Here is a 72,089-nt window from a genome sequence, read left to right as displayed (position 1 = left end):
TAACTGTATTTTATTTAAATTCTTTATAGGTTTCTATTTATTTGTGTTTTAAAAACCATTTGTTGTCTGCAAAGAGGTTTTTATTTACATTTTTCCCAAACATTTGTTGTCCTGTTGTATAACGGCGCCATAAAGTCTTTGTTTTTTTCTATTTGTTCTTCTCATTTTACCATTTGTTATGTATTTATTCATTCAATATTCATTGTTTCCTAATAGGATTGTTGTTGCTGCATGGTTTTGTATAAATTCAAACTAGAAAAGTGGAAAATATTTCCTCTTCTCTTGTTTTTATTGCTCTGGTTAAAATGCTACTACGACTAAAAGTATGCTTTGCATATTTGTATTATATTATTTATGGTAAACTTAACATTTTTCTAGTACAAGTATTGCAGCTGCAAAGTAGGCTTTTGTGGAAAAAGAATTTAGTTTGGTATTAAGTTGTTTTAAAAATTTAAAATTTTATTTATTTCAAATATTTTTGCTTTAGTATGGCTAATACCAAATGGGCTTAAAATATGCAATGAAATGTTATATTTATAGTTTTACACTTGGGCCATTAATTCCATAAGGTTTTCGTTTACCGAATTGATTTATTTACTTAAGATCTATCTGTATTATGTGTTGTTAATTATTAATGGCTTGCTGCTAGAAGTATCTTAATTAAATTCCTTAAACTCCAAAATATATGCTATACAAATCGTGTAATATCAAAATTATTTTTTAAAGAAATAACAAAACTAGAACAGAACTAGAGCAGAACTAGAGCAGAACTAGAACAGAACTAGAGCAGAACTAGAACAGAACTAGAACAGAACTAGAACAGAACTAGAACAGAACTAGAACAGAACTAGAACAGAACTAGAACAGAACTAGAACAGAACTAGAACAGAACTAGAGCAGAACTAGAACAGAACTAGAACAGAACTAGAACAGAACTAGAACAGAACTAGAACAGAACTAGAACAGAACTAGAACAGAACTAGAACAGAACTAGAACAGAACTAGAACAGAACTAGAACTAGAACAGAACTAGAACAGAACTAGAACAGAACTAGAACAGAACTAGAACAGAACTAGAACAGAACTAGAACAGAACTAGAGCAGAACTAGAACAGAACTAGAACAGAACTAGAACAGAACTAGAACAGAACTAGAACAGAACTAGAACAGAACTAGAACAGAACTAGAACAGAACTAGAACAGAACTAGAACAGAACTAGACCTGGAACAGAACTAGAACAGAACTAGAACAAACCTAGAACAGAACTAGATCAGAACCAGAACAGAACTAGACTTGGAACAGAACTAGAACAGAACTAGAACAAACCTAGAACAGAACTAGATCAGAACCAGAACAGAACTAGACCTGGAACAGAACTAGAGCAGAACTAGAGCAGAACTAGAACAGAACTAGAACAGAACTAGAACAGAACTAGAACAGAACTAGAACAGAACTAGAACAGAACTAGAACAGAACTAGAACAGAACTAGAACAGAACTAGAACTAGAATAACTAGAACAGAACAGAACTAGAACAGAACCAGAAGTAAAACGGTGCTGAAACAGGTATTAATAAAGTAAAGTCTACTTTTAGGCTTTATAAAATAATCGTTTGATTCTCAATAAATCTCTTAAAAAACAATTAAATTTTATTAGTTTATATTAAAATTTTGTTTGTCTATAAAATTAAACCCTTTAGAACTTTGCTCTCAGCACAAATAAATGTTAACACTTAAAAACCATAGCCTACATTAAGGCTTTCACATTAAAACTTCAAATAGAACCCTCCCTTACCACTTTAATTTATTGTGTTTAATTTAAAACTTTCTTTTTACAATTTATGTTAATGCTACTAATTAAAACACCAGTAATGGCTGGAAATACAATAACAACCTTAAACCTCATCCAAACCATAGTATACTTTAAGGTTACGCAACAAATAATTTACATTTTTGATTTGTTAGATGGTTGGTTTGTCTGCTGGAAATCAAAGTTGATTTTAACAAACCTTAAAATTAAAAGCCATTAAATATACACAAATACATGTAATAAATTAAAATACAAACTGGTTTTGGGTAAATTTTCTAGTCTTAACAGAAAGTATAGTATATTTTAAGGGGTCACATAAAACAAACATTAAAAGAGGGAGAGCAAGGAGCAAGTTGTTGAGTGGTTTTTTGATGACATATTGTATTATTAACATACTTTGACTTAACACACACAAACACATAAGGAAAAAGATGAAGAGAAAGTAAAGGGAAAGACAGTTAAATAAAGACAATACTCTCTCCCGATGGTTTTAATAGCAAGTTTGAGGCTGTTTTTCAAACTTCAGGCCATACAGTCAATTATGTCATTTAAACGTTGTTGAGTACAAAGTACTCAGACAGACAAATAGACAAATATACTGACTGCCTAAAGGACACTCAAACCGACATAAATATCAGAGTATAATATGTTAAACTAGATAAAAAAATCCTTTAAGGATTTTACAATTTGACTCTAATGGGGGTATGGGAGTTTGTTTGTAAAAAAGTACTTGTGGTTTAAGCCTGCTGTTTTATATTATTTGCTGCGTACTTTTTTGCCTTTATTTTCTTTGTCCCCTTTTTTTTCAATTGCAAGAGCCATATATGAGTGTTATCAGATTGCTGCTTGTTAAAACACCATGATTATTTGCCGAGTGTTATTGTGAAAGTTGTTTTTTTTTTTTTTTTTTGTTTATTCTATTCTTTGTTATACAATGGTGAAAATGTTAATTACATACAATTCATGCTGAAAATGACAGCAGGTTACATAGATACTTTCAGGATAAAAAAAGAGTTAAAAAGTGTAGATGGTTTTTTAAAAATCAGGTGAGAGAGAAGAAGAAGCCAGAAAATCCAGAATTTATTTATTTTTAGTAAATTTTCTGGAAAATTTCCTATGTTTTTGCAATTTTCTAAAAATATGCTATCTTTAAGAAATTTTCTAAAAATTTGCTATTTTTAGGAAACTTTTCTGAAAATTTGCTAATTTAGTAAATTTTCTGAAAAATTGCAATTTTACTAAAGTTTTTGAAAAATTGAAATTTTTAGTCAATTTTTTGAAAAATTTCAATTTTAAATAGCAAATTTTTCAGAAAATTTGGTATTTTAGTAAATAAATCAAAATTTTCTGAAAATTTGCTATTTAGACTATCGACTAGACTATAGACTGACTATAGACTGACTATAGACAGATATAGACTAGACTTAGACTAGACTAACTAGACTATGACTAGATATAGACTAGACTATAGACTAGACTATAGACTAGACTATAGACTCGACTATAGGACTAGACTATAGACTAGACCTATAGACTAGGACTATAGACTAGACTATAGGACTAGACTATAGGACTAGACTATAGACTCAGACTATAGACTAAGCCTATATACAGGACTATAGACTAGACTAGACTAGACTATAGACTAGACCTATAGACTAGACTATAGAACTAGACTATAGACTAGACTATAGACTAGACTATAGACTAGACTATAAGACTAGACTATAGACTAGACTTAATAGACTAGACTAATAGACTAGACTATAGACTAGACTATAGACTAGACTATAGACTAGACTATAGACTAGACTATAGACTAGACTATAGACTAGACTATAGACTAGACTATAGACTAGACTATAGACTAGACTATAGACTAGACTATAGACTAGACTATAGACTAGACTATAGACTAGACTATAGACTAGACTATAGACTAGACTATAGACTAGACTATAGACTAGACTATAGACTAGACTATAGACTAGACTATAGACTAGACTATAGACTAGACTATAGACTAGACTATAGACTAGACTATAGACTAGACTATAGACTAGACTATAGACTAGACTATAGACTAGACTATAGACTAGACTATAGACTAGACTATAGACAGACTATAGACTAGACTATAGACTAGACTATAGACTAGACTATAGACTAGACTATAGACTAGACTATAGACTAGACTATAGACTAGACTATAGACTAGACTATAGACTAGACTATAGACTAGACTATAGACTAGACTATAGACTAGACTATAGACTAGACTATAGACTAGACTATAGACTAGACTATAGACTAGACTATAGACTAGACTATAGACTAGACTATAGACTAGACTATAGACTAGACTATAGACTAGACTATAGACTAGACTATAGACTAGACTATAGACTAGACTATAGACTAGACTATAGACTAGACTATAGACTAGACTATAGACGACTATAGACTAGACTATAGACTAGACTATAGACTAGACTATAGACTAGACTATAGACTAGACTATAGACTAGACTATAGACTAGACTATAGACTAGACTATAGACTAGACTATAGACTAGACTATAGACTAGACTATAGACTAGACTATAGACTAGACTATAGACTAGACTATAGACTAGACTATAGACTAGACTATAGACTAGACTATAGACTAGACTATAGACTAGACTATAGACTAGACTATAGACTAGACTATAGACTAGACTATAGACTAGACTATAGACTAGACTATAGACTAGACTATAGACTAGACTATAGACTAGACTATAGACTAGACTATAGACTAGACTATAGACTAGACTATAGACTAGACTATAGACTAGACTTAGACTAGACTATAGACTAGACTATAGACTAGACTATAGACTAGACTATAGACTAGACTATAGACTAGACTATAGACTATAGACTAGACTATAGACTATAGACTACTAGACTATAGACTACTAGACTATAGACTACTAGACTATATACTACTAGACTATAGACTACTAGACTATAGACTACTAGACTATAGACTACTAGACTATAGACTACTAGACTACTAGACTATAGACTACTAGACTATATACTACTAGACTATATACTACTAGACTATAGACTACTAGACTATAGACTACTAGACTATAGACTACTAGACTATAGACTACTAGACTATAGACTACTAGACTATAGACTACTAGACTATAGACTACTAGACTATAGACTACTAGACTATAGACTACTAGACTATAGACTATAGACTACTAGACTATAGACTACTAGACTATAGACTACTAGACTATAGACTACTAGACTATAGACTACTAGACTATAGACTACTAGACTATAGACTACTAGACTATAGACTACTAGACTATAGACTACTAGACTATAGACTACTAGACTATAGACTACTAGACTATAGACTACTAGACTATAGACTACTAGACTTAGACTACTAGACTATAGACTACTAGACTATAGACTACTAGACTATAGACTACTAGACTATAGACTACTAGACTATAGACTACTAGACTATAGACTACTAGACTATAGACTACTAGACTATAGACTACTAGACTAGACTACTAGACTATAGACTACTAGACTATAGACTACTAGACTATAGACTACTAGACTATAGACTACTAGACTATAGACTACTAGACTATAGACTACTAGACTATAGACTACTAGACTATAGGCTAGTCTATAGACTAGATTTAGTCTAGAAATTTTGTAAATTTTATGAAAATTTCCTCAAATTCGTATATTTTCGTATTCACTTTAAAATTATGTTTTAATCTCAAAATCTTTTTAATTAAGTTCTTTTTTTTTTTGTATTCATTTTGATTGTTTTTCGGTTTAACAACTTCCTTTCTTTCGCCCTTAAAGCAAGCAGCAACATATTTTACAACATATTTCATTTCAAATATTTACTTATCATCCTTAAAATATGCTTCACTTTACATATCCTTCATTTCATCTTGTCTGTATCAGTAAATCGAAAAAGCAAGCTAAAGAAACAAAAGACTGTCAAGTAGTATGTGGCTTTTTTTTCATAATTCGAGTTCTGGCAAAGAAAAGTGAACAACATGTTGTTCTTAAGAAATCATAAATTTATTTAAAAACATTTCGAAAAAAACATAAAATACAGGATACAAACACACATGAGTGAATTCAATTGTGTGGCAAGAAGAGTGGCAACCAACCTACTCATACGAATGAATGAATAAATGAACGAGTTCTTTCGTTCGTATATGAATAATAAAGAAATCAACTAGAGTGAAAAAATATTAAAATGAAATCCCTGTAATGTATGCTATAAAGTGCTTTTCATTATAAACAGGCAACATTTCTCATTGTTATTGTTGTGCAAAACCTAGTATGAAGTGGGAGTTGGGGGTATAGCAGAAAAAAAGGGTTTTAATGTTAAGCACTTATGTATGGATTTTTTAGTTGAAAAATATGTGCGTTTTGTGCTTAAAATGGTAAACAAAACATAACAAAATACTTTTGATTGCCTCCTTAAGATATGCTCCAAATGTTTACATAAGGTGTTGGCAGTTGCTTTCATTTTCTACTTTACAATGAACGCGATTTTATAATAAATATTCATGATAATGTTAAATTAATTGCAGGGAGGGAAAGCACAGTTTATGCTAGTGTTGAAATATTTGCTAAACATATAAAGTAAAGCATGCTTTAAGGGTTAAATAAATGAAATTATAGGAAGAGATGTCTAAACCAACAGAAAAAAGTTCTTAAATGAAAATATTTATTTAAAATGTAATGAAACAGGATATATAAATAAAAATTGTAAACTTAAACCCCTATAAGGACAATAAAGCGGTTTATTGAAAAATACTTGCATATTTTTAGGGGTTTAGTACTTAATAAACCCTAATAAATAAATTTATCAGCAGTGGTCAAGGGTTTAAGTAAAAAAATATGCTAACCAGGCTAAAAACAATGCTAAAATTAAGTTTCATGAAAAACAAAAAGTCCTAAAGTTAAGAAGACGAAAAAGTCAGTATAAATGACATTTTTTCGAAAAAGGGTAAATCACTAACAAGACAATTGTCTGAAAAAAATATTTTAAAAAGGATGTTAAATGAGAGAAAAAAGAAAGAAAGCCGCTTAAGAAAAGCATAAAATTATTATGTCAACTTAGTCTTAAATTCACCAGTAAATTAAATTTGCTTAGATAGTCATTCCTGGTTTGGCAAAAGGGTTCGAAAGGGTCCAAATAAGCTTAAGCTATAACAATAAGCGGTTTATGCAATCAATTTAAATAAAATTTATAAAAAAAAAAACAAAAAAATAATTTTCCTATAAAAATAAAGTGAAGAGTCAGAAATGGACAATTCAGTCTATAGTCTAGTCTATAGTCTTGTCTATAGTCTATCTAAGTAGTCTAGTCTATAGTCTAGTCTATAGTCTAGTCTATAGTCTAGTCTATAGTCTAGTCTATAGTCTAGTCTATAGTCTAGTCTATAGTCTAGTCTATAGTCTAGTCTATAGTCTAGTCTATAGTCTAGTCTATAGTCTAGTCTATAGTCTAGTCTATAGTCTATAGTCTAGTCTATAGTCTAGTCTATAGTCTAGTCTATAGTCTAGTCTATAGTCTAGTCTATAGTCTAGTCTATAGTCTAGTCTATAGTCTAGTCTATAGTCTAGTCTATAGTCTAGTCTATAGTCTAGTCATAGTCTAGTCTATTAGTCTAGTCTATAGTCTAGTCTATAGTCTAGTCTATAGTCTAGCTCTATAGTCTAGTCTATAGTCTAGTCTATAGTCTAGTCTATAGTCTATAGTCTATAGTCTAGTCTATAGTCTAGTCTATAGTCTAGTCTATAGTCTAGTCTATAGTCTAGTCTATAGTCTAGTCTATAGTCTAGTCTATAGTCTAGTCTATAGTCTAGTCTATAGTCTAGTCTATAGTCTAGTCTATAGTCTAGTCTATAGTCTAGTCTATAGTCTAGTCTATAGTCTAGTCTATAGTCTAGTCTATAGTCTAGTCTATAGTCTAGTCTATAGTCTAGTCTATAGTCTAGTCTATAGTCTAGTCTATAGTCTAGTCTATAGTCTAGTCTATAGTCTAGTCTATAGTCTAGTCTATAGTCTAGTCTATAGTCTAGTCTATAGTCTAGTCTATAGTCTAGTCTGTAGTCTAGTCTATAGTCTAGTCTATAGTCTATAGTCTAGTCTGTAGTCTAGTCTATAGTCTAGTCTATAGTCTAGTCTATAGTCTAGTCTATAGTCTAGTCTATAGTCTAGTCTATAGTCTAGTCTATAGTCTAGGTCTATAGTCTAGTCTATAGTCTAGTCTATAGTCTGGTCTATAGTCTAGTCTATAGTCTAGTCTATAGTCTAGTCTATAGTATAGTCTATAGTCTATAGTCTAGTCTAGTCTAGTCTATAGTCCAGTCTATAGTCTAGTCTATAGTCTAGTCTATAGTCTAGTCTATAGTCTAGTCTATAGTCTAGTCTATAGTCTAGTCTATAGTCTAGTCTATAGTCTAGTCTATAGTCTAGTCTATAGTCTAGTCTATAGTCTAGTCTATAGTCTAGTCTATAGTCTAGTCTAGTCTATGGTCTAGTCTATAGTCTAGTCTATAGTCTAGTCTATAGTCTAGTCTATAGTCTAGTCTATAGTCTAGTCTATAGTCTAGTCTATAGTCTAGTCTATGGTCTAGTCTATGGTCTAGTCTATAGTCTAGTCTAAGCTAGTCTAGTCTAGTCTATAGTCTAGTCTATAGTCTAGTCTATAGTCTAGTCTATAGTCTAGTCTATAGTCTAGTCTATAGTCTAGTCTATAGTCTAGTCTATAGTCTAGTCTATAGTCTAGTCTACAGTCTAGTCTATAGTCTAGTCTATAGTCTAGTCTATAGTCTAGTCTATAGTCTAGTCTATAGTCGTGGTCTATAGTCGTGGTCGATAGTCTAGTCTATAGTCCTAGTCTATAATCTAGTCTATAGTTCTGGTCTATAGTCTAGTCTATAGTCTAGTCTATAGTTCTAGTCTATAGTCTAGTCTATAGTCCTAGTCTATAGTCCTAGTCTATAGTCCTAGTCTATAGTCCTTGTCTATAGTCCTTGTCTATAGTCCTTGTCTATAGTCCTAGTCTATAGTCTAGTCTATAGTCCTAGTCTATAGTCTACTATATAGTCCTAGTCTATAGTCTAGTCTATAGTCCTAGTCTATAGTCTAGTCTATAGTCCTAGTCTATAGTCTAGTCTATAGTCCTAGTCTATAGTCCTAGTCTATAGTCTAGTCTATAGTCCTAGTCTATAGTATAGTCTATAGTCCTAGTCTATAGTATAGTCTATAGTCTAGTCTATAGTCTATTCTATAGTCTAGTCTATAGTGTAGTCTATTGTCTAGTATATAGTATAGTCTATAGTCCAGTCTCTAGTCTAGTTTATAGTTCTTTCTATAGTCTAGTTTATATTATAGTCTCTAGTCTAGTTTATAGTTCAGTCTCTAGTCTAGTTTATAGTTCAGTCTCTAGTCTAGGTTATAGTATAGTATCTAGTCTAGTCTATAGTTTAGTCTATTAGCTTATTCTATACTCTAGTCAATAGTCTATCCTGTAGTCTAATCTCTAGTTTTGTTTAAAAACTAAAGAATACCAACTTTTCTTTTCAATAGCAAATTTATGACACTTAATGAAAAAAAGCTAATTTGCTAAAATTAGCTTTTAATTTATATTTATTATTTAATTTATTTCATCTCTTATATTAGTTTCACTTTTTTCTCTCTTTTGCCATTTCTCACATCCGTTTCCTGTTAATATAGTTTAGCTTTATGTTTCCCATAAAAGGAAAATTTTATTTTATTACTCTTTTGGATTTTTTTATTTTCACAAACAAATAAAACGACTCATTTAATTTTTGTTTGTTAAAGCTCAAACGAAATTAAAAGCGAAACTTTATCTCTTTTTTGTAACCTAACTGTAACAAATTTGTTGGTAAATACCTGGTGGTTTTGTTAAACAAACCACCCCCCGTAAAACATAAAGAAAAAAGTTTTTTTTTATGAAAATTATATATATTTTTTGTCACAGTCAGTTTGTAATGTAAAGTATGAAAAGTAGAAAAACTTTATTTATATTTGCTTGTAGCTAAATAACGAGAAAATTACTGTTGAAAAATAACATAAAACTTTTGCTGTCGCCATAAGACAAGCTGAGCGAGAAAAGTAGAAAAAATACAGATTACAACATTTCTGCTTTCATAACTTTCCAGCTTTATTTCGGAGAAAATTCATAATTTGTTTTTTGCAAGTTGTTCCCCTTTTTACTTTTCCATCCCTCTCTTTGAAAGAGTTTTAGCGTTTCAGGTAGTTGTGATTGCGTTTATAATGATGATAAAATAAAGTTATTAAACAAGCAGATAAACATCTACAGAGTATTTGAACAGCTTGGTTAAAGAAAGATAACTTTTGTATCTGAAATTTTGATATAACAGGATTTGATTAAAAGTTTTGCCAAAGAATTTATTAAAAAAAAAACAGTTTTTGACAAAAATTGTTAACTTTTTTCAAGCTCCTTAAAGTATACAACAGTTTTGTAGTTTAAAGTGGCAACTAAAAATAGGCAGCATTTTTTTATACTAAATAAATTAACTATAAACTTGTTCTCTCTCTTTGCTTTTAGTCTAACCATCACTTCCAATTTCCCTACAAAACTCTGCATTTTATAAATTTATATTTAAATCTTTTAACAATTGACTTAATTGCCTTAAACTCCTCCTATCTATTTCCTCATTTAAAGAATATTTACTTTGATCTTGCCTCCTAATACAAAGAGGGCTCAACACACACCCTTTACAATCAAATTTTCCTATGACCATAAAAACACAATTAAATAAATTAAATTTCATTAAAAGATTAAGCACTTAAAATTTATTACATATAACATACAATAATATTGTAGTTATTAGTCGTTGTTGCAGTTACTTATCATTTAATAGAATGATTTAAAATCTTTTGCACAAAAACAATGACAATGACAGCCAAAGACTGTTATACAAAGAGCATTTAGTTGCAGGGACAGATATTGCTATCACCACAACCCACATTTAATTAGGAAAATTGGAAAGTACAATTAAACTAATAGAGAATGCAAAGGCAATATAGAAATTAAACGGAGGAATGGTAGGAGAAGACTATGTAATAGTCCAGAATAAAGATTAGACTACAGTTCACAAATCAGTCCGGACTATATAATAGCGTACAGCTAAGAATATTTATCCAGACTAGAGTGCAACTAGACTAAAGTATAGACTATACACTAGACTATAGTCCAGACTATAGACTAGACTATAGTGCAGGACTATTGACTAGACTATAAACTAGACTATAGACCAGACTATAGACTAGCCTATAGTCCATACTATAGCTACACTATAGTCCAGACTATAGACTAGACTTAGACTAGACTATAGACTAGACTATAGACTAGACTATAGACTAGACTATAGACTAGACTATAGACTAGACTATAGACTAGACTATAGACTAGACTATAGACTAGACTATAGACTAGACTATAGACTAGACTATAGACTAGACTATAGACTAGACTATAGACTAGACTATAGACTAGACTATAAGACTAGACTATAGACTAGACTATAGACTAGACTATAGACTAGACTATAGACTAGACTATAGACTAGACTATAGACTAGACTATAGACTAGACTATAGCTAGACTAGACTAGACTATAGACTAGACTAGACTATAGACTAGACTAGACTATAGACTACTAGACTATACTAGACTAGACTAGACTATAGACTAGACTATAGACCAGACTATTGACTAGACTATAGTCCAGACTATAGACTAGACTATAGTCCAGACTATAGACTAGCCTATAGTCCATACTATAGACTAGACTATAGTCCAGACTATAGACTAGACTGTAGTCCAGACTATAGACTAGACTATAGTCGAGACTACAGACTAGACTATAGACCAGACTATAGACTAGAATATAGACTAGAATATAGACTAGACTATAGACTAGACTATAGACTAGACTATAGGCTAGACTATAGACTAGACTATAGACTAGACTATAGACTAGACTATAGACTAGACTATAGACTAGACTATAGACTAGACTATAGACTATACTATAGAGTAGACTATAGACTAGACCATAGACTAGACTATAGAGTAGACTATAGACTAGAATATAGACTAGAATATAGACTATATAATAGACTAGATAATAGACTAGACTATAGACTAGACTATAGACTAGACTATAGACTAGACTATAGACTAGACTATAGACTAGACTATAGGTACTAGACTATAGACTAGACTAGAAGACTATAGACTAGACTATAGACTAGACTATGACTAGACTATAGACTAGACTATAGACTAGACTATAGACTAGACTATAGACTAGACTATAGACTAGACTATAGACTAGACTATAGACTAGACATAGACTGACTATAGACTAGACTATAGACTAGACTTAGACTAGACTATAGACTAGACTATAGACTAGACTATAGCTAGACTAGACTATAGAGTAGACTATAGACTAGACATAGACTAGGCTATAGAGTAGACTATAGACAGACTATAGACCTAGACATAGACTAGGACTATAGACTAGACTATAGACTAGCCTATAGACTAGACTATAGACTAGACTATAGACTAGACTATAGACTAGACTATAGACTAGACTATAGACTAGACTATAGACTAGACTATAGACTAGACTATAGACTAGACTATAGACTAGACTATAGACTAGACTATAGACTAGACTATAGACTAGACTATAGACTAGACTATAGACTAGACTATAGACTAGACTATAGACTAGACTATAGACTAGACTATAGACTATACTATAGAGTAGACTATAGACTAGACCATAGACTAGACTATAGACTAGAATATAGACTAGAATATAGACTAGAATATAGAGTAGACTATAGACTAGACTATAGACTAGACTATAGACTAGACTATAGACTAGACTATAGACTAGACTATAGACTAGACTATAGACTAGACTATAGACTAGACTATAGACTAAACTATAGACTAGACTATAGACTAGACTATAGACTAGACTATAGACTAGACTATAGACTAGACTATAGACTAGACTATAGACTAGACTATAGACTAGACTATAGACTAGACTATAGACTAGACTATAGACTAGACTATAGACTAGACTATAGACTAGACTATAGACTAGACTATAGACTAGACTATAGACTAGACTATAGACTAGACTATAGACTAGACTATAGACTAGACTATAGACTAGACTATAGACTAGACTATAGACTAGACTATAGACTAGACTATAGACTAGACTATAGACTAGACTAGACTAGACTATAGACTAGACTATAGACTAGACTATAGGCTAGACTATAGACTAGACTATAGACTAGACTATAGACTAGACTATAGACTAGACTATAGACTAGACTATAGACTAGACTATAGACTAGACTATAGACTAGACTATAGACTAGACTATAGACTAGACTATAGACTAGACTATAGGCTAGACTATAGACTAGACTATAGACTAGACTATAGACTAGACTATAGACTAGACTATAGACTAGACTATAGACTAGACTATAGACTAGACTATAGACTAGACTATAGACTAGACTATAGGCTAGACTATAGACTAGACTATAGACTAGACTATAGACTAGACTATAGACTAGACTATAGACTAGACTATAGACTAGACTATAGACTAGACTATAGACTAGACTATAGGCTAGACTATAGACTAGACTATAGACTAGACTACAGACTGGACTATAGACTATACTAAATACTATAGACTATAGTCCAAACTATAGACTAGACTATAGTCTAAACTAGAGACTAGATTACAGGCTAAACTATAAAAAGAATGTAGACTAGACTATAGTCTAAACTGTAGACTAGACTATAGTCTAAACTGTAGACGAGACTATAGTCTAGACTATAGACTACGCTATATTCTAACCCATAGACTACACAATTGCCTAAACTATACACCATAATAGTCTGAAATACTGACTGGACTGTAGTCTAAACTATAAACTAGACTGTAGTCTAGACTATAGTCTAAACTTTGTTAAATTAGCAAATTTTCGAAAAATTTAAAATAAAATCTGACATCTAAAACTACCCTTTACGGTACTTCTATCCCAAATCCTGCCGTATTTTTCTGCCTCTTTGCATATCATTTCTATAATCACGACTAATGAATATTATCAATATGTACAAAATATTCCTATTTCAGTATAAATATTTATTCATGTACTCTTTTAGCTAACAGAAAACAACAAGTTCATACCGTTGACAAATGTATATACATATTTTGAAAAATACATGCAACCTATAAACCAGAATTATTTGTGTTTGTATTTAACAATTTCCATAGCAAATAACATGTCATCATCAGTCCTAGTGTGGATTTTGTTTTTACATACAATTTTCATACCCATGATTTTAAAAATCATTTTCTCACTGTGCATGTTTTTATGTGCAATTTGCACAAAAGTTGGGTGTGCATTTTTCCTTTACCCAAACAATAGAGAAGTTGAAAATAGTATTTAGCTTGAAAATTATATATATTTTATGACAAAAACAGTTGTAAAACTAAGGGGTCTATGGGGAGCATAGAGAAAAGTATAGTGGCAGGTAAAAGTAGGGTTTCGAATGGAAAACTTTGGCATTAATTGCATTGCACTTAAATTGGCAAAATGTTGCTTTTCGTACATTTTATTTTATTTTTTATGTTAGGGACAAAACAGTTAACCCTTTTATTGAATTTATTCAAAATGACACCATTTCTTTCTAGTATAGTCTAGTCTATAGTCTAGTCTATAGTCTAGTTTATAGTCTAGTCTATAGTCTAGTCTATAGTCTAGTCTATAGTCTATAGTCATAGTCTAGTCATAGTCTAGTCATAGTCTAGTCATAGTCTAGTCATAGTCTAGTCATAGTCTAGTCATAGTCTAGTCATAGTCTAGTCATAGTCTAGTCATAGTCTAGTCATAGTCTAGTCATAGTCTAGTCATAGTCTAGTCATAGTCTAGACTATAGTCTAGTCTATAGTCTAGTCTATAGTCTAGTCTATAGTCTAGTCTATAGTCTAGTCTATAGTCTAGTCTATAGTCTAGTTTATAGTCTAGTCTATAGTCTAGTCTATAGTCTAGTCTATAGTCTAGTCTATAGTCTAGTCTATAGTCTAGTCTATAGTCTAGTCTATAGTCTAGTCTATAGTCTAGTCTATAGTCTAGTCTATAGTCTAGTCTATAGTCTAGTCTATAGTCTAGTCTATAGTCTAGTCTATAGTCTAGTCTATAGTCTAGTCTATAGTCTAGTCTATAGTCTAGTCTATAGTCTAGTCTATAGTCTAGTCTATAGTCTAGTCTATAGTCTAGTCTATAGTCTAGTCTATAGTCTAGTCTATAGTCTAGTCTGTAATCTTGTCTATAGTCTAGTCTATAGTCTAGAGTCTAGTCTATAGTCTAGTCTATAGACTACCCTACTTCTATAGTCTAGTCTATAGTCTAGTCTATAGTCTAGTCTATAGTCTAGTCTATAGTCTAGTCTATAGTCTAGTCTATAGTCTAGTCTATAGTCTAGTCTATAGTCTAGTCTATAGTCTAGTCTATAGTCTAGTCTATAGTCTAGTCTATAGTCTAGTCTATAGTCTAGTCTATAGTCTAGTCTATAGTCTAGTCTATAGTCTAGTCTATAGTCTAGTCTATAGTCTAGTCTATAGTCTAGTCTATAGTCTAGTCTATAGTCTAGTCTATAGTCTAGTCTATAGTCTAGTCCATAGTCTAGTCTATAGTCTAGTCCATAGTCTAGTCTATAGTCTAGTCTTTAGTCTAGTCTATAGTCTAGTCTATAGTCTAGTCTATAGTCTAGTCTATAGTCTAGTCTATAGTCTAGTCTATAGTCTAGTCTATAGTCTAGTCTATAGTCTAGTCTATAGTCTAGTCTATAGTCTAATCTATAGTCTAGTCTATAGTCTAGTCTATAGTCTAGTCTATAGTCTAGTCTATAGTCTAGTCTATAGTCTAGTCTATAGTCTAGTCTATAGTCTAGTCTATAGTCTAGTCTATAGTCTAGTCTATAGTCTAGTCTATAGTCTAGTCTATAGTCTAGTCTATAGTCTAGTCTATAGTCTAGTCTATAGTCTAGTCTATAGTCTAGTCTATAGTCTAGTCTATAGTCTAGTCTATAGTCTAGTCTATAGTCTAGTCTATAGTCTAGTCTATAGTCTAGTCTATAGTCTAGTCTATAGTCTAGTCTATAGTCTAGTCTATAGTCTAGTCTATAGTCTAGTCTATAGTCTAGTCTATAGTCTAGTCTATAGTCTAGTCTATAGTCTAGTATATAGTCTAGACTCTAGTCTAGTCTATAGTCTAGTCTATAGTCTAGTCTATAGTCTAGTCTATAGTCTAGTCTGTAGTCTAGTCTATAGTCTAGTCTATAGTCTAGTCTATAGTCTAGTCTATAGTCTAGTCTATAGTCTAGTCTATAGTCTAGTCTATAGTCTAGTCTATAGTCTAGTCTATAGTCTAGTCTATAGTCTAGTCTATAGTCTAGTCTATAGTCTAGTCTATAGTCTAGTCTATAGTCTAGTCTATAGTCTAGTCTATAGTCTAGTCTGTAATCTTGTCTATAGTCTAGTCTATAGTCTAGAGTCTAGTCTATAGTCTAGTCTATAGACTACCCTACTTCTATAGTCTAGTCTATAGTCTAGTCTATAGTCTAGTCTATAGTCTAGTCTATAGTCTAGTCTATAGTCTAGTCTATAGTCTAGTCTATAGTCTAGTCTATAGTCTAGTCTATAGTCTAGTCTATAGTCTAGTCTATAGTCTAGTCTATAGTCTAGTCTATAGTCTAGTCTATAGTCTAGTCCATAGTCTAGTCTATAGTCTAGTCCATAGTCTAGTCTATAGTCTAGTCTTTAGTCTAGTCTATAGTCTAGTCTATAGTCTAGTCTATAGTCTAGTCTATAGTCTAGTCTATAGTCTAGTCTATAGTCTAGTCTATAGTCTAGTCTATAGTCTAGTCTATAGTCTAGTCTATAGTCTAGTCTATAGTCTAATCTATAGTCTAGTCTATAGTCTAGTCTATAGTCTAGTCTATAGTCTAGTCTATAGTCTAGTCTATAGTCTAGTCTATAGTCTAATCTATAGTCTAGTCTATAGTCTAGTCTATAGTCTAGTCTATAGTCTAGTCTATAGTCTAGTCTATAGTCTAGTCTATAGTCTAGTCTATAGTCTAGTCTATAGTCTAGTCTATAGTCTAGTCTATAGTCTAGTCTATAGTCTAGTCTATAGTCTAGTCTATAGTCTAGTCTATAGTCTAGTCTATAGTCTAGTCTATAGTCTAGTCTATAGTCTAGTCTATAGTCTAGTCTATAGTCTAGTCTATAGTCTAGTCTATAGTCTAGTCTATAGTCTAGTCTATAGTCTAGTCTATAGTCTAGTCTATAGTCTAGTCTATAGTCTAGTCTATAGTCTAGTCTATAGTCTAGTCTATAGTCTAGTCTATAGTCTAGTCTATAGTCTAGTCTATAGTCTAGTATATAGTCTAGTCTCTAGTCTAGTCTATAGTCTAGTCTATAGTCTAGTCTATAGTCTAGTCTGTAGTCTAGTCTGTAGTCTAGTCTATAGTCTAGTCTATAGTCTAGTCTATAGTCTAGTCTATAGTCTAGTCTATAGTCTAGTCTATAGTCTAGTCTATAGTCTAGTCTATAGTCTAGTCTATAGTCTAGTCTATAGTCTAGTCTGTAGTCTAGTCTATAGTCTAGGGTATAGTCTAGGGTATAGTCTAGTCTATAGTCTAGTCTATAGTCTAGTCTATAGTCTAGTCTATAGCCTAGTCTATAGTCTAGTCTATAGTCTAGTCTATAGTCTAGTCTATAGTCTAGTCTATAGTCTAGTCTATAGTCTAGTCTATAGTCTAGTCTATAGTCTAGTCTATAGTCTAGTCTATAGTCTAGTCTATAGTCTAGTCTATAGTCTAGTCTATAGTCTAGTCTATAGTCTAGTCTATAGTCTAGTCTTTAGTCTAGTCTATAGTCTAGTCTATAGTCTAGTCTATAGTCTAGTCTATAGTCTAGTCTATAGTCTAGTCTATAGTCTAGTCTATAGTCTAGTCTATAGTCTAGTCTATAGTCTAGTCTATAGTCTAGTCTATAGTCTAGTCTATAGTCTAGTCTATAGTCTAGTCTATAGTCTAGTCTATAGTCTAGTCTATAGTCTAGTCTATAGTCTAGTCTGTAGTCCAGTCTATAGTCTAGTCTATAGTCTAGTCTACAGTCTAGTCTATAGTCTTGTTTATAGTCTAGTCTATAGTCTAGACTATAGTCTAGTCTATAGTCTAGTCTATAGTCTAGTCTATAGTCTAGTCTATAGTCTAGTCTATAGTCTAGTCTATAGTCTAGTCTATAGTCTAGTCTATAGTCTAGTCTATAGTCTAGTCTATAGTCTAGTCTATAGTCTAGTCTATAGTCTAGTCTATAGTCTAGTCTATAGTCTAGTCTATAGTCTAGTCTATAGTCTAGTCTATAGTCTAGTCTATAGTCTAGTCTATAGTCTAGTCTATAGTCTAGTCTATAGTCTAGTCTATAGTCTAGTCTATAGTCTAGTCTATAGTCTAGTCTATAGTCTAGTCTATAGTCTAGTCTATAGTCTAGTCTATAGTCTAGTCTATAGTCTAGTCTATAGTCTAGTCTATAGTCTAGTCTATAGTCTAGTCTATAGTCTAGTCTATAGTCTAGTCTATAGTCTAGTCTATAGTCTAGTCTATAGTCTAGTCTATAGTCTAGTCTATAGTCTAGTCTATAGTCTAGTCTATAGTCTAGTCTATAGTCTAGTCTATAGTCTAGTCTATAGTCTAGTCTATAGTCTAGTCTATAGTCTAGTCTATAGTCTAGTCTATAGTCTAGTCTATAGTCTAGTCTATAGTCTAGTCTATAGTCTAGTCTATAGTCTAGTCTATAGTCTAGTCTATAGTCTAGTCTATAGTCTAGTCTATAGTCTAGTCTATAGTCTAGTCTATAGTCTAGTCTATAGTCTAGTCTATAGTCTAGTCTATAGTCTAGTCTATAGTCTAGTCTATAGTCTAGCCTATAGTCTAGTCTATAGTCTAGTCTATAGTCTAGTCTATAGTCTAGTCTATAGTCTAGTCTATAGTCTAGTCTATAGTCTAGTCTATAGTCTAGTCTATAGTCTAGTCTATAGTCTAGTCTATAGTCTAGTCTATAGTCTAGTCTATAGTCTAGTCTATAGTCTAGTCTATAGTCTAGTCTATAGTCTAGTCTATAGTCTAGTCTATAGTCTAGTCTATAGTCTAGTCTATAGTCTAGTCTATAGTCTAGTCTATAGTCTAGTCTATAGTCTAGTCTATAGTCTAGTCTATAGTCTAGTCTATAGTCTAGTCTATAGTCTAGTCTATATTCTAGTCTATAGTCTAGTCTATAGTCTAGTCTATAGTCTAGTCTATAGTCTAGTCTATAGTCTAGTCTATAGTCTAGTCTATAGTCTAGTCTATAGTCTGGTCTATAGTCTAGTCTATAGTCTAGTCTATAGTCTAGTCTATAGTCTAGTCTATAGTCTAGTCTATAGTCTAGTCTATAGTCTAGTCTATAGTCTAGTCTATAGTCTAGTCTATAGTCTAGTCTATAGTCTAGTCTATAGTCTAGTCTATAGTCTAGTCTATAGTCTAGTCTATAGTCTAGTCTATAGTCTAGTCTATAGTCTAGACTATAGTCTAGTCTATAGTCTAGTCTATAGTCTAATCTATAGTCTAGTCTATAGTCTAGTCTATAGTCTAGTCTATAGTCGAGTCTATAGTCTAGTCTATAGTCTAGTCTATAGTCTAGTCTATAGTCTAGTCTATAGTCTAGTCTATAGTCTAGTCTAGTCTATAGTCTAGTCTATAGTCTAGTCTATAGTCTAGTCTATAGTCTAGTCTATAGTCTAGTCTATAGTCTAGTCTATAGTCTAGTCTATAGTCTAGTCTATAGTCTAGTCTATAGTCCAGTCTATAGTCTTGTCTATAGTCTAGTCTATAGTCTTGTCTATAGTCTAGTCTATAGTCTAGTCTATAGTCTAGTCTATAGTCTAGTCTATAGTCTAGTCTATAGTCTAATGTATAGTCTATCTATAGTCTAATCTATAGTCTAGTCTATGGTTAGCTTAACCCTGTTTAAACGTACCTTTATTCCCCCTCCATCACTTATTTTAGGAGCCCTGGTGTAATTTAAAGTTTTTTTTTGCTTTTTTTAGTAATTATGAAAGTGACATTCACTTTTGCAAATGTTTTTTAAACAAAAGAAGGGATTGTCTGTTGTAAAAAACAGACAGACAAATAGACCGCTTTTCTGTCTCTTTACTTGTATAAATATGTATATATTTTTTCTATTTAGTTTGTCTGCCATTTAATAAAACAAATTAAATGTCATATTAAATGATAAAAATGAAGAGATAGCAAAGTTTTGCAAAACTTATATTTGTGAAGAGGAAAAGGGTTAAATGTTATTAAATAAATTAGCATAAATTTAGGCAGACAGTTTAAAATGGGGGACACTTAGAGAATGAAAAAAAATGAATATAAAATAACTTAAAGTCAAGAGAGGAAGAATGAAAAGGTTTTAACTGAAACAATAAGATTTTGTCGGTAAAGTGTTGGTTTTAAGCCCAAAAATAGGCTTTGCTTTTTTAAATATTTCTGCCTAAAAGTAGGCTTTGTTTATAAGATATTTTAATGCTACAAGTAGGACATGTCTATACATTATATTTTGCTTTGTTTTGTTGATATAAAACTTTGTTAACAGATTTAGTTGAGTATTATTAACATCCCTTAAAATATACTATACCTAGTAACCCCCTTATGTAGGCTTTCTTTTATTTTTTAAAGCGTAATTTCTTAATATTTTCCATTTCCTATAACATTTCCTTGTTTACATGAAACTGTTATTATGAAATTTAACACTTTTTTCATTTCCTTAAATATCTTTTGCCAAAAAACAAACTTCCATTACTGTTAGTTTTAAGCAAAATTTCTAAAACTATATCGATTACTTTGTTTATTATCTATCTACTCATGTTCTCTTTTACGTCTTTTCTTCATTCTGGTATCAATTTACCCAACATTCTCATCATACACACAAAAAATCCTTGGCCTGCTTTAAACTACTGCTAGTTTTCTATATAAGGGCACAATAGCGTTCATTCACTCTCTTTTTGTTCTGCATTGTTTGGTAATTTTATGTTCCAAATTTGTTAAATTTGCCTTGTAAGCAAGTGATATCCCCCTTAAGTTTTGGTCTTTTTTTTCGCATACTTTAACTTTTTTACATAAAAAACAAACCAAGTACGAAAATAGCAAAACAATTTTTGTGAGAACTAACTACCACATTCATACAATAGCAACAGCTTGTCTTTGCGTTTCATTATCCTTTTTTTTTAGCATTTTGTCATTATTTTGTACAGTACAGGCATATTGAATTTCTGGTATACAACAAGTTGTATACAAAAAATTTCTAACATAAAAAGTGTTCTTTTTGGTATAGGGACAAAACAGGAACCAAAATAACCAACAAACTAGTTTATTGTTTAAAATAAGATGTACTTAAGAGTTCCAAAAATACACATAAATCATAAAGACCTACTCTTTGAGAACCCCCCCTACATAGTTATATATTCCTTAAAATGACTAGAACAGAACTAGAACAGAACTAGACCAGAACAGAAAACAGAACTAGAACAGAACTAAACAGAACTAGAACAGAACAGAAACAGAACGAGAACAGAACTAGAACAGAACTAGAACAGAACTAGAACAGAACTAGAACAGAACTAGAACAGAACTAGAACAGAACTAGAACAGAACTAGAACAGAACTAGAACAGAACTAGAACAGAACTAGAACAGAACTAGAACAGAACTAGAACAGAACTAGAACAGAACTAGAACAGAACTAGAACAGAACTAGAACAGAACTAGAACAGAACTAGAACAGAACTAGAACAGAACTAGAACAGAACTAGAACAGAACTAGAACAGAACTAGAACAGAACTAGAACAGAACTAGAACAGAACTAGAACAGAACTAGAACAGAACTAGAACAGAACTAGAACAGAACTAGAACAGAACTAGAACAGAACTAGAACAGAACTAGAACAGAATTAGAACAGAACTAGAACAGAACTAGAACAGAACTAGAACAGAACTAGAACAGAACTAGAACAGAACTAGAACAGAACTAGAACAGAACTAGAACAGAACTAGAACAGAATTAGAACAGAACTAGAACAGAACTAGAACAGAACTGGAACAGAACTGGAACAGAACTAGCACACAGAACTAGAACAGAACTAGAACAGAACTAGAACAGAACTAGAACAGAACTAGAACAGAACTAGAACAGAACTAGAACAGAACTAGAACAGAACTAGAACAGAACTAGAACAGAACTAGAACAGAACTAGAACAGAACTAGAACAGAACTAGAACAGAACTAGAAAGAACTAGAACAGAACTAGAACAGAACTAGAACAGAACTAGAACAGAACTAGAACAGAACTAGAACAGAACTAGAACAGAACTAGAACAGAACTAGAACAGAACTAGAACAGAACTAGAACAGAACTAGAACAGAACTAGAACAGAACTAGAACAGAACTAGAACAGAACTAGAACAGAACTAGAACAGAACTAGAACAGAACTAGAACAGAACTAGAACAGAACTAGAACAGAACTAGAACAGAACTAGAACAGAACTAGAACAGAACTAGAACAGAACTAGAACAGAACTTGAACAGAAATAGACAGACCTTGAACTTGAACTAGAACAGAACTAGAACAGAATAGAACAGAACTAGAACAGAACTAGAACAGAAATAGAACAGAACTATAACAGAACTAGAACAGAACTAGAACAGAACTAGAACAGAACTAGAACAGAACTAGAACAGAACTAGAACAGAACTAGAAACTAGAACAGAACTAGAACAGAACTAGCAGAACTAGAACAGAACTAGAACAGAACCAGAACAGAACTAGAACAGAACTAGAACAGAACTAGAACAGAACTAGAACAGAACTAGAACATAACTAGAACAGAACTAGAACAAAACTAGAACAAAACTAGAACAAAACTAGAACAAAACTAGAAAAGAACTAGAACAGAACCAGAACAGAACTAGAACAAAACTAGAACAGAACTAGAACAGAACAGGAACAGAACTAGAACTAGAACTGAACTAGAACTGAACTAGAACAGAACTAGAACATAACCAGAACATAACTAGAACAGAACTAGAACAGAACTAGAATAGAACTAGAACAGAACTAAACCAGAACTAGAACAGAACAGGAACAGAACTAGAACAGAACTAGAACAGAATTGGAACAGAACTAGAACAGAACTAGAACAGAACTAGAACAGAACTATAACAGAACTAGAACAGAACTAGAACAGAACTAGAACAGAACTAGAACAGAACAAGAACAGAACCAGAACAGAACTAGAACAGAACTAGAACAGAACTAGAACAGAACTAGAACAGAACTAGAACAGAACTAGAACAGAACTAGAACAGAACTAGAACAGAACTAGAACAGAACTAGAACAGAACTAGAACAGAACTAGAATTGAACTAGAACTGAACTAGAACTGTACTAAAGCTGAATACTTTAAAAATCGATATTGCTTAATATAGCGCTCCTTTTACAAAACACTATGTTACCACAATTTAAGCTTTATATGCGATGACATGAAAAGTACCAGCATGATGTTCTTTTCACTTGTTTAGGTTTTTTTTCGTAAACTATAATTTCCTCATTTTTTTGGCAAGACAAGTCTTTTATATTGTAGTTCGAAGGACACATATTGTTTCAGCTTCTTCTTCTTCTTCTCATTCTACTTAATTCCTCAAGCAGGATGTCCTTATATCAACTGAAGCATCATCATCAAAAAAATCGTTATGTAGATTTTTATTGTTATAGTCATATAATAAACAGTTATTAAATGTAATGATGTACTTTAACAGAACTAAAATATATCAGATGTCCTACATAAATAAAGTCTTTGTAAAGGTGTTTGATATACATATAAAAGAACTTAAAGTCCTTGATAGTAAACAGCCAAAAATTTTACACTTAGTACATTTTTATGCTTTAATTTTTTTCATATGACCTAAATAGTCTTTCGTTTTTAAATTTTTATCATTATTTCCTAACATTTATTACTACATTTTAAATCATTGGCAAAATATTATGAAACTTTATACTTTAGGTTTCAAATTACATCACGTGATTTTCTGCGGCTTGTAATGGCCTTGCTTTACATTTTTACTATTTGCTTTTGAACACTTTAAAATACGGTCATGCAAAATTTGCATTATTTAAATTTACACTCTACTACAAATTAAAAGGCATTTTAAGTTTATTAATACATTAATTTAGAAAATGTGTTCTTCATTAACCACTTCCATTCTCTGACAATATACTTATAGGGCTCTTACTGGTTTGATAAAGTTGTCAATATGTTTAAGTGTTTGAAATCAATTATTTATAGTTAAATAGCTATAATAAGCGCTTAATGACCATACATGACAATTATGTATAGAACACTTCACTTGATAAGAAGTACTAAGGTTCTCAATATATAGTAACTGCTTCAAAAACTACTTTGTTTAATGGAAAATTATTGTAAATTTTAAACAAATAAATAATTGACTCTCAACAAGATTTTGCAATAAAAAATTAAAGTAAATTAAAATTAATTTACGAAACTGAAAAAGAACATAACTAAAACAGAACTAAAACAGAACTAGAATAGAACTAGAACAGAATTAGAACAGAATTAGAACAGAACTAGAACAGAACTAGAACAGAACTAGAACAGAACTATAACAGAACTAGAACAGAACTAGAACAGAACTAGAACAGAACTAGAACAGAACTAGAACAGAACAGAACTAGAACAGAACTAGAACAGAACTAGAACAGAACTAGAACAGAACTAGAACAGAACTAGAACAGAACTAGAACAGAACTAGAACAGAACTAGAACAGAACTAGAACAGAACTAGAACTGAACTAGAACAGAACTAGAACAGAACTAGAACAGAACTAGAACAGAACTAGAACAGAACTAGACTAGACAATAGACTAGACTATAGACTAGACAATAGACTAGACTATAGACTAAACAATAGACTAGTCTATTGACTAGTCTATAGTCTATAGTCTAGTCTATAGTCTAGTCTATAGACTAGACTATAGACTATAGACTAGACTATAGACTAGACTATAGACTAGACTATAGACTAGACTATAGACTAGACTATAGACTAGACTATAGACTAGACTATAGACTAGACTATAGACTAGACTATAGACTAGACTATAGACTAGACTATAGACTAGACTATAGACTAGACTATAGACTAGACTATAGACTAGACTATAGACTAGACTATAGACTAGACTATAGACTAGACTATAGACTAGACTATAGACTAGACTATAGACTAGACTATAGACTAGACTATAGACTAGACTATAGACTAGACTATAGACTAGACTATAGACTAGACTAGACTAGACTATAGACTAGACTATAGACTAGACTATAGACTAGACTATAGACTAGACTATAGACTAGACTATAGACTAGACTATAGACTAGACTATAGACTAGACTATAGACTAGACTATAGACTAGACTATAGACTAGACTATAGACTAGACTATAGACTAGACTATAGACTTGACTATAGACTAGACTATAGACTAGACTATAGACTAGACTATGGACTAGACTATAGACTAGACTATAGACTAGACTATAGACTAGACTATAGACTAGACTATAGACTAGACTATAGACTAGACTATAGACTAGACTATAGACTAGACTATAGACTAGACTATAGACTAGACTATAGACTAGACTATAGACTAGACTATAGACTAGACTATAGACTAGACTATAGACTAGACTATAGACTAGACTATAGACTAGACTATAGACTAGACTATAGACTAGACTATAGACTAGACTATAGACTAGACTATAGACTAGACTATAGACTAGATTATAGACTACACCATAGACTATAGACTAGACTATAGACTAGACTATAGACTAGACTATGGACTAGACTATAGACTAGACTAGACTATAGACTAGACTATAGACTAGACTATAGACTAGACTATAGACTAGACTATAGACTAGACTATAGACTAGACTAGACTAGACTATAGACTAGACTAGACTATAGACTAGACTAGACTAGACTATAGACTAGACTAGACTATAGACTAGACTAGACTATAGACTAGACTAGACTATAGACTAGACTATAAACTAGACTATAGACTAGACTATGGACTAGACTATAGACTAGACTATGGACTAGACTATGGACTAGACTATAGACTAGACTATAGACTATACTATAGACTAGACTATAGACTAGACTATAGACTAGACTATAGACTAGACTATAGACTAGACTATAGACTAGACTATAGACTAGACTATAGACTAGACTATAGACTAGACTATAGACTAGACTATAGACTATAGTCTAGACTATAGACTAGACTATAGACTAGACTATAGACTAGACTATAGACTAGACTATAGACTAGACTATAGACTAGACTATAGACTAGACTATAGACTAGACTATAGACTAGACTATAGACTAGACTATAGACTAGACTATAGACTAGACTATAGACTAGACTATAGACTAGACTATAGACTAGACTATAGACTAGACTATAGACTAGACTATAGACTAGACTATAGACTAGACTATAGACTAGACTATAGACTAGACTATAGACTAGACTATAGACTAGACTATAGACTAGACTATAGACTAGACTATAGACTAGACTATAGACTAGACTATAGACTAGACTATAGACTAGACTATAGACTAGACTATAGACTAGACTATAGACTAGACTATAGACTAGACTATAGACTAGACTATAGACTAGACTATAGACTAGACTATAGACTAGACTATAGACTAGACTATAGACTAGACTATAGACTAGACTATAGACTAGACTATAGACTAGACTATAGACTAGACTATAGACTAGACTATAGACTAGACTATAGACTAGACTATAGACTAGACTATAGACTAGACTATAGACTAGACTATAGACTAGACTATAGACTAGACTATAGACTAGACTATAGACTAGACTATAGACTAGACTATAGACTAGACTATAGACTAGACTATAGACTAGACTATAGACTAGACTATGACTAGACTATAGACTAGACTATAGACTAGACTATAGACTAGACTATAGACTAGACTATAGACTAGACTATAGACTAGACTATAGACTAGACTAGACTATAGACTAGACTAGACTATAGACTAGACTACTATAGACTAGACTAGACTATAGACTAGACTAGACTATAGACTAGACTAGACTATAGACTAGACTAGACTATAGACTAGACTAGACTAGACTATAGACTAGACTAGACTATAGACTAGACTATAGACTAGACTAGACTATAGACTAGACTAGACTATAGACTAGACTATAGACTAGACTAGACTGTAGACTAGACTATAGACTAGACTATAGACTAGACTATAGACTAGACTATAGACTATAGGACTAGACTATAGCACTAGACTATAGACTAGACTTAGACTAGACTATAGACTGACTATAGACTAGACTATAGACTCAGACTATAGACTAGACTATAGACTAGACTATAGACTAGACTATAGACTAGACTATAGACGAGACTATAGACTAGACTATAGACTAGACTATAGACTAGACTATAGACTAGACTATAGACTAGACTATAGACTAGACTATAGACTAGACTATAGACTAGACTATAGACTAGACTATAGATAGACTATAGACTAGACTATAGACTAGACTATAGACTAGACTATAGACTAGACTATAGACTAGACTATAGACTAGACTATAGACTAGACTATAGACTAGACTATAGACTAGACTATAGACTAGACTATAGACTAGACTATAGACTAGACTATAGACTAGACTATAGACTAGACTATAGACTAGACTATAGACTAGACTATAGACTAGACTATAGTCTAGACTATAGCCTAGAATGGTCCATAGTTTTGTACAACAGCATACATTTTATACTTATACTTTTTTCAGCTGTATTTCTAATTGCTTATGATTAATTTATTTTTGGTTTACAAAACTTAAAAGCCACTTAACTGATTTGCATATGAGCAAAAAAAATCTATAAAAAATTGTATATAATAAATTAATAATTATAATGTAAAAAAATATGTTGTATTACAAATTACAACAAAGCAACAGTAAGACCACTTTAAAAAGGTAATTTTTAATCATTAATTTTTAATCCATTGCAACTTGTTACCACTATAGATTGCATATTAAATAAATGCAAACATTTTTCTATAATAATGTTATTATTGTATTAAATTTTTTCTACATTAGAAATTCTCTGGCATGTATTTATTATAATTGAAATATTTTTTATATTATTTGCTAGACGTGTTATTTTATAAATACCAACATGGTGTATATAAAAACCGCAAATGTTTATAAATTTTTTTTAAAGCAACAGCAGAGCAAAAACTAAACTGAACTAAAATATTTATGAATATGAAACATTAAAGTATAAAAAAGTCATAATTAATCTAAAAAAATGTATGTTGAAGAGAAAAAAAAAACTGAATAACATGACATGTAAAACAAACAATTGCATATTAAAATATCAAAAGAGTTCTTCTTTGGTTTTTTACTGGTGGAAACTATAAAGTAAAGGGTGTTATAAAAAGAGATGGGGGTTTTTTGATCAGGGAATTTAAGACATCAGAGCTAATCGAGAACTAAACTAGAACTGAACTAGAACTGAACTAGAACTGAACTAGAACTGAACTAGAACTGAACTAGAACTGAACTAGAACTGAACTAGAACTGAACTAGAACTGAACTAGAACTGAACTAGAACTGAACTAGAACTGAACTAGAACTGAACTAGAACTGAACTAGAACTGAACTAGAACTGAACTAGAACTGAACTAGAACTGAACTAGAACTGAACTAGAGCTGAACTAGAACTGAACTAGAACTGAACTAGAACTGAACTAGAACTGAACTAGAACTGAACTAGAACTGAACTAGAACTGAACTAGAACTGAACTAGAACTGAACTAGAACTGAACTAGAACTGAACTAGAACTGAACTAGAACTGAACTAGAACTGAACTAGAACTGAACTAGAACTGAACTAGAACTGAACTAGAACTGAACTAGAACTGAACTAGAACTGAACTAGAACTGAACTAGAACTGAACTAGAACTGAACTAGAACTGAACTAGAACTGAACTAGAACTGAACTAGAACTGAACGAACTGAACTAGAACTGAACTAGAACTGAACTAGAACTGAACTAGAACTGAACTAGAACTGAACTAGAACTGAACTAGAACTGAACTAGAACTGAACTAGAACTGAACTAGAACTGAACTAGAACTGAACTAGAACTGAACTAGAACTGAACTAGAACTGAACTAGAACTGAACTAGAACTGAACTAGAACTGAACTAGAACTGAACTAGAACTGAACTAGAACTGAACTAGAACTGAACTAGAACTGAACTAGAACTGAACTAGAACTGAACTAGAACTGAACTAGAACTGAACTAGAACTGAACTAGAACTGAACTAGAACTGAACTAGAACTGAACTAGAACTGAACTAGAACTGAACTAGAACTGAACTAGAACTGAACTAGAACTGAACTAGAACTGAACTAGAACTGAACTAGAACTGAACTAGAACTGAACTAGAACTGAACTAGAACTGAACTAGAACTGAACTAGAACTGAACTAGAACTGAACTAGAACTGAACTAGAGCTGAACTAGAACTGAACTAGAACTGAACTAGAACTGAACTAGAACTGAACTAGAACTGAACTAGAACTGAACTAGAACTGAACTAGAACTGAACTAGAACTGAACTAGAACTGAACGAACTAGAACTGAACTAGAACTGAACTAGAACTGAACTAGAACTGAACTAGAACTGAACTAGAACTGAACTAGAACTGAACTAGACTGAACTAGAACTGAACTAGAACTGAACTAGAACTGAACTAGAACTGAACTAGAACTGAACTAGAACTGAACTAGAACTGAACTAGAACTGAACTAGAACTAGAACTGAACTAGAACTAGAACTAGAACTGAACTAGAACTGAACTAGAACTGAACTAGAACTGAACTGGGACTGAACTAGAACTGAACTAGAACTGAACTAGAACTGAACTAGAACTGAACTAGAACTGAACTAGAACTGAACTAGAACTGAACTAGAACTGAACTAGAACTGAACTAGAACTGATTTAGAACTGAACGAGAACTGAACTAGAACTGAACTATAACTGAACTAGAACTGAACTATAACTGAACTAGAACTGAACTAGAACTGAACTAGAACTGAACTAGAACTGAACTAGAACTGAACTAGAACTGAACTAGAACTAGAACTGAACTAGAACTGAACTAGAACTGAACTAGAACTGAACTAGAACTGAACTAGAACTGAACTAGAACTGAACTAGAACTGAACTAGAACTAGAACTGAACTAGAACTGAACTAGAACTGACTAGAACTGAACTAGAACTGAACTAGAACTGAACTAGAACTGAACTAGAACTGCACTAGAACTGCACTAGAACTGAACTAGAACTGAACTAGAACTGAACTAGAACTGAACTAGAACTGAACTAGAACTGAACTAGAACTAGAACTGAACTAGAACTGAACTAGAACTGAACTAGAACTGAACTAGAACTGAACTAGAACTGAACTAGAACTAAACTAGAACTGAACTAGAACTGAACTAGAACTGAACTAGAACTGAACTAGAACTGAACTAGAATTGAACTAGAACTAGAACTGAACTAGAACTGAACTAGAACTGAAGTAGAACTGAAGTAGAACTGAACTAGAACTGAACTAGAACTGAACTAGAACTGAACTAGAACTGAACTAGAACTGAACTTGAACTGAACTAGAAATGTACTGATATCTTTAAAACCAGCTTTTTTGCTCACCCCTGTCCTCATTTATTAAATATGACACAACATATTTGCTTAACATTACATTGCAACTTTTTTTGTCTAACAACTAAATGCTGCATTTTATAGAAATTTATTTGCAATATTTGTAACAGATCTGATATTTATATCTTTCCCCTTTTTTGCGTGTAAACTTTGTAACACACATACAATAGCCAAAGATCTGATGAAATTTATAACAATAAGTCGAGATGATATTGTTATTTTAATCTACATACAAAAGATTTTCAGCACGATGCGATTCATGTATGATATAATATTTTATGATAGTATTTCATTTTATCTATAGTATATATTCTATTGTGATTTGATTTTTCCCTGATAGTTGTTTTGCCTTGCTTCTCTATGCTTAAAATATCGACCACTAAACCGCGGGGAAATATATTTTATAATAGATGTTGTTTTGTTTAGAGAATCATCAGAATATCTGATGATGGGTTTTTCATATTTAAGTTTTTTTACGTTTTGTTGTTTTTATTTGTTGTTTACATTGTTTAGTTTGAAAATGACATTTAGATTGTAATAGAAAATGGGAGAGATGAACAAAAAAAAAAAAAAGATACAACTGAAAATAATGAAATGTAAGACAACACAAGGCAAGTAAATGAAAAAACTAAAGGCAGGTTGTAAAGGTATGAATTTGTTCTAGTTCTGTTTAGTTCTAGTTTTGTTCTAGTTCTGTTCTAGTTCTGTTCTAGTTCTCTTCTAGTTCTGTTCTAGTTCTGTTCTAGTTCTGTTCTAGTTCTGTTCTAGTTCTGTTCTAGTTCTGTTCTAGTTCTGTTCTAGTTCTGTTCTAGTTCTGTTCTAGTTCTGTTCTAGTTCTGTTCTAGTTCTGTTCTAGTTCTGTTCTAGTTCTGTTCTAGTTCTGTTCTAGTTCTGTTCTAGTTCTGTTCTAGTTCTGTTCTAGTTCTGTTCTAGTTCTGTTCTAGTTCTGTTCTAGTTCTATTCTAGTTCTATTCTAGTTCCATTCTAGTTCTGTTCTAGTTCTGTTCTAGTTCTGTTCTAGTTCTGTTCTAGTTCTGTTCTAGTTCTGTTCTAGTTATGTTCTAGTTATGTTCTAGTTCTGTTCTAGTTCTGTTCTAGTTCTGTTCTAGTTCTGTTCTAGTTCTGTTCTAGTTCTGTTCTAGTTCTGTTCTAGTTCTGTTCTAGTTCTGTTCTAGTTCTGTTCTAGTTCTGTTCTAGTTCTGCTCTAGTTCTGTTCTAGTTCTGTTCTAGTTCTGTTCTAGTTCTGTTCTAGTTCTGTTCTAGTTCTGTTCTAGTTCTGTTCTAGTTCTGTTCTAGTTCTAGTTCTGTTCTAGTTCTGTTCTAGTTCTGTTCTAGTTCTGTTCTAGTTTCTGTTCTAGTTCTGTTCTAGTTCTGTTCTAGTTCTGTTCTAGTTCTGTTCTAGTTTCTGTTCTAGTTCTGTTCTAGTTCTGTTCTAGTTCTGTTCTAGTTCTGTTCTAGTTCTGTTCTAGTTCTGTTCTAGTTCTGTTTTGGTTCTGTTTTAGTTCTGTTCTAGTTCTGTTCTAGTTCTGTTCTAGTTCTGTTCTAGTTCTGTTCTAGTTCTGTTCTATTTCTGTTCTAGTTATGTTCTAGTTCTGGTCTAGTTCTGTTCTAGTTCTGTTTTGGGTCTGTTCTTGTTCTGGACTCGAGTCTCTAATCTTGACTATAGTCTCAAGTGTAATCTGGTCTATAGTTTAGTTTAATGTTTTAATTAATTTAAGTTTCTGTAATTTTCATCATGTTTACAGATTTTTTACTTGAAGTTTTTTTATATTAAATATTTTTTTTCTGAGAGGTATATTTGCAATTGTCTACAGCTAGATATGTATAACAACAAAAAAAACTTAAATATGATGTTTAGTTTTGAAAGCCAATGTTCAAATAGAGCAAAATATTGTACATGAAGAACAAAAAACTAGAGCATATTTTACGTTGTTTATCTCATTTACATCGTCGTTTTTTTTTTCTTCTATATTTCCCACTTTTAGCAAATAAACCTTGTGTTTTTTCTACTTTTTTTTTGCTGATAACGAAAAGGTTCATTGTTCTGATGCAGAAAATCAATAAATTGTTGAAACAATTTTGCCTGGTTAAACGTTTTAGTTTGGTAAACTCTTTTCCCCTTGCAGCTGTCTACTTTGTAGTTTCAAATGATAGATGACCTCTTTTATAAATATAGATCTGTTTACATCATTTTGATTTGGAACCCTGATAGATAGGAAATCAACTTAGATAGGAGAGAAGACATGTGTATTCCATATTAAATAAGTTTGATTTTTGTTAATAATTTTATATTTTTTGCGTTTTTTCAACTTGACTTCATTGACATTTGGAGTATGATGTAGATGTTATGAATGTTTGAGGTGGAATTAACCTAAATTTGGGTATTTATGTAAATTTTTTAAAATTATTTTGCAATCTTATTTATAATCCTTTTATAAACTAATATTTTGTTTTTTTCTTTCTTTACAGGTACGTGACTTAAAAAATTAACCCAGATAAGTAAAATTTACCAAAGCTCTAAAGATTATGTTAAGAGTTCAATATCATTTTAAAATCTTTCTCATTTTTTTCACTTTTACTTTTGAATTTTTTAATTATAAATCATTAATTATGATTTGATTTAAAATGTTATAATGACAATAATTTCACAATATGTTTCCTTTTCATAAAACAATTTTCTTTAAGTTTTTTTTTTTTTATTAATTTAGTTTCTTTTTTCTTTTTAAGTGGTCATAATAGGCTTTTTTTAGTTTGCTGTTATTTTCTCTTGTTGTTTTTTTCTTCTTTGTTTTGTTTAAATAAGTAATTATATTATTTAAAAGTCATTATTTGTGGTTTTTAGTTTCATTATATGTATTGTAAACGTACATTGACACTTCCTATTAAACATTATAAAAAAACTGGGGGGTATTATAAGCTCAAAGCCATTTTTAAGTTGTTACCAATAAAAAAAAAAAAACACTAAAAATGAGTGAGTTAAGGGGATTTGAGTGAAATTAAAATAATAGGTCTGTTCGTTGGAAAAATTTGAGTATAGTTTTTCGTGTAGACTTGTCTATAGTCCAGTCTAAAGTCTAGTCCATAGCCTACTCTATAGTCTAGTCTATAGCCTACTCTATAGTCTAGTTTATAGTCTAGTTTATAGTCTAGTCTATAGTTTAGTCTATAGTTTAGTCTATAGTCTAGTCTAGTCTATGGTCTAGTCTATAGTCTAGTGTATAGTCTAGTCTATAGTCTAGTCTATTGTCTAGTCTATAGTCTAGTCTATAGTCTAGTCTATAGTCTAGTCTATAGTCTAGTCTATAGTCTAGCCTATAGTCTAGTTTATAGTCTGGTTTAAAGTCTAGTCTAGACTAGACTAGACTTTAAAAAAGTATAGTTTAGACTATAGTCTAGTCTATAGTCTAGTCTAGTCATAGTCTAGTCTATAGTCTAGTATATAGTCTAGTCTAGTCTAGTCTAGTCTAGTCTATAGTCCAGTCTATAGTCTAGTCTATAGTCTAGTCTATAGTCTAGTCTATAGTCTAGTCTATAGTCTAGTCTATAGTCTAGTCTATAGTCTAGTCTATAGTCTAGTCTATAGTCTAGTCTATAGTCTAGTCTATAGTCTAGTCTATAGTCTAGTCTATAGTCTAGTATATAGTCTAGTCTATAGTCTAGTCTATAGTCTAGTCTATAGTCTAGTCTATAGTCTAGTCTATAGTCTAGTTTGTAGTCTGGTTTAAAGTCTAGTCTAGACTAGACTTTAAAAAAGTATAGTATAGACTAGTCTAGTCTATAGTCTAGTCTATAGTCTAGTCTATAGTTTAGTCTATAGTCTAGTCTATAGCCTAGTCTATAGTCTAGTCTATAGTCTAGTCTAGTCTATAGTCTAGTCTATAGTCTAGTCTATAGTCTAGTCTAGTAGTCTAGTATAGTCTATAGTCTAGTCTATAGTCTAGTCTATAGTCTAGTCTATAGTCTAGTCTATAGTCTAGTCAGTCTAGTCTATAGTCTAGTCTATAGTCTAGTCTATAGTCTAGTCTATAGTCTAGTCTATAGTCTAGTCTATATTCTAGTCTATAGTCTAGTCTATAGTCTAGTCTATAGTCTAGTCTATAGTCTAGTCTAGTCTATAGTCTAGTCTATAGTCTAGTCTATAGTCTAGTCTATAGTCTAGTCTAGTCTAGTCTATAGTCTAGTCTATAGTCTAGTCTATAGTCTAGTCTATAGTCTAGTCTATAGTCTAGTCTATAGTCTAGTCTATAGTCTAGTCTAGTCTATAGTCTAGTCTATAGTCTAGTCTATAGTCTAGTCTATAGTCTAGTCTATAGTCTAGGTCTATAGTCTAGTCTAATAGTCTAGTCTATAGTCTAGTCTATAGTCTAGTCTATAGTCTAGTCTATAGTCTAGTCTATAGTCTAGTCTATAGTCTAGTCTATAGTCTAGTCTATAGTCTAGTCTATAGTCTAGTCTATAGTCTAGTCTATAGTCTAGTCTATAGTCTAGTCTAGTCTAGTCTATAGTCTAGTCTATAGTCTAGTCTATAGTCTAGTCTATAGTCTAGTCTATAGTCTAGTCCTATAGTCTAGTCTATAGTCTAGTCTATAGTCTAGTCTATAGTCTAGTCTATAGTCTATAGTCTAGTCTATAGTCTAGTCTATAGTCTAGTTTATGTTCTTGTCTATAGTCTAATGAATAGTCTAGTTTATGTTCTAGTCTATAGTGTAATCAATAGTCTAGTCTAAAGTCTATTCTGTAGTCTAGATCTATACTATAGTCAAAATTTCCTTAAAAAATTCTTGTCAGAAGTGGGATTCGAACCCACGCCCTCAGAGAGGACCAGAACGCTCGCACGCTTTGTTGGAACAAAGCAAGTTGTAACACTTGAGTCTGGCGCCTTAGACCGCTCGGCCATCCTGACATGTTAAATACACTTTATTAGAAGTTTGATTTTTTTTTCAAATCTCTCAAGACAATAATGGAATGCATAAAGAACAAAGTACTTCCAGGGAAGTGCTACTATCACCACTTCGAAGGTAATTACTAAGAGTTTATTTTTAACAGTTCTCTAAGTGGTATTTATTAGCTTTCATAACTTTCTTGAAGAATCTATTTATAGATTTGCGAAGACAAGTTTTTTTTAACAAAAAACTTCTTGTCAGAAGTGGGATTCGAACCCACGCCCTCAGAGAGGACCAGAACGCTCGAACACTCTGTTGGAACAAAGCAAGTTGTAACACTTGAGTCTGGCGCCTTAGACCGCTCGGCCATCCTGACATGTTCACCAATAGTAAAGTAAGGTTGCATTTATTTGTTAGATGTTAATAATTTTGAAATTTTTAAAGAATTTGGACTTCGATTTTAAAAAGGTTTGAAATCGTTTAGAATTGCGGATATATCAGTTATTTTAAATTTTTCTTAAATTTTCATTATATAATTGTTCTTTGAAATTAATTTGTTGTTTGAAAAAAAATTTCTTGTCAGAAGTGGGATTCGAACCCACGCCCTCAGAGAGGACCAGAACGCTCGAATACTTTGTTAGAACAAAGCAAGTTGTAACACTTGAGTCTGGCGCCTTAGACCGCTCGGCCATCCTGACCTTATGATGAGTCATTCACTTATATGCTGTGTTATAGTAAGAACAGTTTTTTTTTTTAATTTTTCAGATTTATTTATTTAATTATGTAGTTAACACATTCTTAACAATTAAATATAAGTTTTATATTTATTTCTTTAATTTAGCATGTGCTGGCAATTTTCCTCTCTATTTGCTTTTCTATTTAAAAAGCACTTGTAATATTTCTTTTATGGCCATATAAATATCATGGCATTAATGAGCCAACATTAAATAGCATTTTATTAGCAATTTTGGATTACAAAATCTTTAAGAGTACAATACTATCGCACTAAGAAATTACAAATTTAATGTTGCAATCTTTTGCAATTGTTTGTTTATTTGTGTTTTTTTTAATGTCTATGGTTTAGTTATAAATTTAGTTAAGATTTGCGTGACTTTAAAGCGGGAAAATGTTAAAAGTACATTTTTTTCTAATAAATAAAAAAATTAAATAATAAATTATATGTTGTGTTTAGAGAAGGTATCAAATGTATAACAAGGAAATGTTTTAGTTTTTTTCTTTTTTTGTTAAGAAATTTAAGTTAAAAATGTTAATTTGGAATTAGAAATTCTCAGTATTAGTTGGGAGTATATTGTCTATAGTCTGCTGACTATAATCTTGTCTATAGTCTTGACTATAGTCTTGTATATAATAAATATTATAGTCTTGTCTATAGTCTAGACTATAGTCTTATCTAGTCTTATCTACAGTCTAAACTACTGTCCAGTCTATAGTCTAGACTATAGACTTGTCTATAGTCTAGTCTTGTCTATAGTCTCAACTACAGTCTTATCTATAGTCTAAACTACAGTCTTGTCTATATCCTAGACTATAGTCTTGTCTATAGTCTAAACTATAGTCTTATCTATAGTCTTAACTATAGTCTTATCTATAGTCTTAACTATAGTCTTATCTATAGTCTAAACTATATTCTTATCTATAGTCTAGGCTATAATCTTATGTATAGTCTAGACTATTGTCTTGTCTATAGTCTAAACTATAGTCTTGTCTAGACTATAGTCTTGTCTACAGGCTAGACTATAGTATTGTCTATTGCTAGACTATAGTCTTCTCTATAGGCTAAACTATAGTCTTGTGTATAGACTAAACTAGTCTATAGTCTTGTCTATAGACTAGACTATAGTTTTTTCTATAGGCTAGACTATAGTCTCGTCTGTAGGCTAGACTCTAAACTTGTCTATAGGCTGAACTATAGTATTGTCTATAGGCTGGACTATAATTTCGTCTATAGGCTGGACTAGTCTCTAGACAAGACTATAGTCTAGTATAAAGATTTGTCTGTAGTCTAGTCTATAAGCTTGTCTATAGTCTAGATTATAGTCTTCCCTATAGTCTAGACTATAGTCTTGTCTATAATCTTGTCTATAATCTTGTCTATAGTATTGTCGAAAGTCTTGTCTATAGTCTGTCATGTCTGTATTCAAAACTATAGTCTTGTCTATAGTTTTGTCTATAGTCTAGACTGTCTACAGACTAGATTATAGTCTTGTATGTATAGTCTTATCTATAGTCTAGACTATAGTTTTGTCTATCGTTTAGACTATAGTTTTGTCTAGAATATAGTATTGTCTGTATAGTCTTATCTGTAGTCTAGACTACAGTTTTGTCTATAGTTTAGACTATAGTTCTGTCAATAGACTATACTATAGTCTAGACTATAGTTCTGTCAATAGACTAGACTATAGTCTTGTCTGTATAGTCTTATCTATAGTCTAGACTACAGTTTTGTCTATATTCTAGACTATAGCATGGTCTAGGGTCTAGACTATAGCTTTGTCTAGAGTCTAGACTATAGTTTTGTCTATAGTCTAAACTATAGTCTTGTCTGTAGTATAGACTAAACAATAGTCTAGACTATAGTATTGCCTATAGTCTAGACTGTAGTATTGTTTATAGTCTAGACTATAGTATTGTCTATTGTCTAAACTATAGTTTAGTCTATAGTTTAGACTATAGTCTTGTCCATATTCTAGATTATAGTCTTGTCTATAGCCTTGACTGTTGTCTCGTCTGTAGTCTAAATTTTGTTTTGTCTATAGTCTTGCCCATAGTATAGGTTATAGTCTTATCTATAGCCTAGACTGTAGTCTAGACTATAGTTTTAGTCTGTAGTCTAAATTTTGTTTTGTCTATAGTCTTGCCCATAGTATAGGTTATAGTCTTATCTATAGCCTAGACTGTAGTCTAGACTATAGTTTTCTGTAAAGTCTAAGCTATAGTCTTGTATATAGTCTAGATTAAAGTCTTGTCTACAGACTCGACTGTAATCTTGTCTGTAGTCTCGTCTCGTCTATAGTCTAGATAAAAGTCTTGTCTATAATCTAGATTATAGTCTTGACTACAGTCTTACCTATAGTCTAGACTTGTCTAACATTTTGACTTTAGTCTTCATTTTTAGATATTTTATAGCTTTGATCTTTATTTCAAATGTGCTAAAAAAAAGTCTTCAAAATCATGATTTATCTGTAATAGTTGCAATTCTCAAAAGTAATTTTCCACAAATGGCAATAAATTTTATTTAAACGTTAAAATTTTCTTGCACTTTACAACTTTGACTAAACAAAATTCCAAAGTCTTTTTAAACAAAATCTAGAGCTTCATGATTTAAGCATTATTATGTGCAATTTATATGCTTATTTTAAGGTTTAAAAGTCATTCAAGATTAAAATTTGTTTAAATTTAACTTTATTGACGTTTTAGCTGCAAAAAAAAAACACTTAAACAATATTTTGCAATTAAATTGAAATTTGTGAAAAAAATTAAAAACGCATTAACAATTTTATAATTTTTGAGATTTACTTTGCACTTGAGTATAAAATTTTAGAGAAAAATAAACGAAACCATAATAAAACCTCTGGTTTTTTTTTCAGAGGCAAAAACAAAAATGTAAAGAAAACTCACAAAAACAATAAAATTAAAGCAAAGTCACAAGCAAACACACAAAAAGGTAAATAAAGCTCAAGCAAAAACAATAAGTATGAACATGCAAACAATAATGCCGTTCACTGATCGGCGATCAGTAGGGTAAACAAATCTATATATAACAGCAAACACACTGACTTATGCATTACTCCCTCTAACACTCTGCTGTTCTCTCGTTCGCTCACACTCTTAGAGTAAATTAACGTTATAGCAACAGCAAACACGAAGTTATTATGTACTCTTCGTAAAATTTCAATTGTTTTGATTTACTATACAGTTGTTATTGCTTTTTATCAAGTGTAGGAATTGCTGTTGCTCTTCTCGTGCGGTGTGTGTGTGTGCTTTTCGTCAGCGTTTTTTCATAGGTCAGGATGGCCGAGCGGTCTAAGGCGCCAGACTCAAGTGTTACAACTTTCTTTGTTCCAACAAAGTATTCGAGCGTTCTGGTCCTCTCTGAGGGCGTGGGTTCGAATCCCACTTCTGACAAGAAATTTTTTTTATACATTTTTTTTTAAAATTTTATTTTGTTTATAATTTTTTTAATAATTTTGTAAACGATCTGTAAAATTTTTCTTAAGAACTTGATAAATACTTTCTATTTTTATTGAAAACAAGCTTCAAAATTAGATTTCTTTTAGAAAACATAACAAAATATTCAAATTTTACTATTCCTTTCATTTTTTCTAAAATTTAAGTTCAACCCTCGTATTTGTGTACAACCGAAAGAGCAACAATGTTTTTCAACATAACGGCCTCACAAGTCAGGATGGCCGAGCGGTCTAAGGCGCCGGACTCAAGTGTTACAACTTGCTTTGTTTCAACAAAGTGTTCGAGCGTTCTGGTCCTCTCTGAGGGCGTGGGTTCGAATCCCACTTCTGACAAGAAATTTTTTTTGTTAAATTTTTCTTTTTTTATAAAAAATTGTTTTAATTTAAAAAATATAATAAAATTTACTCCAAAAAAATTTCGCTACAAAAATTTTCAGAAATTAATTTTTCAATAGAACAGTTTTCTCTAAAAAGTTTTTCCATAAAATATTATCTTGAGAGTTAAAACAGAAAAAAGAACTTCTCACTGTGAATTTTTAACAGGTCAGGATGGCCGAGCGGTCTAAGGCGCCAGACTCAAGTGTTACAACTTGCTTTGTTCCAACAAAGTGTTCGAGCGTTCTGGTCCTCTCTGAGGGCGTGGGTTCGAATCCCACTTCTGACAAGAAGTTTTTTTGTTAAAAAAAGTCTTGTCTTTTCCTCAAACTATAAATAGATTCTAAACTTTCTTCAGCATTTCCTTCCTCATAAGTTTTAAAGCATTAAGTGCTTCGAAGTGATGATAATGTTATTACCATGGAAGCACTTCACTCATTTTGCATTTCATTTTAGTCTTGAGATATACGATAGAAATAAAACTTCTAACCAAGAGTCTTCAACATGTCAGGATGGCCGAGCGGTCTAAGGCGCCAGACTCAAGTGTTACAACTTGCTTTGTTCTAACAAAGTGTTCGAGCGTTCTGGTCCTCTCTGAGGGCGTGGGTTCGAATCCCACTTCTGACAAGAAGTTTTTTATTAAAAAACACTTGTCCTTCAAATAACTGCAAAAAAAAAAATTTAAAATAACTTCTACAAAATCTTTAAAACATAACTTAAGACGAAGTAATGAACTGTGTGATTACTACGAAGTGATGATAAATGTTATTACTTTGGAAGTTTGAACATAATTCGTTATTATATTTACTGTTGAGAGGGACTAAATATTTAACAAACTTTGAACCTTTTGGTTTGTAACATGTCAGGATGGCCGAGCGGTCTAAGGCGCCAGACTCAAGTGTTACAACTTGCTTTGTTTCAACAAAGTGTTTCGAGCGTTCTGGTCCTCTCTGAGGGCGTGGGTTCGAATCCCACTTCTGACAAAAATTTTTTTATTATTGAAATACTAAATAATATATTTTTTATAATAAATTTCTTTGTAAAATTTTGTTTCAATTTTCTTTAAATCCCTTGTTTTAGTTTCTAACTGCTGGCATTAGTTAGTTGAGCCTGCTTGTGCATGCCACGTTTACAGGTCAGGATGGCCGAGCGGTCTAAGGCGCCAGACTCAAGTGTTACAACTTGCTTTGTTCCAACAAAGTGTTAGAGCGTTCTGGTCCTCTCTGAGGGCGTGGGTTCGAATCCCACTTCTGACAAGAAATTTTTTTTATAAATTTTTTTGGAAAATAATTTTTTTATTTCTGTTTTGAATTTAAAATTTCTATTATTTTTTTAATGATTTTCCCCTAAAAAGGAAGTGGTTTCGATTCTTTACCAATAAAACCTTTTATGAACCTAATGTTGCCATAAGTCAGGATGGCCGAGCGGTCTAAGGCGCCAGACTCAAGTGTTACAACTTGCTTTGTTTCAACAAAGTGTATGGAGCGTTCTGGTCCTCTCTGAGGGCGTGGGTTCGAATCCCACTTCTGACAAGAAATTTTTTCTGGAAAATTTGTTTAACAAAAAGTTTTTTTTTCTTAAGAAATCAAATTGTTATTTTCTTCCCCACCCCCGATATTCGGCTCTAGAAGTTATTTTTAAACTGTGTGTTAGTCATCATTTAGAGAGTCTCAGTCATTGACATTTGTTTTTATTTGTTTATTAAATATTCATGTTTAATTAAAAAACTGTTTTATTTTCAACTTTTGTTCTTCTTATAGTTGCTGTAGTAGTTGTTGTTATTGTTCTTAAATTATAATTAGTATTCTGAGAAAGCGTCAATTTTTGCATTTTTAATTAAGCTAAATGGTCTTACACACACACACAAATATGACATGTTATTTAAAACCAAAATGACGGTTTATTACACTTAATAAATGGAATTTAATAAAGAAAAAATAACAACAACAGAGCCAGAAATTAATTAAAATTTTTGAATAATTAATTTGAAAATGACAGAAAATTAAAAATTTGTTATGAAAAAGTTAGAAAATTTTAAGTTTCTACAAGAGAAAACATTGTTTTTGTTAATTATATGTTTATAGCATGTAAAATTTGGAAAAATTATTGATTTTTAATAAAGCGACAATTGACGCTTATGAAAGCGACAATTAACGCCTTGCCTAAAAATTCTAATTTAAAGCTATACGGTTCATTATGATGGAAAATTCACCATTTAAAGGAATTTCCCTTTAAAATGTGATATTTAAACAAAAGCGACAATTAACGCTTAGTTAGTTTTCAACAAAAATAAGATTTTATTAAAAATTAATCAACTAAAAATAATTACTTCATGAAAATTTGTAATTCTGTTGAAATGTTTTATTACATTTCACAAAGCGACAATTTACGCTTATGCTAAAATCACTTAATATCACATTGCAATCATTTTCATAATGAAAATTGTGTATATAATATATTTCTGCTAATTAGAAATATATTTTCGTAAAATTATATAAGCGACAATTAACGCTTAATCAAAATTAGCCCTTAAAATGATTTTATAGCAAATTTATTACTAAGAAATCGTTGTTTAAGCTAAATAGTACATTCCAAGACAGCGTCATTTAACGCTTTACAAAGCGACAATTTACGCTTTAAATAAAATCAGTTATTATCGCCATATTTCGCCAATTTTCATAACAAAAATTATTTATATAATTTACTTTTATTAATTTAAAAATGTATTTTCTTAAAATTACATAAGCGACAATTAACGCTTAGTGAAAATTGTCCCATAAAATTATTTTATAGCTAATTTATTACTAACAAATCAATATTTAAGCAAAATTCGAAATTCCAAGATAGCGTCATTTAACGCTTTACAAAGCGACAATTTACGCTTTAGCTAAAATCACTTATATTCTTTCATCTAAAATTATTCCAATTTAATCTGCACAAAATCTATTTCAAACAGACCCTGTTTACTAATTTTATAAACAAAATAAAATTATATTATTTACGCTTTGCTAAACGCAATGTGTTAATTTTGTTCATATGTTTAAAAAAAATACTAAATAAATAAAAAAATGTTTAATAAAAAAATATGATTTTAGCACTTAAACTTCAAGTCTCACAAAAAATTAACAACAAATAATACTTAAACATGTTTATTTAAGTTGTTCAGTTTTTTTGTTGCTGTTTATTTTATTGTATTATATTGTCAACTATTACCAAATAAAGTAAAGTAGCAGTTAACAACAAAACAGCAAAAAACAACAACAACAAACAGCCAAAAAGCCACTTTTGATAAATGACTGTTTGAGTAAACACAGGAACAGTGGGCACCAATAAATGAAATTTAAACAAAAACTTCTAGTTCTGTTCTAGTTCCGTTCTAGTTCTTATCTAGTTCTGTTCTAGTTTTGTTCTAGTTCTGTTCTAGTTTTGTTCTAGTTTTGTTCTAGTTCTGTTCTAGTTCTGTTCTAGTTCTGTTCTAGTTCTGTTCTAGTTCTGTTCTAGTTCTGTTCTAGTTCTGTTCTAGTTCTGTTCTAGTTCTGTTCAAGTTCTGTTCTAGTTCTGTTCAGTTCTTTTCTAGTTCTGTTCTAGTTCTGTTCTAGTTCTGTTCTAGTTCTGTTCTAGTTCTGTTCTGTTCTAGTTCTGTTCTAGTTCTGTTCTAGTTCTGTTCTAGTTCTGTTCTAGTTCTGTTCTAGTTCTGTTCTAGTTCTGTTCTAGTTCTGTTCTAGTTCTGTTCTAGTTCTGTTCTTGTTCTAGTTCTGATCTAGTTCTGTTCTAGTTCTGTTCTAGTTCTGTTCTAGTTCTGTTCTAGTTCTGTTCTAGTTCTGTTCTAGTTCTGTTCTAGTTCTGTTCTAGTTCTGTTCTAGTTCTGTTCTAGTTCTGTTCTAGTTCTGTTCTAGTTCTTTTGTTCTGTTCTAGTTCGTTCTAGTTCTAGTTCTGTTCTAGTTCTAGTTCTGTTCTAGTTCTATTCTAGTTCTGTTCTAGTTCTGTTCTAGTTCTGTTCTAGTTCTGTTCTAGTTCTGTTCTAGTTCTGTTCTAGTTCTGTTCTAGTTCTGTTCTAGTTCTGTTCTAGTTCTGTTCTAGTTCTGTTCTAGTTTCTGTTCTAGTTCTGTTCTAGTTCTGTTCTAGTTCTGTTCTAGTTCTGTTCTAGTTCTGTTCTAGTTCTGTTCTAGTTCTGTTCTAGTTCTGTTCTAGTTCTGTTCTAGTTCTGTTCTAGTTCTGTTCTAGTTCTGTTCTAGTTCTGTTCTAGTTCTGTCTAGTTCTGTTCTAGTTCTGTTCTAGTTCTGTTCTAGTTCTGTTCTAGTTCTGTTCTAGTTCTGTTCTAGTTCTGTTCTAGTTCTGTTCTAGTTCTGTTCTAGTTCTGTTCTAGTTCTGTTCTAGTTCTGTTCTAGTTCTGTTCTAGTTCTGTTCTAGTTCTGTTCTAGTTCTGTTCTAGTTCTGTTCTAGTTCTGTTCTAGTTCTGTTCTAGTTCTGTTCTAGTTCTGTTCTAGTTCTGTCTAGTTCTGTTCTAGTTCTGTTCTAGTTCTGTTCTAGTTCTGTTCTAGTTCTGTTCTAGTTCTGTTCTAGTTCTGTTCTAGTTCTGTTCTAGTTCTGTTCTAGTTCTGTTCTAGTTCTGTTCTAGTTCTGTTCTAGTTCTGTTCTAGTTCTGTTCTAGTTCTGTTCTAGTTCTGTTTTGTTCTGTTCTAGTTCTGTAGTTCTGTTCTAGTTCTGTTCTAGTTCTGTTCTAGTTCTGTTCTAGTTGTTCTAGTTCTGTTCTAGTTCTGTTCTAGTTCTGTTCTAGTTCTGTTCTAGTTCTGTTCTAGTTCTGTTCTAGTTCTGTTTCTAGTTCTGTTCTAGTTCTGTTCTAGTTCTGTTCTAGTTCTGTTCTAGTTCTGTTCTAGTTCTGTTCTAGTTCTGTTCTAGTTCTGTTCTAGTTCTGTTCTAGTTCTGTTCTAGTTCAGTTCTAGTTCAGTTCTAGTTCAGTTCTAGTTCGTTCTAGTTCAGTTCTAGTTCAGTTCTAGTTCAGTTCTAGTTCAGTTCTAGTTCAGTTCTAGTTCGTTCTAGTTCTGTTCTAGTTCTAGTTCTGTTCTAGTTCTGTTCTAGTTCTTTTCTAGTTCTGTTCTAGTTCTGTTCTAGTTCTTTTCTAGTTCTGTTCTAGTTCAGTTCTAGTTCAGTTCTAGTTCTGTTCTAGTTGTGTTCAGTTCAGTTCTAGTTCAGTTCTAGTTCAGTTCTAGTTCTGTTCTAGTTCTTTTCTAGTTCTGTTCTAGTTCTGTTTTAGTTCTGTTCTAGTTCTGTTCTAGTTCTGTTCTAGTTCTATTTTAGTTCTGTTTTAGTTCTGTTCTAGTGCTGTTCTAGTTCTGTTCTAGTTCTGTTCTAGATCTGTTCTAGTTCTGTTCTAGTTCTGTTCTAGTTCTGTTCTAGTTCTGTTCTAGTTCTGTTCTAGTTCTGTTCTAGTTCTGTTCTAGTTCTGTTCTAGTTCTGTTCTAGTCCTGTTCTAGTTCTGTTCTAGTTCTGTTCTAGTTCTGTTTTAGTTCTGTTCTAATTTTGTTCTAGTTCTGTTCTAGTTCTGTTCCAGTTCTGTTCTACTTCTGTTCTGTTCTAGTTCTGTTCTAGTTCTGTTCTCGTTCTGTTCTAGTTCTGTTCTAGTTCTGCTCTAGTTCTGATCTAGTTCTGTTCTAGTTCTGTTTTAGTTCTGTTCTAGTTCTGTTCTAGTTATGTTCTAGTTCAGTTCTAGTTCTGTTCTAGTTCTGTTCTAGTTCTGTTCTAGTTCTGTTCTAGTACTGTTCTAGTTCTTTTTTAGTTCTGTTCCGGTTCTCTTATGGTTCTGTTCTTTGAAACAATTTATTTTACTTCTTGTCCCACTGTGCCTTTGCTCTAATATGTTGTATTTAGCTTAAGTCATTTATGTTTATTATTCTCTGTATATATTATGTAGTGATGTAGTTAAAGTTGTCATCATCATTATCATTTTATTTGACTAAACTTGAGTAAATTTATTTTAAGTAAAAGTTTTTTTAACTAAATACAAAATTCTTTATACGAGTATAAAAATAAATAAAACATGTCATAAAAATATTTCAGCTAAAAAATAATCAACTAAAAATAGTTGTTTGACCAGCATGTGCTGACTCTGTTGCTTTTACGTTGTAGTCAAGCGTGCGATTGTCAATGAACTTGACTTTGCCATCTATGGGTTTTGATTGCAAAGCCGCTCCCCCAAAAGCTAAACAGCAATATCAATGGAAAGCAACAATGCAATTGGAATCTATATAATAGTAATCAATACTTTTGTGTTTATTATGGCCGCCATAAAAAAATATTTTAAAATAATCAATGAATTACATTTATTTTCATTCTTAATCTAGTTTGCATTTCAAAGATAACGAACACGTAGTATAAATGTTAACGGTCTGTAGCTATAAATATTTATCATTTGTCTGTATAATTTTTTTGTTTTTTGTTTCATTTGGTTTTTGTTTCAAACTGATAACAAATGGCTTTTGTTCACAAATTACGTTTGCAAAACTATGTTTGACTAAAATATTAACACTAATGAGGGAAAACGTTAGGTGTGTGTATGTTTGACTGAATGTGTGAAATTGTAATTGCATTTAAAACTTGTCATTGAGGTCAAGTATACAGACAGATGACCCTTTCAAAAAAAACTTATTTCAGTTCTCGTTCTGTTCTAGTTCAGTTTTAGATCAGTTCTAGTTCAGTTTTAGTTCAGTTTTAGATCAGTTCTAGTTCAGTTCTAGTTCAGTTCTAGTTCAGTTCTAGTTCAGTTCTAGTTCAGTTCTAGTTCAGTTCTAGTTCAGTTCTAGTTCAGTTCTAGTTCAGTTCTAGTTCAGTTCTAGTTCAGTTCTAGTTCAGTTTTAGTTCAGTTCTAGTTCAGTTCTAGTTCAGTTCTAGTTCAGTTCTAGTTCAGTTCTAGTTCAGTTCTAGTTCAGTTCTAGTTCAGTTCTAGTTCAGTCCTAGTTCAGTCCTAGTTCAGTTCTAGTTCAGTTCTAGTTCAGTTCTGTTCAGTTCTAGTCGTTCTAGTCGTTCTAGTTCAGTTCTAGTTCAGTTCTAGTTCAGTTCTAGTTCAGTTCTAGTTCAGTTCTAGTTCAGTTCTAGTTCAGTTCTAGTTCAGTTCTAGTTCAGTTCTAGTTCAGTTCTAGTTCAGTTCTAGTTCAGTTCTAGTTCAGTTCTAGTTCAGTTCTAGTTCAGTTCTAGTTCTAGTTCAGTTCTAGTTCAGTTCTAGTTCAGTTTAGTTCAGTTCTAGTTCAGTTCTAGTTCAGTTCTAGTTCAGTTCAGTTCTAGTTCAGTTCAGTTCTAGTTCTAATTCAGTTCTAGTTCAGTTCTAGTTCAGTTCTAGTTCAGTTCTAGTTCAGTTCTAGTTCAGTTCTAGTTCAGTTCTAGTTCAGTTCTAGTTCAGTTCTAGTTCAGTTCTAGTTCATTTCTAGTTCAGTTCTAGTTCAGTTCTAGTTCAGTTCTAGTTCAGTTCTAGTTCAGTTCTAGTTCAGTTCTAGTTCAGTTTAGTTCAGTTCTAGTTCAGTTCTAGTTCAGTTCTAGTTCTAGTTCAGTTCTAGTTCAGTTCTAGTTCAGTTCTAGTTCAGTTCTAGTTCAGTTCTAGTCAGTTCTAGTTCAGTTCTAGTTCAGTTCTAGTTCAGTTCTAGTTCAGTTCTAGTTCAGTTCTAGTTCAGTTCTAGTTCAGTTCTAGTTCAGTTCTAGTTCAGTTCTAGTTCAGTTCTAGTTCAGTTCTAGTTCAGTTCTAGTTCAGTTCTAGTTCAGTTCTAGTTCAGTTCTAGTTCAGTTATAGTCAGTTCTAGTTCAGTTCTAGTTCAGTTCTAGTTCAGTTCTAGTTCAGTTCTAGTCAGTTCTAGTCGTTTGGTTCAGTTCTAGTTCAGTTCTAGTTCAGTTCTAGTTCAGTTCTAGTCAGTTCTAGTTCAGTTCTAGTTCATTCTAGTTCAGTTCTAGTTCAGTTCTAGTTCAGTTCTAGTTCAGTTCTAGTTCAGTTCTAGTTCAGTTCTAGTTCAGTTCTAGTTCAGTTCTAGTTCAGTTCTAGTTCAGTTCTAGTTCAGTTCTAGTTCAGTTCTAGTTCAGTTCTAGTTCAGTTCTAGTTCAGTTCTAGTTCAGTTTTAGTTCAGTTCTAGTTCAGTTCTAGTTCAGTTCTAGTTCAGCTCTAGTTCAGTTCTAGTTCAGTTCTAGTTCAGTTTTAGTTCAGTTTTAGTTCAGTTCTAGTTCAGTTCTAGTTTAGTTCTAGTTTAGTTCTAGTTCAGTTCTAGTTCAGTTCTAGTTCAGTTCTGGTTCAGTTCTAGTTCAGTTCTAGTTCAGTTCTAGTTCAGTTCTAGTTCAGTTCTAGTTCAGTTCTAGTTCAGTTCTAGTTCAGTTCTAGTTCAGTTCTAGGTCTGTTCTAGTTCTGTTCTAGGTCTGTTCTAGTTCTGTTTTAGTTCTGTTCTAGTTTTGTCCTAGTTCAGTTCTAGTTCTGTTCAAGTTCTGTTTCTAGTTCTGTTCTAGTTCTGTTCTAGTTCTGTTCTGGTTCTGTTCTAGTTCTGTTCTAGTTCTGTTCTAGTTCTGTTCTAGTTCTGTTCTAGGTCTGTTCTAGTTCTGTTCTGGTTCTGTTCTAGTTCTGTTCTAGTTCAGTTCTAGTTCAGTTCTAGTTCAGTTCTAGTTCAGTTCTAGTTCAGTTCTAGTTCAGTTCTAGTTCAGTTCTAGTTCAGTTCTAGTTCAGTTCTAGTTCAGTTCTAGTTCAGTTCTAGTTCAGTTTTAGTTCAGTTCTAGTTCAGTTCTAGTTCAGTTCTAGTTCAGCTCTAGTTCAGTTCTAGTTCAGTTCTAGTTCAGTTCTAGTTCAGTTCTAGTTCAGTTCTAGTTCAGTTTTAGTTCAGTTTTAGTTCAGTTCTAGTTCAGTTCTGGTTCAGTTCTAGTTCAGTTCTAGTTCAGTTCTAGTTCAGTTCTAGTTCAGTTCTATTTCAGTTCTAGTTCAGTTCTAGTTCAGTTCTAGTTCAGTTCTAGTTCAGTTCTAGTTCAGTTTTAGTTCAGTTCTAGTTCAGTTCTAGTTCAGTTCTAGTTCAGTTTTAGTTCAGTTCTAGTTCAGCTCTAGTTTAGTTCTAGTTTAGCTCTTGTTCTGTTTTAGTTAAGATACAGTTCTGCCTCTCACTGTAACTAATTAACACCAAAATAAAATTTCTGTTTTAATTATCACTTTTTAACACAAAATCTGATGTCATATTTTTATTATTTCTCCCATAAATTACGCTTTATATTTAAAACAATTTAGGAAAAATCAACTAATCAGTAGCACTCCCACATTAATAAGATTTTTAATAAAATAATTAAATTCTAGGAAATTTTATTTTTTTATAAATACTAAAAGCCTTAGCTTTTCTCAATTCTATTTTTAACCTTTTCCCATCAATTCTAGTTCAGATTTTTTCTCGCTTATTCACAAAGTTCACAACAGATTTTCTTTGTCATCATTATTTATTTCAAGTACGGGTTGTATTATTACATTTATCTATTCATCGTCATTATTTGTAGCATGTCATGGTGCCTTCCGTTTTTCTGCAGAACAATTGCAGGAAACTAAAAAGAAAAAATAAAAACTGTTTCCTAAAGGTCCTTTTCTTTGGAAAATTGTTTTTCTTTTTGTCTTTAAGCCCTCTAATGATAGAAAAGTGACAATAAAAATAATTTTCTACGCTTCTCCGGCATTGGCATTAAGACCCCAGAAAAAGAACTCCTTTATTATAAACATTTATAGAAAGAGTTTTCCAGCAGTACTATTTCATTTTTTCTTTAATTTTATTAAAGATTTATATTGTCTTCCTGGGTTTTTATTTCAGAAATGTTTTTCATTTTCTGTGGCTTCTCTTTGCAGTTTATTTCATATTTTGTCATTTGAAGTGGTGTCATTTATTTTACAAATACTTTACGTGGCGAAGGAGTATATTGAACTGGAACTACAAATTTTATTTTATTTTATTTCATAGAATATGTATTATGTTTCAGAAATAAATAATCTTTTTCAAGTTCAAACAGAAGAAAAAGTTACATTTTTTATTTCAAAAAGTTTAAGTTTAGAAAAAACTAGAACTAAAACAGAACAAGAATCATACTAGAACTGAAGTAGACCTCAACGAGAACTGAACGAAAACTGAACGAGAACTGAACTAGAACTGAACCAGAACTGAACTAGAACTGAACGAGAACTAAACGAGAACTGAACTAGAACTGAACTAGAACTGAACTAGAACTGAACTAGAACTGAACTAGAACTGAACTGGAACTGAACTAGAACTGAACTAGAACTGAACTAGAACTGAACTAGAACTGAACTAGAACTGAACTAGAAATGAACTAGAACTGAACTAGAATTGAACTAGAACTGAACTAGAACTAAACTAGAACTGAACTAGAACTGAACTAGAACTGAACTAGAACTGAACTAGAACTGAACTAGAACTGAACTAGAACTGAACTAGAACTGAACTAGAACTGAACTAGAACTGAACTAGAACTGAACTAGAACTGAACTAGAACTGAACTAGAACTGAACTAGAACTGAACTAGAACTGAACTAGAACTGAACTTGAACTGAACTAGTACTGACTAGAACTGAACTAGAACTGAACTAGAACTGAACTAGACTGAACTAGAACTGAACTAGAACTGAACTAGAACTGAAAATAGAACTGAACTAGAACTGAACTAGAACTGAACTAGAACTGAACTAGAACTGAACTAGAACTGAACTAGAACTGAACTAGAACTGAACTAGACTGAACTAGAACTGAACTAGAAGCTGACTAGGAACTGTAACTAGAACTGAACTAGAACTGAACTAGAACTGAACTAGAACTGAACTAGAACTGAACTAGACTGAACTAGAACTGAACTAGAACTGAACTAGAACTAACTAGAACTGAACTAGAACTGAACTAGAACTGAACTTGAACTGAACCTTGAAGTGAACTAGTACTGAAATAGAACTGAACTAGAACTGAACTAGAACTGAACTAGAACTGAACTAGAACTGAACTAGAACTGAAACTAGAACTGAACTACTGAACTAGAACCTGAACTAGAACTGAACTAGAACTGAACTAGAACTGAACTAGAACTGAACTAGAACTGAACTAGAACTGACTAGAACTGAACTAGAACTGAACTAGAACTGAACTAGAACTGAACTAGAACTGAACTAGAACTGAACTAGAACTGAACTAGAACTGAACTAGAACTGAACGTAGAACTGAACTAGAACTGAACTAGAACTGAACATAGAACTGAACTAGAACTGAACTAGAACTGAACTAGAACTGAACTAGAACTGAACTAGAACTGAACTAGAACTAGAAACTAGAACTGACTAGAACTGAACTAGAACTGAACTAGAACTGAACTAGAACTGAACTAGAACTGAACTAGAACTGAATCTAGAACTAGAACTAGAACTAGAACTAGAACTGAACTAGAACTAAACTAGAACTGAAACTAGAACTAACTAGAACTAAACTAGAACAGAACTAGAACAGAACTAGAACAGAACTAGAACAGAACTAGAACAGAACTAAGAACAGAACCTAGAACAGAACTAGAACATAACTAGAACAGAACTAGAACAGAACTAGAACAGAACTAGAACAGAACTAGAACAGAACTAGAACAGAACTAGAACAGAACTAGAACAGAACTAGAACAGAACTAGAACAGAACTAGAACAGAACTAGAACAGAAACTAGAACAGAATTAGAACAGACTAGAACAGAACTAGAACAGAACTAGAACATAACTAGAACAGAACTAGAACGAACTAGAACATAACTATAACAGAACTAGAACAGAACTATAACAAACTAGAACAGACTAGAACAGAACTAGAACAGAACTAGAACAGAACTAGAACAGAACTAGAACAGAACTAGAACAGAACTATAACAGAACTAGAACAGAACAGAACTAGAACAGAACTAGAACTGAACTAGAACTAGAACTGAACTAGAACTGAACTAGAACGAACTAGAACTGAACTAGAACTGAACTAGAACTGAACTACGAACTAGAACTGAACTAGACTGAACTAGAACTGAACTAGAACTGAACTAGAACTGAACTAGAACTGAACTAGAACTGAACTAGAACGACTAGAACGAACTAGAACTGAACTAGAACTGAACTAGAACTGAACTAGAACTGAACTAGAACTGAACTTGAACTGAACTAGAACTGAACTAGAACTGAACTAGAACAGAACTAGAACAGAACTCAATTAGAACTGCAGTAGAGGTGAACTAGAACTGTACTACAACTGAACGTAACTTGAACCTGTAAGTGCTCTTAACTGTTGCCTACTTTAGGGTGTTATCATATAATATTATTTATTGCCTACCTTTAGGCGCATTAGTTCTTGATTGCTATGTGTGCCCCTTAATTTAGGTTAAATATTTCTCTTGTTTATTAAACATATTTTGGCCATCATTATTATTAACTGCTTATCTCAACCATTACATTATTATCAAATAATCTTTATTGCTCTAACATTAATAAGTCAATTTCCCAGCACCCTTTTCCAACCTCCCCCAATTTCCATCTATGAAGGAACCAGCATAACTTAAGATAACACAAAACATTTGGCACGTTTTGGTTTATCTATGAAAACAAATTTTATATTAACAACTTCAAACATTTTATCATAAGTTTTGCCATAATAAACAAACACCCACCAAACATTTTGGCACTTCACCCTACACCCTCATGACAGCAAAACAACAACAAGCAACAATTGCTATTATTGCAGACATACATGAACATGAATCGCAAAAGATTTTCATTCAATGATTGCTTCATCGCTGAGAGCAGAATGAATGAATATTGATTGAAAGAAGAGGAGGGAAGAATGTAAAGGTTGGGGGGACTGCAAAACATGTTGAAGCACGTAAATGTTATTGACTATTACAGCAAGTATTTATTCACTAAACCGAAAATCATGTATATTCAATACATTCATATAAATATATTATTTGGGTAAGAGTATTATAATCTATACAATATCGTTGTGGGGTTTTGTTGTAATATTGATAGATTTTCTTCTTTTGAGTGATTTTCCTTTTTTTCAAGAGGTTTTCTATTGTTGTCGTTTTTCGTGTTTTGTTGGTGTTAGAATTCCTGTCAGGATATGTGGTGGTGGCAAACAAAAGGGTGTAAATGAAATGTTTAAACAAAGAGCTAAATATATGATGGATGTACATGTTGTAGAGATAAAGTACTGGAATAAATCAAACTTGCGGAAAATTACATAGAAAAGTAATGGAATATTTATAAATAAATGGCAATTTTAGATATTGATAGATGTTGTAGATTATTTTATTAAGTAGAAAAGATAAAATGCTTTAAAACTTGAAATTGTTTCTAAGAAATTTTTAAGAAAATATAAATTTTGATTTTGTTGATATAATTATGGGTCTTGGCAAGTCAATAGGGAAATGTTATAGTATATTTTAAAAAGTTCAATGTCTTAGCTTTCTTTAGCATTTTGAATTTTAAAAATCCATTGATTTTTCATCAAGTTATGATTAATATAACAAAATTAATCATAATTAATAATACTCATACGTACTGTAGCATGAAAGTTTTTAAAGTTAAAATTTTTAATGAAATTTAGAAACTTTATGGAATTTTTTTAATAAAATGTTTAACAAGCTATAAAATCTATGAAACCTTAATATAAATTTTTAATAAATTTTACAAAATTTCAAATACAAGCTAAAAGAAAAAAACAAGTTATTTTTATCCTCTTACTTTTAAGTAAATAATACTCATACGCCACCCCCTAAATTATCCTTAAACTATATTCTCAAAACTAAATTAAAAAATTCCTGTTTTAATAAATATCTTTCCATTTAAATTATTTATTACTTTAAATCAATAAATTTCTAATTAATTATCTACAAGTATTTTCTATTAAAATGATAAATTCTTTGCTTTAGCATTTCTCTTCTAATACTTAATTACCATAAGAGGATGTGTGCGTAAGAAAATTTCAATTAATTTGATAAAATCTTATAAGTTGAACAATTGTCTTGTCGTTACACTCTCGTCTTTCTACTTTAGAAATTAGTTATTTATATGTATAAGCTTTTCAATAAAACTATGATAAATATAATTAAATTTTGTTAAACAATAACCACAAGGTGATAGAAACAAGTGAACACTTAACATAAATAATCAATTATTCAAGAAAATGGCAGAGTTTCTTTTTTGTGAGTAATTGAGGAAGTGAAGAGGGAAACTTGTTTAAGGAATTTAAGGATTTTTGTGAAATATAATAAAAGATTGTACTTTAGACTATAGATTAATAATGGTCTAGTCGACAATCTGGTCTATAACCTACACAATAGTTTCGTGTATAGTTTAGGGCTATAGTCCTAGTCTATAGTCTAGTCTATAGTCTAGTCTATAGTCTAGTCTATAGTCTAGTAGTCTATAGTCTAGTCTATAGTCTAGTCTATAGTCTAGTCTATAGTCTAGTCGATAGTCTAGTCTAGTCTAGTCTATAGTCTAGTCTATAGTCTAGTCTATAGTCTAGTCTAGTCTAGTCCTAGTCTAGTCTAGTCTATAGTCTAGTCTATAGTCTAGTCATAGTCTAGTCTCTAGTCTAGTCTATAGTCTAGTCTATAGTCTAGTCTATAGTCTAGTCTATAGTCTAGTCTATAGTCTAGTCTATAGTCTAGTCTATAGTCTAGTCTATAGTCTAGTCTATAGTCTAGTCTATAGTCTAGTCTATAGTCTAGTCTATAGTCTAGTCTATAGTCTAGTCTATAGTCTAGTCTCTAGTCTAGTCATAGTCTAGTCTATAGTCTAGTCTATAGTCTAGTCTTAGTCTAGTCATAGTCTAGTCTATAGTCTAGTCTATAGTCTAGTCTATAGTCTAGTCTATAGTCTAGTCTATAGTCTAGTCTATGTCTAGTCTATAGTCTAGTCTATAGTCTAGTCTATAGTCTAGTCTATAGTCTAGTCTATAGTCTAGTCTATAGTCTAGTCTATAGTTAGTCTCAGTCTAGTCTATAGTCTAGTCTATAGTCTAGTCTATAGTCTAGTCTATAGTCTAGTTAGTATATAGTCTAGTCTATAGTCTAGTCATAGTCAGTCTAGTATAGTCTAGTCTATAGTCTAGTCTATAGTCTAGTCTATAGATAGTCTATAGTCTAGTCTATAGTCTAGTCTATAGTCTCGTCTAAGTTCTAGTCTCTAGTCTAGTCTCTAGTCTAGTCTATAGTCTAGTCTATAGTCTAGTCTAGTCTAGTCTAGTCTAGTCTAGTCTCTAGTCTAGTCAATATTCTATACTATAGTCTATTGGTTGTTTTAGTATATGTAATCTTCTTAGATCTTTAAAGAGTCTCTTTGGAATATTTTTACGATTTCTTTCAGCTGCAAATGTAAATTTTGCTAAATCTTTAAGCATTTATTTTCATATTAAAATCCATTTATATTTATTTAGTTATTTGCTCTTACTTTAACGCTTCGTATTCTATTATTTTTTCCTTACTTACTTCCTTCCTACTGACTAAGCGTTTTTATTATTATTGTTTTTGGTCTTTTCAATATCCTGCCCAAAACAATTTCCGGTATCATTAGTTACAATACAGTGGTTGGGGAAACGAGTAGGTATTAGAAAACAAAATAAAGTACATTTATATAATTCCCTTTCCTTTTCTAAAGCTTACGAAATATTTAATACTAATCAGCAATTCAATTGAATTTAATGGCAAAGCCTTTTAGGCCCTAGAGTAATGGTGTACAGATTTTTTTAGGAGTTTTGTTTTTCAATATAATTTTATTAATTTATTACTTAGACCCAATTATACAATAACTGGACAAAAGAAATCACAAGACAAATTAAAACATGAAAAATATACCAAGACATTTCCATTTCAATTACAAATTGCAGAAAATAGAAACAAAGCAAAATATTCCATGAGATTTAATTAAATGGTTCACTTACTTTGTGTTCTCCTTGGCTTAGAAAAAAACGTTTAAACCTTTAGACTTGTTACAACGGCTGTCACCCTTTTAATAAAGCTAAAAATGTATTAATATCTTTATAATTTCTGCAATTAAGAGCTAAATTTACATATCAATTAAAAAATGCAGAAAATGTTGACTTTGTTCATTTATTATTTTTTTTTTTTGTTATTAAAAGGGTTCCTATCAGTTGCTATTGCAATTTATAAAAAAATAGTCAATTATTTATGGTTGAAACATATAAAAACCATTAGCAAATTACAACAATTCCTCAGGCAATTATAAGAAATTGTTTAAAAATGTATTTTAGGTTCATCAGAACGTATGAGTATTATTAATTAGATGTAAGTTAGGAAAATCTGTTCTAATTGACAAAAAAAAACAAAAAAACAGATTATACTAGACTATAAACTACACTATAGACTAGACTATAAACTAGACTATAGAACAGAGTGTGGACTACATAATAGACTGAATAAGACTAGACTATAGACTAACTATAGACTAGACTATAGACTAGACTATAGACTAGACTATAGGACTAGACTATAGACTAGACTATAGACTAGACTATAATAGACTAGACTATAGACTAGACTATAGACTAGACTATAGACTAGACTATAGACTAGACTATAGACTAGACTATAGACTAGACTATAGACTAGACTATAGACTAGACTATAGACTAGACTATAGACTAGACTATAGACTAGACTATAGACTAGACTATAGACTAGACTATAGACTAGACTATAGACTAGACTATAGACTAAACTAGAGACTAGACTATAGACTAGACTATAGACTAGACTATAGACTAGACTATAGACTAGACTATAGACTAGACTGTAGACTAGACGATAGACTAGACTATAGACTAGACTATAGACTAGACTATAGACTAGACTATAGACTAGACTATAGACTAGACTATAGACTAGACTATAGACTAGACTATAGACTAGACTATAGACTAGAGTATAGACTAGACTATAGACTAGACTATAGACTAGACTATAGACTAGACTATAGACTAGACTATAGACTAGACTATAGACTAGACTATAGACTAGACTATAGACTAGACTATAGACTAGACTATAGACTAGACTATAGACTAGACTATAGACTAGACTATAGACTAGACTATAGACTAGACTATAGACTAGACTATAGACTAGACTATAGACTAGACTATAGACTAGACTATAGACTAGACTATAGACTAGACTATAGACTAGACTATAGACTAGACTATAGACTAGACTATAGACTAGACTATAGACTAGACTATAGACTAGACTATAGACTAGACTATAGACTAGACTATAGACTAGACTATAGACTAGACTATAGACTACACTATAGACTAGACTATAGACTAGACTATAGACTAGACTATAGACTAGACTATAGACTAGACTATAGACTACGACTATAGACTAGACTATAGACTAGACTATAGACTAGACTATAGACTAGACTATAGACTAGACTATAGACTAGACTATAGACTAGACTATAGACTAGACTTATAGACTAGACTATAGACTAGACTATAGACTAGACTATAGACTAGACTATAGACTAGACTATAGACTAGACTATAGACTAGACTATACACTAGACTATAGACTAGACTATAGACTAGACTATAGACTAGACTATAGACTAGACTATAGACTAGACTATAGACTAGACTATAGACTAGACTATAGACTAGACTATAGACTAGACTATAGACTAGACTATAGACTAGACTATAGACTAGACTATAGACTAGACTATAGACTAGACTATAGACTAGACTATAGACTAGACTATAGACTAGACTATAGACTAGACTATAGACTAGACTATAGACTAGACTATAGACTAGACTATAGACTAGACTATAGACTAGACTATAGACTAGACTATAGACTAGACTATAGACTAGACTATAGACTAGACTATAGACTAGACTATAGACTAGACTATAGACTAGACTATAGACTAGACTATAGACTAGACTATAGACTAGACTATAGACTAGACTATAGACTAGACTATAGACTAGACTATAGACTAGACTATAGACTAGACTAGACTAGACTAGACTATAGACTAGACTATAGACTAGACTATAGACTAGACTATAGACTAGACAGACTATAGACTAGCTATAGACTAGACTATAGACTAGACTATAGACTAGACTATAGACTAGACTATAGACTAGACTATAGACTAGACTATAGACTAGACTATAGACTAGACTATAGACTAGACTATAGACTAGACTATAGACTAGACTATAGACTAGACTATAGACTAGACTATAGACTAGACTATAGACTAGACTATAGACTAGACTATAGACTAGACTATAGACTAGACTATAGACTAGACTATAGACTAGACTATAGACTAGACTATAGACGAGACTATAGACTAGACTATAGACTAGACTAATAGACTAGACTATAGAGTAGACTATAGAATGGACTGTAGACTAGACTGTAGACTAGACTGTGAACTAGACTATAGACTAGACTGTAGACTAGACTATAGACTAGACCATTCAAAATCGTTACAATTCTTTAAATGTCTTCATTGTTTTTATAATTATAAAGCAAATTGTAATTAATATAAATCATACGCCCTATTTAATGCAGATTAAATTTGTGGAAATCAAAGTTCAAACTTTACAAGCATTAAGACAAACTTAAGCAATCAATTAAACTGTATTTAAATCTATTTAATTAAAACGTTTAAAAAGTTATAAGTGAAAAAAGTTTTGAGTGAAATGTGGATTTCAAGGGAAAAGTAAAACAAAATTAAAGAAATAAACTATTTATATTTTAAGAAGTAAGAAAATAAAATAAATCCTGTTGTTAAACGAGGTGGGTATGGAAAGTTTGGAACAAAAGTTGTGTCCAAAATTTATGAGAAATATAAATTTTTTTCTCTGATATTACTTCATATTATTAAATAAGTTTCGGTTTTTAAAAATTTCAATTTAATACGATATTGTTGAATTTTTTTAATTTTTTAAAATTTATTACTGAGGGCGTATGATTGATATTAATTCAGAGGTTGTAGTAGTTATTTACTTATAACTTTCGTTGCAGTAAAGATATTTTAAAAATTGTTTTTGATTTGAATAATAAGATATTAAGCTGTCACAAAAATATAATTAAAAGTTGTTAAGGATTAATGAAAGTTAGAAAAACTGTATTTGAAAATTTATTTTTGAATTAAAAAAATGAGTTTTGTTAAATTTTTTTCTAGTTTTGTTAAATAGTTTTTTTGGATTTTATTCCTAAAACTTCTCTTTTACCCTTTTTAATTCTTAAGTTTATTTACTTGCATTTTGAAAATCTTTCTTTCTTTCTAAAAGTAATTGAGAACTTTGCATTTCTTGTTTGCTATCTTCAACTGCAATTTTTTTTTAGTTTAAATCGTATTGCTGGAAATTTATATTGTATTACTGTTTATATTGTAATACAAAACTTTGCAAATTTCTAAAAGAAAGAAAAAATATTTGCAACAAAATAAATAAGAAATGAAATGATTTCATTTCAGTGTTTTCTTTTTACTTCTTTTTTTTTTTTTTTTTTTTTTGTTAAATCAACAGCAGAAGACACCAAAAAGTTTAATCAAGTATAATATCATTAAATTTTCAGGGCAACAAACCTAACAGAAACAATTTTAATCAAAAGATTAAAAGAAAATGTAAATGTATACTTCAATTTAATATTTAACATTTGATACTACAACTCCCTTTACAGGAGTTTAAAAAAAAAAAAAATAATGAAATTTTTCTTAAATTTTTATAGCTCAAAACAACATTTCATTTAGTTATTTTTCCTTTAAGAATAATCAAAAAAGAGTTAATGTTTTACTTTGTATTAAAAGTTAAATACAAGACTTTTATATTTTTTCCAACAGCAGCTGGCTGCTGTTACAAGACTAGAGCAGGGAGAGGTTGGATGTAACAAAATTGTATGGCTTTAACTAGTAAATGAGCAAAAAACGTTCAAACTTTAGGGGATAGAATTAAATTTTACAAGATTTTTATTTTGTTTTTATATTAACATGACATTTTAGTTAATGTCATTATTAAAACAAGATAAATATGTTTAAATGTTAAGCTGTTTTTAGCATGAGAAACATGACATGACATGTTGTTTTATTTATTATTTATAATTTTTGTTCATAAAAATTAATTGAAATGGAATGTAAAAACAAAAACTAAATAAAACTTCCAACATAATACAAAATGCTTTCATTTTCTAACATAAAGTAATTGTGCTACATGACGTATGATTGATATTAATTCACAGTTACTGCCACACAAAATACTCTATAGCATGGCTTTAAATAAACATTTTATATAAAAATCTTATTGTTTTAGAATCACAACATATCAAGCTTTAAGTTAAACATAAAACCTTAATAAAGTTTAAGGGAAATTTTAAAAAATTCTCTCTACTTGTAAAAAAAAAACTAACACTCATACGCCTCACTTGATTTTAATTGAAATTTTTACAACTATTAACCAGGCGTAATGAACATTTATTGAACTGTGTTAAAATTACAAACTTTTTTTATTTATTTCTTTCTCTAAACTAAATAGACCTAAAGAGAATCCCTATGCTAGCAGCAGTAAGTTGGCCTAAGCCAACGCAAAAAACTTATTCAATCAATTTGATGGCAATAGGTGTTTTTTTATTACAAACTAAGAGAATGGCCAAAACGTGCTAAATTGGCTAAAGAGTCCAAGTGGTTAGAATAATAAATAGTTTAAGTGAAGAATGTAAAAGAACAAATGGCCAAAGCAAAAAACGGGAAAAAACAGGGTTGAGCAAAAATAATAAGAAATAATATTAAATTTTTTATTAAAATATTAAGTAAAAGGACTAATTTCTTATCAAATATAATTCAAGAGTTATAAAGTGTTTGAGCCAGTCTATAGTCTAGTCTATAATCCAGTCAATAGTCCAGTCCATAGACTGAAACACAGTCTATATATTAGTCTAGTCTATAGACTAGTCTATGGTGTAGTCTAGGGTTGTCTATAGTCTATTCTATATTATAGTCTATTCTGTTAGACTAATCAGTTCAGTTCTTGTTCGGTTCTAATTCAGTTCTAGTTCAGTTCTAGTTCAGTTCTAGTTCAGTTCTAGTTCAGTTCTAGTAGTTCTAGTTCAGTTCTAGTTCAGTTCTAGTTCAGTTCTAGTTCAGTTCTAGTTCAGTTGTAGTTCAGTTTAGTTCAGTTGTAGTTCAGTTCTAGTTCAGTTCTAGTTCAGTTCTAGTTCAGTTCTAGTTCAGTTCTAGTTCAGTTCTAGTTCAGTTCTAGTTCAGTTCTAGTTCAGTTCTAGTTCAGTTCTAGTTCAGTTCTAGTTCAGTTCTAGTTCAGTTCTAGTTCAGTTCTAGTTCAGTTCTAGTTCAGTTCTAGTTCAGTTCTAGTTCAGTTCTAGTTCAGTTCTAGTTCAGTTCTAGTTCAGTTCTAGTTCAGTTCTAGTTCAGTTCTAGTTCAGTTCTAGTTCAGTTCTAGTTCAGTTCTAGTTCAGTTCTAGTTCAGTTCTAGTTCAGTTCTAGTTCAGTTCTAGTTCAGTTCTAGTTCAGTTCTAGTTCAGTTCTAGTTCAGTTCTAGTTCAGTTCTAGTTCAGTTCTAGTTCAGTTCTAGTTCAGTTCTAGTTCATCAGTTCTAGTTCAGTTCTAGTTCAGTTCTAGTTAGTTCTAGTTCAGTTCTAGTTCAGTTCTAGTTCAGTTCTAGTTCAGTTCTAGGTTCAGTTCTCGTAGTTCTAGTTCAGTTCTAGTTCAGTTCTAGTTCAGTTCTAGTTCAGTCTAGTTCAGTTCTAGTTCAGTTCTAGTTCAGTTCTAGTTCAGTTCTAGTTCAGTTCTAGTTCAGTTCTAGTTCAGTTCTAGTTCAGTTCTAGTTCAGTTCTAGTTCAGTTCTAGTTCAGTTCTAGTTCAGTTCTAGTTCAGTTCTAGTTCAGTTCTAGTTCAGTTCTAGTTCAGTTCTAGTTCAGTTCTAGTTCAGTTCTAAGTCAGTTCTAGTTCAGTTCTAGTTCAGTTCTAGTTCAGTTCTAGTTCAGTTCTAGTTCAGTTCTAGTTCAGTTCTAGTTCAGTTCTAGTTCAGTTCTAGTTCAGTTCTAGTTCAGTCTAGTTCAGTTCTAGTTCAGTTCTAGTTCAGTTCTAGTTCAGTTCTAGTTCAGTTCTAGTTCAGTTCTAGTTAGTTCTAGTTCAGTTCTAGTTCAGTTCTAGTTCAGTTCTAGTTCAGTTCTAGTTCAGTTCTAGTTCAGTTCTAGTTCAGTTCTAGTTTAGTTCTAGTTCAGTTCTAGTTCTAGTTCAGTTCTAGTTCAGTTATAGTTCTGTTCTACTTCAGTTCTAGTTCTGTTCTAGTTCAGTTCCAGTTTAGTTCTAGTTCAGTTCCAGCAGTTCTAGTTCAGTTCTAGCTTTTAACAAATTTCAGCTCTTAATTAGTTTTACTCATTTTATTTAAATTATTTTTACACTTTTTAATTCCACTCCTTTCTATTGCTCCTTCAATGCAAATGTGCTTGCACTTCTTAAAAGAAAACTCTCTTGGAAACGGCCATAAATATTATCAAGTTCATGTTTTTTCTTTAAGTAAATTTATTGGCCAGATAAAAATGAAAACTCTATTAAAAACACACATACGTCTGGCTAACCAAACGGAATATGCTGCAGCAATATTTAAAGAAGAATCTGCTGCTGATAAGAAATTTCAAATATAAATCATCTTAAAAAAAAACGGACACATAATCTGCTATTAAAATTATAGCCAAAGCAAGCAGAAAGAAATTTAAATTAAAAAAAAATAGAAAAAAAGGAAAAATAAATTATGCGAAGCAATTTTAAAAATGAGAATATTTAGTAGGATTTAATACTTAAAGGATTAAGTAAAAAATTCAATAATTAATATTGCCTAGTTATGGTTATAAAAAGCAAAAATGTTTGTTTTAAGTGGTACGGGGCGTATGATTAACTTAAATTAAATTTCTCTGAAATATTATTAAAGTTTTTTATGTTTTCTCTTTAATAGTCAATAATTACTCAAACCTTCTATTACCGGTAAAAAAAAAACTTACTGCCTACTATACAACTCAAATATTTAGTTATTTATTTTGCCACTAGCAAGAGGAACTTTTACATGTGAGCTTCTACTCTTCTCCTCATAAACGTGCTATTATTTTACTTTAATTCATTCCTAGTGAAAAATATTCTGAAGCAGGTGCCAGGTCTGTTGTATAAGTTTTTATAGCTGGCAGGCAGTTTGTTATAAAAATAATGAAGTTTTTTTTTATAAAATACAAAAAATATTTAAAAAATAAAAAAAAATCATGTAAAAAATTGCAAATAATTAATAGCAAATGGCAAAAGAAGCAATAAAAATGTTGAAAAACATACGTGACGTATGAGTGTTATTAATTGTTAAATATTTGTTTAAATTGATGATTTTTAATGGAATTTAAAATTTTAAAATAAATTTTAATCAAAAATTTAACACTAAATAATAAAATTTACATTTTGTGACTTATTTCTTTAGTCTAGTCTATAGACTAAATACTAGAATATAGACAATAACATAGACCAAACTATAGACTGGAATAAATAATAGTTCTAGTTCATTTCTAGTTCTGTTCTAGTTCTGTTCTGTTCTAGTTCTGTTCTAGTTCTGTTCTAGTTCTGTTCTAGTTCTGTTCTAGTTCTGTTCTAGTTCTGTTCTAGTTCTGTTCTAGTTCTGTTCTAGTTCTGTTCTAGTTCTGTCTAGTTCTGTTCTAGTTCTGTTCTAGTTCTGTTCTAGTTCTGTTCTAGTTCTGTTCTAGTTCTGTTCTAGTTCTGTTCTAGTTCTGTTCTAGTTCTGTTCTAGTTCTGTTCTAGTTCTGTTCTTGTTCTGTTCTAGTTCTGTTCTAGTTCTGTTCTAGTTCTGTTCTAGTTCTGTTCTAGTTCTGTTCTAGTTCTGTTCTAGTCTGTTCTAGTTCTGTTCTAGTTCTGTTCTAGTTCTGTTCTAGTTTTGTTCTAGTTTGTTCTAGTTCTGTTCTAGTTCTGTTCTAGTTCTTGTTCTAGTTCTGTTCTAGTTCTGTTCTAGTTCTGTTCTGTTCTAGTTCTGTTCTAGTTCTGTTCTAGTTCTGGTTCTAGTTCTGTTCTAGTTCTGTTCTAGTTCTGTTCTAGTTCTGTTCTAGTTCTGTTCTAGTTCTGTTCTAGTTTGTTCTAGTTCTGTTCTAGTTCTGTTCTAGTTCTTTCTAGTTCTGTTCTAGTTCTGTTCTAGTTCTGTTCTAGTTCGTTCTAGTTCTGTTCTAGTTCTGTTCTAGTTCTGTTCTAGTCTGTTCTAGTCTGTTCTAGTTCTGTTTAGTTCTGTTCTAGTTCTGTTCTAGTTCTGTTCTAGTTCTGTTCTAGTTCTGTTCTAGTTTGTTCTAGTTCTGTTCTAGTTCTGTTCTAAGTTCTGTTCTAGTTCTGTCTAGTTCTGTTCTAGTTTGTTCAGTTCTGTTCTAATTCTGTTTCTAGTTCTGTTCTAGTTCAGTTCTTAGTTCAGTTCTAGTTCAGTTTCTAGTCAAGTTATAGTCAGTTCTAGTTCAGTTCTAGTTCAGTTCTAGTTCAGTTCTAGTTCAGTTCTAGTTCAGTTCTAGTTCAGTTCTAGTTCAGTTCTAGTTCAGTTCTAGTTCAGTTCTAGTTCAGTTCTAGTTCAGTTCTAGTTCAGTTCTAGTTCAGTTCTAGTTCAGTTCTAGTTCAGTTCTAGTCAGTTCTAGTTCAGTTCTAGTTCAGTTCTAGTTCAGTTCTAGTTCAGTTCTAGTTCAGTTCTAGTTCAGTTCTAGTTCTAGTTCAGTTAGTTCAGTTCTAGTTAGTTCTAGTTCAGTTCTAGTTCTAGTTCTAGTTCAGTTCATTCTAGTTCAGTTCTAGTTCAGTTCTAGTTCAGTTCTAGTTCAGTTCTAGTTCAGTTCTACTTCAGTTCTAGTTCAGTTCTAGTTCAGTTCTAGTTCAGTTCTAGTTCAGTTCTAGTTAGTTCTAGTTCAGTTTAGTTCTAGTTCAGTTCTAGTTCAGTTCTAGTTCTAGTTCTAGTTCAGTTCTAGTTCAGTTCTAGTTCTAGTTCAGTTCTAGTTCAGTTCTAGTCCAGTTCTAGTTTAGTTCTAGTTCAGTTCTAGTTCAGTTCTAGTTCAGTTCTAGTTCAGTTCTAGTTCAGTTTTAGTTCAGTTCTAGTTCAGTTCTAGTTCAGTTCTATTTCAGTTCTAGTTCTGTTATAGTTCTGTTCTAGTTCTGATCTAGTTCTGTTCTAGTTCTGTTCTAGTTCAGTTCTAGTTCAGTTCTAGTTCAGTTCTAGTCCAGTTCTAGTTTAGTTCTAGTTCAGTTCTAGTTCAGTTCTAGTTCAGTTCTAGTTCAGTTTTAGTTCAGTTCTAGTTCAGTTCTAGTTCAGTTCTAGTTCAGTTCTATTTCAGTTCTAGTTCTGTTCTAGTTCTGTTCTAGTTCTGATCTAGTTCTGTTCTAGTTCTGTTCTATTTCTATTTCTGTTCTAGTGTTGTTCTAGTTCAGTTCTAGTTCTGTTCTAGTTCAGTTGTAGTTCTGTTCTAGTTCAGTTCTAGGTCAGTTCTAGTTCAGTTCTAGTTCAGTTCTAGTTCAGTTCTAGTTCAGTTCTAGTTCAGTTCTAGTTCAGTTCTAGTTCAGTTCTAGTTCAGTTCTAGTTCAGTTCTAGTTCAGTTCTAGTTCAGTTCTAGTTCAGTTCTAGTTCAGTTCTAGTTCAGTTCTAGTTCAGTTCTAGTTCAGTTCTAGTTCAGTTGTAGTTCAGTTCTAGTTCAGTTCTAGTTCAGTTCTAGCTTAGTTTCTAGCTCAGTTCTAGCTCAGTTCTAATCAGCATGAAGTCAAAATCCTGTTAGAATTAACTTTTTTTGAAAACATTGCTCCTTAAAGTTTTCTTTCCTATTTGATTCGCTTTTCTTTTATTACATTTGAAGTCCTTATTAAAGTTTTTAAGGACGTATTTCAAATTTATATTTAAGTTTTCTAAGAAATTTTATTATATTCTATAAATTTCTTAGCTTTTCCTTAAACATTTCTACACGTTTGTTAGTAACAAATCATATTTGTTTCTTTCTCCTAATAAATTGTAGTTTGTTGTCAATTCCACAAAAAAAAAACATTACGAGACTTTTTAAGGGGGTCCTTAAAAACAAACAAACAAATAGTAATACCAGAACATGTACATAATTTATAGTAAATTTTTGAAAATAAAATACTTGAATTTATGGTCTTTGTGTCAGTTTTTATATTATTTTTGTTGTTTAACATGTCTTAGCTTAAAATAGTTTGTTTATGGAAGTAAATTGTGTTTCGATCCTTAAATATACATACAGTTTGTATATCCTTTGAAGTAAGTTTTTGCTCTTAACTTTTGTATAGACTTGTTCAAATAAACATTTTTCTTTTAAAAACATAATGTACAAGAATTATTACCCAGATGAAGTATTAAGAAGTTAAATAAATAGAAAATAGTAAGAATGTATAGTAAATATAATAAATATACATTTTTAAGTCAGAGAAAAGGAGGTACTTCAGTAGTTTGGTGCCAAAGAAAGGTTTTAAGAAGTTCTTAGTTAAGACAAATTGTTATTGATTAGATGACACTAATCGTAGATTATTATATAGTCTTTAAATGCAACCAATGGGAGATCATTATAAGATCACGAATTCACACTAAACAAGGATCGTTTTATGATCTTGTATTGGTAGCAATCCAAGATCGGTCTTTATTCATAGTTTGACAATGATCGGTCTTTATTCACAGTTTGATATGTGAGACAAATGCTTAAATAAAATTTTGTATTGAACTGATAGACGGACGTTATATACTACGTATTTTAAATTTTTTTTAATTTTTTAAAAATGTATTTCATAGATCTTTCTAAGACCTCTCCAACGATAACAAAATTTTATATACATTCTTTGGAAAATATATGACAAAATTCTGTAAAATTTTACACAAATTCATAAATGGAATTTTGCGTTAATTTTTTAATGAACGGAAAGACAAACATTACACACTAGGTATTTTGAAGAATTTTATTATTTCTTAAAAAGTTATTTTATAGGTCTTTATAAGACCTCTACAACGATGATAAAATTTTATATACATTCTTTGGAAAAAATATGAGAAAAAAATTAAGGCGAATATGTAAATGGAATTTTGTAATATATTCTTTAATGAACTGACAGACAGACATTATTTATCAGGTATTTTGAAGAATTTTTCATTTCTTAAAATGCTGTTTTATAGATCTTTATATGAGCTCTCCAACGATGTTAAATTTTATATTAATTCTTTGGAAAAAATATCAGAAAATTGAGAAAAATTTTAGATAAATACGTAAATGGAATTTTGCAATATTTATTTAGATGAACTGACAGACGGACGTTATACATTAGATATTTTAAAGAATTTTGCAATTTCTTAAAGGGTGTTTTATAGGTCTTTAGGAGACATTTCCAACGATGATAAAATTTATATAACTTCTTTGGAAAATATATCAGAAAATTGAGAAAAATTTTAGATAAATGCTTAAATAGAATTTTGCTATATTTATTTAAATGAACTAACAGACAGACATTATACACTAGGTATTTTGAAGAATTTTGCAATTTCTTAAAAGGGGATTTATAGGCCTTTATAAGACCTCTCTAACGATGATAAAATTTTATATATATCCTTTGAAAAAATATCATTAAATCCAGAAAAAGGTTTTACTAGATAGTATTGCCTAACTTCCTGGCACTCACAGACAGACGGACAGTTTTGATACTTTATTTGACCGAGTTTAAGATTTCTAAAAATATAATAATATAGCGTTTTTGACTAGCTTTCATATGGTAACAAAATTTTGTATACTCTCCTTGATAAATATAGAAAAAAAATTGTTAAAACGAAAAAAAAAAAATATTTTTTCCAATATTTTTTTAAAAGCACTGACAGACAGACATGATAAATTTATATTTAAAAGAATTTAGCAATTTCTAAAAAAGATATTTTATAGTTCTTTATAATAGCTTTCCAATGATGTCAAAATTTATATATATTCTTTGGTAGAAATATAAGACAGATTCAGAAAGATGTTATAGCACAGAGTTTGCTTAACTATCAGTAATGTACAGACAGACGGACAGTGCTGACAGTTTATTGGGCCGAGTTCAAGGCTTTTGAAGAAGGAGTAATGTAGGTATTTCCAATAGCTTTCTGATGATAACAATATATGATATACTTTCTTGGGTAAAAATATGAGAAAATTTGGTAAAACCAGAACATATCTGTAGAAATTTCCCACAGATTGACGGACCATTTTAAATCTTTGCTTGTTTAAAAAATCATATAACATTCTTTATAATTTTGCTCTTTTATTGTTAATTAAGAAAAAACATAATTAACTTGCAAACTTTAACAAAATCTACCAAACAAAAACATTAATTTTGTTTCAATTTAAATTTAATTGGCCGAAAAGGTTTAATAAGAAAATAGCAGAGAAACTGAACTGAATGAAAAAATTGAAAAGTGAAAGTTATAAGAACTTAGGAGAGAGACTAAGGAAGTGCTCAAATTTGTAATAAAAATAGACTAAAGTAAATATGGAAGCAAACGGAAGTGGAAGTGCTTCAACGGAAATTGACAACAAACGAAGACAAAATGAAAAGGTATAGAAAGTTTAAGTGAAGTTTTCTGTAAAAAGGGAATAATGTTTGAAGATTAAAGCAAACTTTTAATATTTTACAAAAATTTCTGGAATAATATCTTTTAAAAAAAAAACTTTAACATTAAACAATTTTTAATAAATTATTCCCATTTTTCTCTTAGCAAATGCATTTTAATATATTGCTTTTTGTACTTCCGTTAAATGTCCTTCTTGATTTCAACATTTCTCTCTTTTCAAACACACACTTTTTATTTTATAAAGAAAATATAATCCTTCGTCTTATAATAAAATCAGATAGTTAGTAGTATTCCATAGCATTTTCCCAACATAAGTAGCAACTTATGTAGCAGAAATCTTAAACAGTTTTTTATGCTTTTAAGCAGATGTGTGTGTGTTTTTTTCTTCTAGGAATTCAATTCTTTTTCATTTTATTTCAAATTAAAGAAAATGTAGAAAACATAGTCAGATTTCTACAAATGTTACAAAAGAAAATATATAAGAAATTGTTTGTATATGAGTCAGACAGATTTCCGGCGCTTAAAACTGTCTGATTCAAGGATATTTCTAAAGTGAGAAGCAGGAGTTTTAACAAAATGAAATGATGAAAAGGAAAAAATGAAAAAAAAAAAAACTGAAACAGTTCAAGGGAAATGTATATAAAATGAATATTTATAACCAAAAAAAAAAAAAAAAAAAAAAAACAGCAGAGATGCAAAGATCATGTTGTTGTTTTTTAACAAATATTTTAAAAAGTAAAAAACCTTTACATCGTTCAAATTGAAATTTATGGTGTTAACTTTGAACTTGTTGTGAACAACAAATTTTTCATTTGGCGGCATACTTGTTTTTTAAATTTTTACTTTTTTAACTTGACATAATGATAGACTTGTTTTTTAGCCTAAAAGCTACATTAATAAGCTTTCAATATCAATTTTAAAAACATTAAAAATCTTTTCTACAAACAAGTTATGAAGGTAAATATGTGAATGCTCAGAAATTAATATTAATCATACGCCACCCCTTAAGGAAATATTTAAATTAAGAATGTTAATAGAAATGAATTAGAACTAAAGTTAAATAAATTTCTTCTTTATTATCTCTTCTTTAGTTTTTGTCTCCTTCTTACTTGGCATCATCATTAAATTTTTACAGCTGGCTAAATATACTTTTTTTGGTAACATCTTGCTTTCCTTCATTTTCTTTCCTTTATTGTTTCCTCAAGTAGATGACTGTCTGTTTGTTTGTATGATTACTATGACCTTTTCTAGTTTATTTCAATTTAAATTTCATCTTTATTTTCTTTTTTTGGTAACTAAGGCAACGTATTTGATTTTTTTTGGCTGGTCAGTATAGAATTACTTACTGAAGTATCTAGTTGCTACTTACTCTGTGACAATAAAGCTTGTTAAAGAAAATGTAAGAGGTTTAATTGGTATCGTTTTGAAAAGGGAAAATGTAACGAATTTTTTACAAAAGAAATTATAAATTGTAAAGAAAGATGAACCTGAACAGAACTAGAACAGAACTAGAACAGAACTAGAACAGAACTAGAACAGAACTAGAACAGAACTAGAACTAGAACAGCACTAGAACAGAACTAGAACAGACTAGAACAGCACTAGAATAGAACTAGAACAGACTAGAACGAACTAGAAAAACAGAACCTAGAACAGAACTAGAACAGAACTAGAACAGAACTAGAACAGAACTAGACAGAACTAGAACAGAACTAGAACAGAACTAGAACAGAACTAGAACAGAACTAGAACAGAACTAGAACAGAACTAGAACAGAACTAGAACAGAACTAGAACAGAACTAGAACATAACTAGAACAGAACTAGAACAGACTAGAACAGAACTAGAACAGAACTAGAACAGGAACTAGAACATAACTAGAACAGAACTAGAACATAACTAGAACAGAACTAGAACAGAACTAGAACAACTAGAACAGAACTAGAACAGAACTAGAACAGAACTAGAACAGAACTAGACTAAGAACTAGAATAGAACTAGAACAGAAACTAGAATAGAACTAGAACAGAACTAGAACAAACAGAACAGAACCTAGAACAGAACGAGAAACAGAACTAGAACAGAACTAGAAACAGAACTAGAACAGAACTAGAACAGAACTAGAACAGAACTAGAACAGAACTAGAACAGAACTAGAACTAGAACAGAACTAGAACAGAACTAGAATAGAACTAGAAAGAACTAGAACAGAACTAGAACAGAACTAGAACAGAACTAGAACAGAACTAGAACAGAACTAAAAACAGAACTAGAACTAGACACTAGAACTAGAACAGAACTAGACACACTAGAACACACTAGACTAGAACTAGAACAGAACTAGAACAGAACTAGAACAGAACTAGAACAGAACTAGAACAGAACTAGAACATAACTAGAACAGAACTAGAACATAACTAGAACAGAACTAGAACAGAACTAGAACAGAACTAGAACAGAACTAGAACAGAACTAGAACAGAACTAGAACAGAACTAGAACAGAACTAGAACAGAACTAGAACAGAACTAGAACAGAACTAGAACAGAACTAGAACAGAACTAGAACAGAACTAGAACAGACTAGAACAGAACTAGAACAGAACTAGAACAGAACTAGAACAGAACTAGAACAGAACTAGAACAGAACTAGAACAGAACTAGAACAGAACTAGAACAACTAGAACAGAACTAGAACAGAAGTAACAAAACAGAACTAGAACAGAAAAGAAACATACTAGAACTAGAACAGAACTAAACAGAACAGAACTAGAACAGAACTAGAACAGAACTAGAAACAGAACTAAACAGAAACAGAACTAGAACAACAGAACTAGAACAGAACTAGAACAGAACTAGAACAGAACTAGAACAGAACTAGAACAGAACTGAACAGAACTAGAACAGAACTAGAACAGAACTAGAACA

The 72,089-nt window shown here is 31.3% G+C and overlaps 10 non-coding genes across 10 annotated transcripts; 7 read left to right on the top strand and 3 right to left on the bottom strand.

The window, feature by feature from the left end:
* Positions 1 to 35,798: 35,798 nt before the first annotated feature.
* Trnal-caa lies at positions 35,799 to 35,919 on the bottom strand. Its single transcript has 2 exons — positions 35,882 to 35,919; positions 35,799 to 35,843 (listed from the first exon to the last, which is right to left on the bottom strand). It is a non-coding gene; the product is annotated as a tRNA-Leu (tRNA).
* A 235-nt stretch (positions 35,920 to 36,154) lies between these two features.
* Positions 36,155 to 36,275, bottom strand: Trnal-caa. The gene is made up of 2 exons: positions 36,238 to 36,275; positions 36,155 to 36,199 (listed from the first exon to the last, which is right to left on the bottom strand). It is a non-coding gene; the product is annotated as a tRNA-Leu (tRNA).
* A 201-nt stretch (positions 36,276 to 36,476) lies between these two features.
* Trnal-caa lies at positions 36,477 to 36,597 on the bottom strand. Its single transcript has 2 exons — positions 36,560 to 36,597; positions 36,477 to 36,521 (listed from the first exon to the last, which is right to left on the bottom strand). It is a non-coding gene; the product is annotated as a tRNA-Leu (tRNA).
* Positions 36,598 to 39,924: 3,327 nt separating this feature from the next.
* On the top strand, positions 39,925 to 40,045 carry Trnal-caa. The gene is made up of 2 exons: positions 39,925 to 39,962; positions 40,001 to 40,045. It is a non-coding gene; the product is annotated as a tRNA-Leu (tRNA).
* A 274-nt stretch (positions 40,046 to 40,319) lies between these two features.
* Positions 40,320 to 40,440, top strand: Trnal-caa. The gene is made up of 2 exons: positions 40,320 to 40,357; positions 40,396 to 40,440. It is a non-coding gene; the product is annotated as a tRNA-Leu (tRNA).
* A 210-nt stretch (positions 40,441 to 40,650) lies between these two features.
* Trnal-caa lies at positions 40,651 to 40,771 on the top strand. Its single transcript has 2 exons — positions 40,651 to 40,688; positions 40,727 to 40,771. It is a non-coding gene; the product is annotated as a tRNA-Leu (tRNA).
* Positions 40,772 to 40,988: 217 nt separating this feature from the next.
* On the top strand, positions 40,989 to 41,109 carry Trnal-caa. Its single transcript has 2 exons — positions 40,989 to 41,026; positions 41,065 to 41,109. It is a non-coding gene; the product is annotated as a tRNA-Leu (tRNA).
* A 234-nt stretch (positions 41,110 to 41,343) lies between these two features.
* On the top strand, positions 41,344 to 41,465 carry Trnal-caa. Its single transcript has 2 exons — positions 41,344 to 41,381; positions 41,421 to 41,465. It is a non-coding gene; the product is annotated as a tRNA-Leu (tRNA).
* A 152-nt stretch (positions 41,466 to 41,617) lies between these two features.
* On the top strand, positions 41,618 to 41,738 carry Trnal-caa. Its single transcript has 2 exons — positions 41,618 to 41,655; positions 41,694 to 41,738. It is a non-coding gene; the product is annotated as a tRNA-Leu (tRNA).
* A 154-nt stretch (positions 41,739 to 41,892) lies between these two features.
* Trnal-caa lies at positions 41,893 to 42,014 on the top strand. The gene is made up of 2 exons: positions 41,893 to 41,930; positions 41,970 to 42,014. It is a non-coding gene; the product is annotated as a tRNA-Leu (tRNA).
* Positions 42,015 to 72,089: the final 30,075 nt, after the last annotated feature.

Source organism: Lucilia sericata, unplaced genomic scaffold (assembly GCF_015586225.1).
Source record: "Lucilia sericata isolate MDLA Ls3-8-SP2 unplaced genomic scaffold, ASM1558622v1 Contig000573F_arrow, whole genome shotgun sequence".
Classification (NCBI taxonomy): domain Eukaryota; kingdom Metazoa; phylum Arthropoda; class Insecta; order Diptera; family Calliphoridae; genus Lucilia; species Lucilia sericata.
Note: the sequence above shows the minus strand (reverse complement) of the source record. Positions and strands in the feature narration are given on the sequence as shown.